The sequence below is a fragment of the Onychomys torridus genome, chromosome 21 (assembly GCF_903995425.1).
Source record: "Onychomys torridus chromosome 21, mOncTor1.1, whole genome shotgun sequence".
NCBI lineage: Eukaryota > Metazoa > Chordata > Mammalia > Rodentia > Cricetidae > Onychomys > Onychomys torridus.
This window is the reverse complement of record NC_050463.1, coordinates 3,556,995-3,629,083: the sequence shown is the minus strand read 5'-3', so window position 1 is coordinate 3,629,083 and position 72,089 is coordinate 3,556,995. Positions and strand designations below refer to the sequence as shown.

General features: G+C 39.0%; 1 protein-coding gene and 1 pseudogene across 1 annotated transcript; one reads left to right on the top strand and one right to left on the bottom strand.

Moving 5' to 3' along the window:
- Window positions 1–24,447: 24,447 nt before the first annotated feature.
- On the top strand, window positions 24,448–66,575 carry LOC118571399 (zinc finger protein 431-like). Its single transcript, XM_036170383.1, has 4 exons — window positions 24,448–24,546; window positions 63,584–63,710; window positions 63,939–63,999; window positions 64,541–66,575. Exons 1-4 carry the CDS (start codon window positions 24,544–24,546, stop codon window positions 66,399–66,401), a joined length of 2,052 nt encoding a protein of 683 aa, XP_036026276.1. The 5' UTR covers window positions 24,448–24,543; the 3' UTR covers window positions 66,402–66,575.
- On the bottom strand, window positions 59,404–60,272 carry LOC118571404 (annotated as a pseudogene).
- Window positions 66,576–72,089: the final 5,514 nt, after the last annotated feature.

Here is a 72,089-nt window from a genome sequence, read left to right as displayed (position 1 = left end):
TTAGCCCTTTATTTTTACCATGCTGTGCATTTTTTATATTTATGAATTAGCATATGCATGTGGGCACATGCATGCCACTGTGCTTGTATGGAGGCTAAGTGACAATTTGTAAATCAGTTTTCTCCTTTTATCGTGTGGATCCTGGAGATCAAAGTCAGGTCCACCAGCTGGGTGGCAAGTGCCTTTACCTGCTGAGCCACCCTACAAGTCCATTATACACATTTTCTTACTATTTTGAGACAAAGTATGTGTAGCCCTGGCTGGCCCGGAACATACAAGGTCCACTTGCCTCAGCCTAGAATTAAAGGTGTGCATTACCACAGCAAGTCTATTATGCACTTAAAAGTCTAAAGACTGGATGTTTTCAGTAACATTCAGTTTCCCCAGCATACGCACAATCAGTGCAATAAAGAAACTGCACAAACCTAACAGACTTATAAATAGCAACGTGGAATCATCTATTTTCAACTAAAGCTTTTGTTGTCTTCCTTCACATCAAGAGGAGTGTGTTAACAATGACAATATGATATAGAATATACAAATTCATAGAGACAGAAAGATTAGATGTTATCTCAAGCTGGAGAAGAAAAGAATATAGAGCAATCATTTCCTAAGTACAGAGTTTCTGTTTTGTGTGATGGAAAAGCCCCACAAATGGACAGTAATATCACGAATGTAATTAATCAGTACAATTAATGTAATTAATGAATACCATAAATATAGTTACTGAATGAATACTGTGAATGTAATCTACAGATATCACAAATGTAATTAATATCATGAGTGTAATTAATTAATGAATATCATGAGTGTAATTAATATCTTGAATGTAATTCATGCCACTGAAATGTGAACTTAAAAATAGTTACAACTGCAAATATTATGTTCATTTAAAAACTAAGATGAAATGAAATCACGATACATTATATGTGTGTATGAAATTAAAGACAGCAATGTTCTAAAATAGAAAGTGGTGATGGTGTCATGGGCCTATGAGGATGCTGGACTAAAGTCTATCAAATTGTGCATACAGGCAAATTGTATACTAAGTGAATTATTTGTCAATAAAGATTTTATAAAATGTAAAAAAATAAAAATAAAAAAATAATTAAAAACAATGACAATATGAAGCAATGTGAAGACTACATTTTCAGAGGTATAGAAATCCATTCATTCCTTTGATGACTATGTAGCATGGACTTTCCTCATTTCCCAGTGGTAGAAGACAGAAGGAATGATGGAGCATTTTCACTTCATCTTCTGCATTATAGTGGCACATTCATGGGATGGAGAGTCGGTTCAGTAGTACTATTGGTGCTATTGGTGACAAAAGTTTGGTTCCTAGCACACACATCAGATGGCTCAGAACTCCCTATAATTCCCAGTCAGGAAGACATGGTGCACTTTCTGGCTTCCTTGGGTACCAGGGATTCACATGGTGGAATGGCATGATTCGGTTTGTGTATGTGTGTGTGCGTGTGTGTCTGTGTATATGTTTGTGTGTGTGTGTATGTGTGTGTGTGTGCACGCGCATGTGTATGTGCCTCCATATTGTAAAAAGGGCTTTCTTCATTTATATGTTATATTTTAAATTAATTTAACTAAATTGTGTAGTTGAAAAAAGGTCAAGGAATGTAGTAGTATTAGAATTCTGAGAGCTTATGATAACACACCAAGAAAACAGCCCAAGTGTCTTGTGTAGTGAAATATTGTGCACCCTAATAAAGCTGACCTGAGGATCAGAGGACACAGCCAGCCACTAGATTAGACATTAGAGGCCAGACAGTGGTGGCACACAACCTTATCCTATCACTCAGGAGGAAGAGAACCATCTGGATCTCTGTGAGTTCAATGCCACAATGGGCTACATGAGAGAAACAGAGCCAAGCAGTGGTGGCACACACCTTTAATCCCAACACTTAAGATCTCCTGCCTTTTCTTGGGAAGCATACATGCCTTTAATCCCAGGAAGTGATGTCTGGGCAGAGAAAGGCATATAAGGCATAAGGAAACAGGAATTCTCTCTCTCTTGAGGCTGAGGATTTCGTAGAGGTAAGAACATGGCTGGCTTGTTCTGTTTCTCTGATCTTTCAGCTTTCACCCCAATATGTGGCTCTGGGTTTTTTTAATTATTAATAAGACAATTTAGCAATTTGTGTTACAGTCTTGTCACCTCATTTTCTTCAAACCATAGGATTGTTTTTGGAATGTGTTTTCATGCTTCTTTCAGGTATAGCAGATAGTAGTGAGTTTATATCAGTTTACTCATTATTGCTTGCTTGTTATTCAATTAAACCTTTAAACAATATATTATATGGCTCTATGGAAAAACATGGTTTCCACAGACAGTTTCTCCTTGTAAATATATGCATCCTTAACTCATGAAAACTTTACTCATATGACTTTTCTTAACCTTTAGAGAATAAATTGTCTGGTGCTCTGAATGAAATTGGCTATTAAATGAGACTTTAGTCTGTCTCATATTTAGGCTTCATTTTCCCATTTCCCTGCCCATCTAGAGCAGTAAAAAAGTGTCACCCAGAACAAGGACTTCAAGTTGGCTATGAGATAAGAGAGCAGGGACCCTCCCAGAAGGAGGTGTGTGAGTGCGATAGGACAGAAGCCAGGGAAGCCTTTGCCATATGACAGCTTTGCTGTGGAGTTTCTATTGCTGTAAAGAGACACCATGACCTCTGCAAAATCTTATAAAGGAAAACATTTAACTTGGGTGCCTTGCTTACAGTTTAAAAAGTCAGTACTTTATCATCATGGTGTGGAACATGGCAGTCTGTGCAGGCAGACATGATGCTGGAGAAGCAACTGAGAATCCTACATTTTGCAGGCAACAGAAAATCAAATGAGACACTGGGAAATATGAGCATAAAAACCTAAAATCCTCCCCAGCACAGTGACCCACTTCCTCCAGCAAGGCAATAACTACTCTAACAAGGCCAAACCTCCTAATCATGCTACTCCCTATGAGATTGTGGGAGCCAATTATATTCAAGCTACCACAAGCTTGTATATCATTTTTTTTAAAAAAATCAACACAGATATTAAAATAACAACTATTATATTTATTTCAGATTTATGATTATAATCCTTAGAACTTTGGATGAGGAGGTATGAGACATATTCTGAAAGAGTATTGATTTCAAAGGATGACTAGACTACTACTTACAACTCCAGGGAGGCTACCTAGTAAAGAGGACCCTAAGAAAGACACAGGGATCACCCAACGACAGAGAAATGGATGAGATCTACATGAGCAAACTGGACATGAGAGGGGGGTAATGAAGGGCAAAGGTCAAGGGAAAGAGAGCTTAAGGGAGCAGGAGATCCCAGCTGGATCAAGAACAGAGAGGGGGAACAAGGAAAGAGAGACCATGATAAATGAAGACCCCATGGGAATAGGAAGAAGCAAAGTGCTAGAGAGGTCCCCAGAAATCCACAAAGATGCCTCCACAATAGACTACTGACAATGGTCAAGAGAAAGCCCAAGCTGACCTACTCTGGTGATTGGATGGCCACACGCCCTAACTGTCGTGGTAGATCTCTCATCCAGTGACTGATGGAAGCAGATGCAGAGATCCACAGCCCGACCCCAGGTGGAGCTCCAGGACTTCAATCGGTGAGAAAGAGGAGGGATTGTATGAGCGAGAATTGTTGAGACTATGATTGGAAAAAGCACAGGGACAAATAGCCAAACTAGTGAAAACACATGAACTATGAACTAATAGCCGAGGAGCTCCTAACTGGATCAGGCCCTCTGGATAAGTGAGACAGTTGATTAGCTCCAACTGTTTGGGATGCCTCCAGGCAGTGGGACCGGGACCTGTCCTTAGTGCATGAGCTGGCTGTTTGAAGCCTGGGCCTATGCAGGGACACTTTGCTCAGCCTGGGTGAAGGGAGGAGGGGACTGGACCTGCCTGCAATGAATCTACCAGGCTGAGCTGAATTCCCAGGGGAATCCTTGCCCTGGAGGAGATGGGAATGGGGGGTGAGTTGGGAGGAGGGTGGGGGTGGGAGTAGGAGGAGGGAGGACAGGGGAATCCGTGGCTGATATGTAAAATTAAATTAAATTATAAAATAAAAAGGCATATAAAGAAGGGTAAATATCCCTGTTTAATTTTGAGTTTCCCTTTGTGATAACAAGGGCAATTATATTCCAACCACTACATTTTACTGCCTGGTCCCCATAAGCTTGTAACAATATCATAGTGCAAAATGAATTTAGTCCAAAAGTCCCCATGGTTTATCACAGTCTCAACAATGTAATAAAGTCCAAAGTTCAAAGTCTCTTCTGTGAGTCATGTAGTCTCTTAACTGTAATCTCTTATAAAATCAAAATCAAAAAGCAGATAACATACATCCAACATATAATGTCACAGGATATACATCACCAGGTATCAACAATTTCAATAAGGCACACCTAGAATTGCCCACACCTCCCTTAGCTGCACAATTTTAGCCAAGTCTTAAACACTTCTCCAGCATTCTGTGGTGGCACTGGCCCATCATGCCAGCAATTTGGGGGTGGAAGCAGGACACCAAAATTTAATCCAGTTTGGTCTTGTGAGGCCATGTCAGCCAGCCATAAAATGATAGCCATTTTTATCCTTGCCCAGAAATGAACTGACCTAAGTCATTGGAGTGCTCAGACCAGAGTAATAATTTACACAGGTCCCCTGTGATAGCAAAAGAAACTTACTGTGTAGCTAGGCATGACTTGAGGACCATTGACATTTTGCTCTGGCTCCTAGTAGCCTGCAGGTGGGATGATAATGGGATAATGGCTGTGAGGTATGGACAACTGCCTTTGCTTCTGTAAAACTTCCTTATTGCTATGAGAAATGATGACCTGATCTTTTCATTGCTGTCTAGCAGGAAAAGAAGAAATAACTGAGGGAAGTAAAACAATTTTTGTCCATCTGTGGATTCCATGGATAGTTGTAATACTCAACTTTCAGATGTTTGCTTAAAACCCCACCGTATCCCCTTCCACACACCTTGTTGTCTTGTTTCTAAGGCTGCCTTCCTCCTGCTAGCAATAAGAATAAATTCATTTAATCTAAATTGGAATAGAGTCTAAGTCTTTGGTTCTTCCCTCTGGATTGGAACTCTAAACCATTCTATGATCAAAACCAAAAGAAATCAGGGTCTCCAAAGTAGAGGTGCCCAGGGTGTGGACCTGGTTTAGGAAGTTAAAGATAGAAGATTGGGATTAGTAGGCCTTGCATAAACTGTTGGTTTATGCTTGACAGAACATAATGCAGGAACATAGTCATATGAGAATTTTGGAGCTAGTGAGAACACTCCAAGAGAACCAGACAAAAATATTGTGACCTCAGTTTCTTAGAAACACAGAATTGTTTGTGGATTTTTTTTCTTCTCCAAGGTGTAGTGGATAGGAGTAAAATTACTTCAAATTAATCATTCTTGCTTGTTGTAGTCATTCAACTAAATGTCTATGACTCTATGGAAAAACATGTTTTTGCCACATATTGCTTGTCCTAGTGACTGTATACTGCTTGAACTCAGGATAATTTACTCATGTGACCTTTCTTATGCCTCAGAGTATATTGTCTGTTGAGGTGAATAAATTTGACTATTGCATGTGACTTTAGTCTGCCTCAATTCTGGCTCCACTGTCCCAGGTACCATTGACACTACAGATGTGATATGGATCCACATTGGACCAGGCCTCCAGGCTCTCTCTGGTAGATTCTAGGGAAAGGCTCCCATCTGACCCTGACCACCACCCCTCAAAGGGAATTCTAGGCAGAGGCTCCACCCCTAATGAATGCCTCCAGCCATTTAGTGGGGTGTCATAGGCAGGGTTTCTATCCCTTAGCCACAATTCTATACCTAGGTTTCTATACATATTGCACTGAACTCGTGTTTATTACCATAACTGTGTTTTGGGGCCAGAAGATCAGACTTTCTTCTATACCCCCTGCCCTCACCTAACACTGGTTATTTCTCCTTTTGCAGTAGTCTTATATTCCTAGGTAGACAGTTCTGATGTAGGTGGCATATGAGGAGTCCTATCAGATAAGGAATGATGGGAATCTGATGGCCTGAGGAAAGAGAGCCAATAATGTAGGGTGATGGGGTCAGCTGGGCATCACTAGTAAAGCACCAGGCTTGCCTTCTAATGTCTTATGAGTCCTGTTCATCACCCTGTGGCCTAGAGAAGTTTGTCCCTGAGGCTTCAGCTTGCAGAAGTAAAGAATGTACATTGATTACCTGAGATGTGTCCTCATTAACTGTAAGCCTGCAACTGCTACATCTACAGGATCTGCCTGAGAATGAACTGCATGTTCTCATCCCTTTGTCTCTGCAGAGAGACAGTACAGCAGAAAGGCAGATGCACAGCCTGGTGCATGTATTGGGTACTCCACTGACCGCTACATTTTCCCCACTCAAATCACAGTTTGTTAATACTCCATGAGTTATGTCTGTGGACAAGTATGTTCTCTGAAGTCACAAGCCTGTCCTAGAACAGAAGGGGAAACTGAGGCCCATGGAGTGACAGAGGAATGCTGAAGGAGAGTGGGAATTCTTAGATAGAGTCAGGAGTTAGGTAACTCACCCAAATGACATACAGGAGATGGCTGTTGTGTAAAGCCACCATAGACCATGCTTCGGAGCTCCATTTGTAGGGTAAGGGGAGGCGGAGGCAGAGGGATCACAGTTTCAAGGTCATTCTTAGCTACATAGTAAATTTGAGGTCTGCCAGTGTCATACAAGACCCTGCCTCAAAACAAAAGGAAGAGGGAGTGGAAGGAAGGAGAGGAGGCGCTGTGGAAGGGAAGTTCCATCCATAGCCAGACTCCCATACCTCTGTACCTTAGGGAAAAAAACAGTGTTCAGTGGCTACTGACCCTAAGGTGTATTGCCTAGCCTGGATTCTGCCAGGCATCCCTGTCTTCATCCTGACTGCTCTGCCTGTGGCTCCTGTCACCTGACCCCATGATCCAGTACCTCAATCACCTGCTGCAATGCTGTCACCTGGCCACACAGAGCTTCCTCCTCCTTGAAGCTTTCTTGGAAGGCCTGCTGCAACTTCAGTGCCCCCTTCAGGATGAAGGTATCTTTGGACGGTTCTGTGATATCGTGTGGGAAAGCACCCTCTGTATGGCCATAGTCATCCAGGCAGCAACCTCTGAACCTCTACTGGGCAGCTTGGTATGGGGTCATTAACTCGGGCCAGTAGCCAAGCTTATTAGGAACTTTTATTGTTACAGCCCAGGGGCTAAAAGCATCCCTAATATGTTTGGGCGGCGGGAATCCAAGGAAATACTTTGTAACCCCGAGTTTGATCCCAAGGTTGAAAGAGAAAAATCATTCAGGCAAATTGTCCTCTTTCCACCATACATGCCCGCCCTGACCCCCACATTATTAAATACATGTAATTTAAAGAACATCAAAAAGGTAGATGGTAATGGGTTCAAATCCTGACAAATGATCGGTTATGTGACTGTGTGACCTTCAGCACTCTGTGCCTGTTATTTCAAGTAGGGATAGTTAGGGAAAGCAGTAAGGGCTAAACTCTGTTACCATGGTTACAATTACCAGTTGGACCATCCACATGCAGAATGGCTCTATCCATGAATCACTTTGTTCTGTATGCCTCAGATTTCCCTAGTAGAGATGGTCTGATTTTATAAGATCTTTCCAGCTTTGAGGATCTGTTTTGTGTAACCTCAGCTTCGTGGGCCATGATAGTGAGCAAGGAGGGTACTTACATTATTGTCCTTATATTTGGCCTTGTGCAGGAATTCTTGTCCACAGTTTGGGGCTAGAATGCTCTTTTGAACTCTGTAAAAAGCCCACAATGCTGCTTCTGGGCTATGGCCACCTGGACATGGGCCACATGTCTATGGCTCTTATTAGGCTCCTCTTAAACAATGCCTCATGCTGCACTGTGGCCCTAGACCATCCATGATTCTCTGAACATCTGAAATAAAATAGGTCTGGATCCTGGTGCTCTTCCTACTTCTATGCAGAGCAGTTGGCTTTCTACTTCAAGGAAGGTTCTGGATTCCTACTTGACCCAAGGAATATTCTAGTCCTGCCATGCACCTCTGGCTACTAGCTGTGTATCCTGTGACAGGTAGTTAAGCCTCTCTGTGCCCTACCTTCCTCACTTGGTGGTGAAGGCTTGTAATCCAGGAACTTAGAAGCTGATGCAGGAGGCTTAGGAGTTCAAGGGCTCCAGTGTGAGTTTAAATGTAGCACAGGAAACTGAGAGAGACCTTGTATCAACACACACATACACACACACACACACACACACACACACACACACACACTCAATTGTAATGAAGTTTTTGGTTTGTTTGCATTTTGTTTTGTTTTGTTTCTGAGAGGTTCTCCATGTGCAGCTATTCATCACCAAGTCTGATGTATCAATGTTTTCAGCTCTGATGAATCTCAATGCATAGGAAGATGGCTCAGCATGCACCAGGCCTCTGTGGAGAGAAAGGTTGTGCATGAAACTTGTCATCCCAGGAATTTGTAGGTGAACCCAGTTGCGTGATGAGTTCAAGTTCACCTGTATATGTAAGGGTGCATGTGTAGAGGTGAAAACAGAGTGTTCAGGAGTTGATACCCTATTCATTATAAAATTTGAACACTAGTCATTAGGCTTGGCTGCAAGTACCTTTCAGCTGTCATTGTGGCACAGAAATTGGCCTTTAACATTTCTTCTTTTCTTGGCATTTATAAGCAAAGGGTTTTGTTGAAATAAAGTAATAAAGTCAGAGTTCATTATAGTGATTTTACCTAATTGAAGTAAAGTTTCAACAAATTAAAGTCACCATTTTAGAGTATTAGGTTCACCATTGATATGACATTTTATAGCCATTACTGTTCCAATTCAGAAACATTTGAGTATGTGAGACCCTATCTTTAAAAAACAAAAAGTTTGTAGATTGTGATGGCACACCCTTGTCTCTCCTCTATAGGCCATGGGACCTGGGAAAATGGAGCCTGTAAATGTGGTGAACACAGTTTCATGAAATCGCTGAACTTATTAAGGGCCCCAGACAATTCCTACTCTATGGATTAAGGAAGATCAAATGAGTAAAGGAAAGCACAGAGAGGCTTAACTACATGTCATGGGATACACAGCTAGTTGCCAGAATTTAATTATATACCATCACAAGACATGCTGAACTTGGAAATCATTATTTTCTACAGAGGTAGGTACAGGATAGTTTAAACATTTAATTGAATAACAATAATAAACAGTAATGAGAAATTTGAGGTAAATTCATTTCTGTTTGCTACAGTTAAGAGTAACACAAAACACATTCCAATAATAATGCCATATTTTGAAGAATCTGAGGCCACAAGAATCCTGTCTTGTTTTCTTGAAGTGTTCTTACAAGCACCCAGAATTCTCCTTACATAACTGCAGTCCTTGTCCATGTTCCACCATTCACCCCCTTTTAAACTTTTTTAAAATGCAGGATATCCTGAGAGGTTTAGATTTCAGATATAGATAAAATTTGTTGTCATTTAATGTGTGAGCATGTTATAAGCAAGCAAATTAGAAACATTTCCTGCAACCAAGAACAAGAATAAAATTATGAACAGTGTTATTGGTTACATTATCATGATGGTCACAAAAATCTAGGGAATAGATTGAAAAGAGACCCATATGACAAGTATTTCTAGCATCTCTTGGAGCTTATTCCATTTTGACTTTAATAGGAATACAAATGTTATGAAGTCTTATGCAAATGTGAAATGATTCAAATCCCAAGGACAAAGCAAATGCATTCCCTTCTTAAGATGAATGAATGATTCTGTTACAGTTTCAAGATCCAGTAAAAAACACAGAGACTTTAGTATTAATAACAGAAGCTGTGTACCAATCCATAATTTAATACAAAGGCTGATTAATGTTAGCCAAATACACATACTCAGTGGCACTCACTGCAGACACATGGGTCAAAGCAGCTAGCACTTGGTGAAAAAAATTCTCAGGTGACCTAGGACTCTGTGTTTCATAGAATATTTTCTCCCTTGATGTATAGGTTTTACCTTGACCACCAGTGGGCCAATTGGAAACTGACAATATGCTTGTTGTCTCCTTTTGTCCTTTAGCTAGAAGGTTGTTCTCTTTCTTATCACTTACACTGTCTCTTTGTTGTGTACAATTGTCCTTAATTGTCCCGAGCTTGAAGAGTTGAAGAGAAATCCATAAATATTCACTGGATCTCCCTACAATACAGAAGTGTATTCCTTCCCAAACTTTATTCAACTGGAATTCAATATATTAACTTGTTTAAACCACACAGGCCTATTTAAAGGCAGTACAGAATGCTCTGTAGAGGAATGTTTCTATGCTCTTGAACATATATCACCTTGAGGCAAAATTTAATACTTAAGACTAAATGAGGAAAATATAAGAATAGCTCTTGGTGCTCCCCATTTTAAATTTTTTAATAATTGTTGTTTTACTGTTTTGTGTGTCCTTTCATTTGTGCCCCAGATGTGAGGACTATATAGAATGCCTATTATATGAGTAACAGTCCACTCTTTACAGGGAGGTGAGAGTGTGAACAAGTATGAATAATAAACAAAGGATAGTTGTGGTTTTCTACCACACATTGTAGTTCCTGTAGTATTGGGAGAATAACAGGATATGAATATAATTAGAGCAGTTTCTATTGCTGAAAAATATTCCTACTACACAAGCAGAATCTGAAACAATATTTAAAGGTTGACAAATTAACTGTAATATATAAATCAAAACAGCAAGTTTCAACCTGTTGAGCTCAGAAAAAAAAGTAATAATAGATGGATGAATCTCTGGACCATGATTCCCTCCTAATCCATTAGATGAGCTACCAATAAGAGAAGTATCAGTCTGTGGAATAGGAGAAGGTTGCACAATTTTTGTAATATTAAATTCAGTTTGCATAAGAAACTCCCATAGTTTGCCAGCAGGGTAATTATTTCCTATCCATCCATTGTAATTTATAATTTATTTGAAAGTCCATAGAGTTCTTTAATGTGCTTAAGCACAGTTAGTTAAGGGTAATGTAATACAGCAACAATTGAATCCATGTAATTGCTGATATAGGGTCCTGTCCTGATTTACTAATTGAACAAGAAGAGTAAGGAAAGCACTTAGTATTTTTTGAGTATTGTGGTATAAACAAATCCATCCCAACGATTTATCCTTTTGTGCTATGATACTTGTAGAAGACATGTTAGTAACTGAAATAAGTAAAGGCAGGATCAACATGCTACAGAAATGCCTCTTTTAGTGTGGATTAAAATAGTTGTAGTTGTTACTTTGTCTCTCCAGGCACCATTGAGGATGATCCAATGTTGACTCTCTACACTTTAAAATAAAATGGTTAGTGTATAGGTAGGTAGTCCTAAAGTATGATGTAGCCAATTAATATGCCCTTAGGGTTTTTGAATGTCATTACGTGATTTTAAATAGTCTTATCTATTGGACATTTTTTTGTTTGTGATTTATCAGTTATTCTAATAATTAACTGTCCCAAATATTGCACACTGTGTAATCTTTGTAACTTTTCAGTGCTATAATTTGCCCATTTTATGTAGCATATCCTGAATCATGTAATATATGGATTGTAGCTCTTTGGAAGTGGCTAACAGGATATCATCTATATAAAAAATAATATAACCCTGAGGGAAGGACTGCCTCATAGGCCTTAAAATCTGTGTGATTGGGCTGGCCTAAAACTAATCCACCTGCCTCTGTCTCCCAAGTGCTGGGATTACAAGCAAGCTCCACTACACCCAACTGAGATGTTTTTATTTTATATATATATTTTTATAATTAACCTTTTATTTATTTATTTTTTTCTTTATTATTATGTGTTTTAAATTTTATACATCAGCCATGGGTTCACCTGTCCTCCCCCCTCCTGCCCCGAGCCCCACCCTCCCCCCAGCCCCTCCCCTCCATTCCCATGTCCTCCAGGATCAAGGCACCCCTGGGGATTCATTTAAACCTGGTGGATTCAGTACAGGCAGGTCCTGTCACCTCCTTCCAGACTGAGCAAAGTGTCTCTGTGTAAGCCCAAGGTTTCAAACAGCCAGCTCATGCACTAAGGACAGATCCTGGTCCCACAGACTGGGTGCCTCCCAAGCAGATCAAGCTATTCAATTGTCTCACTTATCCAGAGGGCCTGATCCAGCTGGGTGCTCCACATCCTTTGGTTCATAATTCATGTGCTTCCATTCATTTGGCTATTTGTCCCTGTGCTTTTTGAAATCGTGGATTCAACAATTCACTCTCTTGACCACCCTCCTCTTTCTTGACAGTTGGACACCTGGAGCTCCACCTTGGGCCTGGCTGAGGATCTCTGCATCCATTTCCATCAGTTATTGGACGAGAGTTACAGCATGACAGTTAGGGTGTTTAGCCATCTGATCACTGGACTAGGTCAGATCAGCCTTTCTCTCGACCAGTGCCAGCAGTCTATAGAGGATATATCATTGTGGATTTCTGGGGACCTCTCCAGCACTCTGCCTATCCCTGTTCTCATGTGGTCTTCATTTATCATGGTCTGTTATTCCTTGTTCTCACTTTCTGTTCTTGATCCAGCTGGGATCTCCTGCTCCCCTAAGCTTTCATTCCCTCAAATCTTGCCCTTCATTACTCCCACTGTCGTCCAGGTTGTTCATGTAGATCTCATCCATTTCTCTGTCATTGAGTGATCCTTGGGTCTTTCCTAGGGTCCCGTTTTCTAGGTAGCCTCCCTGGAGTTGTGCAGCAGTCTAGTCATCTTTGTTTTACATCTAGTATCCTCCCATGAGTGAGTACATACCATGTTTGTCATTCTGAGTCTGGGTTACCTCACTCAGGATGATTTTTTCTAGATCCATCCATTTGCCTGCAAACCTTATGATGTCATTGTTTTTCTCTGCTGAGTAGTACTCCACTGTGTATATGTACCATATTATCTTTATCCATTCTTCAGTTGAAGGGAATCTAGGTTGTTTCCAGGTTCCGATATAACCATAGATGAGCAAATGCCCTTGTGGTATGATTGAGCATTCCTTGGGTATATGCCCAAGAGTGCTACAGCTGGGTCTTGGGGGAGATGGATTCCCAATTTTCTAAGGAAGCCCCATATTGATTTCCAAAGTGGCTGTACGAGCTTGCATTCCCACCAGCAGTGGAGGAGAGTTTCCCTTGCTCCACATTCTCTCCAGCATAAGCTATCTTCTGTGCTTTTGATCTTAGCCATTCTGACAGGTGTAAGGTGGTATCTCAGAGTCATTTTGATTTGCATTTCCTGGATAATTAGGGATGTTGAGTAATTCCTTAAATGTCTTTCAGCCATTTGAACTTCCTCTGTGGAGAATTGTCTGTTTAGTTCTATAGCCCATTTCTTAATTGGACTGTTGGGCATTTTGATGTCTCATTTCTTGAGTTCTTTATATATTCTGCATATCAGCCCTCTGTCAGATGTGGGGTTGGTGAAGACATTGTCCCATTCTGTAGGCTGTCACTTTGTCTTGTTGACCGTGTCCTTTGCTCTACAAAAGCTTCTCAGTTTTAGCAGGTCCCATTGATTGATTATTTCTCTCAGTGTCTGTGCTACTGGTATTATATTTAGAAAGTGATCTCCCGTGCCAATGCATTCAAGACTACTTCCTACTTTCTCTTCCATCAGGTTCAGAGTAACTGGATTTATGTTGAGGTCTTTGATCCACTTGGATTTAAGTTTTGTGCATGGTGACAGATATGGATCTATTTGCAGCCTTCTACACATTGAAATCCAGTTATGCCAGCACCATTTGTTGAAGATGTTTTCTTTTTTACATTGTACATTTTTGGCTTCTTTGTCAAAAATTATATGTTCATAGGTGTGCAGGTTAATGTCAGGGTCTTCAATTCGATTCCATTGGTCCATATGTCGGTTTTTATGCCAGTACCAAGCTGTTTTTTTTTATTACAGTAGCTCTATAGTAGAGCTTGAGGTTGGGGATTGTGATGCCTCCAGAGGCTGTTTTACTGTACAGGATTCATTTGGCTATCCTGGGTTTTTTGTTTTTCCATATGAAGTTGAGTATTATTCTTTCCAGGTCTGTGAAGAATTGTGTTGGTAATTTGATGGGGATTGCATTGAATCTGTAGATTGCTTTTGGTAAGATCGCCATTTTTACTATGTTAATCCAGCCTATCCATGAGCATGGAAGATCTTTCCATTTTCTGACATCTTCTTCATTTTCTTTTTTCAGAGACTTAAAGTTCTTATCATATAGGTCCTTCACATGCTTAGTTAGCGTAACCCCAAGGTATTTTATATCATTTGTGGCTATTGTAAAGGGTGATGTATCTCTGATTTCCTTCTCAGCCTGTTTGTCTACTGTATATAGGAGGGCTACTGATTTTTTTGAGTTGATTTTGTATCCTGCAATGTTGCTGAAGGTTTTTATTAGCTGTATCAGTTCCTTGGTTGAATTTTTGGGGTCACTCATGTATACTATCATGTCATCTGCAAATAGGGAGAGCTTGACTTCTTCCTTTCTAATTTGTATCCCCTTAATCTCCTTATGTTGCCTTATAGCTCTGGCTAGAACTTCAAGTACTATATTGAATAAGTAGGGGGAGAGGGGACAGCCTTGCCTTGTTCCTGATTTTAGTGGTATTGCTTTGAGTTTCTCTCCATTTAATTTGATGTTGGCTGTTGGCTTGCTGTAGATTGCCTTTATTAGGTTTAGGAATGTTCCCTGTATTCCTGATCACTCTAAGACTTTTATCATGAAGGGGTGTTGGATTTTGTCAAATGCCTTTTCTGCATCTAGTGAGATGATCATGTGTTTTTTTTTCTTTGAGTTTGTATATATGGTGTATTACACTGACGGACTTTCGTATGTTGAACCACCCTTGCATCCCTGGGATGAAGCCTACTTGATCATGTTGGATAATTGTTTTGATGTGTTCTTGGAGTCTGTTTGCCAGAATTTTATTGAGTATTTTTGCATTAGTCTTCACGAGGGAGATCAGTCTGTAGTTCTCTTTCTTTGTTGCATCTTTGTTTGCTTTAGGAATCAGGGTAATTGTAGCCTCATAGAAGGAATTTGGTAATATACCTTCTGCTTCTATTGTATGGAACAATTTAAAGAGTATTGGTATTAAGTCTTCTTTGAAGATCTGGTAGAATTCTACAGTGAAACCAACAGATCCAGGGCTTTTTTTGGTTGGGAGACTTTTAATGACTGATTCTGTTTCCTTAGGGGTTATAGGACTATTTAAATTGTTTATCTGGTCTTGATTTAACTTAGGTATGTGGTACCTATCCAGAAAATTATCCATTTCTTTTAGATTTTCCAGCTTTATGGAGTAGAGGTTTTTGAAGTATGACCTGATGATTCTCTGGATTTCCTCATTGTCTGTTGTTATGTCCCCCTTTTTCATTTCTGATTTTGTTAATTTGGATACTCTCTCTCTGTCTTTTGGTTAGTTTGCATAAGGGCTTGTCTATCTTGTTGATCTTCTCAAAGAACCAACTCTTTGTTTCATTAATCCTTTGTATTGTTCTCTTTATTTCTATTTTATTGATTTCAGCTCTCAATTTGATAATTTCCTGGCTTTTCTTCCTCTTGGGAGACTTTGCTTCTTCCTGTTCAACGGCTTTCAGGTGTGCTGTCAAGTCACTAGCGTGAGATTTCTCCATCTTCTTTATGTGGGCATTCAGTGCTATGAATTTCCCTATTAGCACTGCTTTCATAGTATCCCGTAAGTTCTGGTATGTGGTGTATTCATTTTCATTGATCTCTAGGAAGTCTTTAATTTCTTTCTTTATTTCTTTCTTAACCCATTGGTTATTCAGTTGTGCATTATTCAGTTTCCATGAGATTGTAGGATTTCTGTAGTTTTTTCTGTTATTGAAATCTAACTTTAAACCATGGTGGTCTGATAGAACACAGGAGGTTATTCCAATTGTTTTGTATCTGTTGAGATTTGCTTTGTGGCCAAGTATGTGGTCAATTTTAGAGAAGGTTCCATGGGGTGCTGAGAAGAAGGTATATTCTTTTTTGTTTGGGTGGAATGTTCTGTAGATATTAAGTCCATTTGAGCCATAGCATCAGTTAAGTCTGTTACATCTCTGTTAACTTGCAATTTGGCCGATCTGTCCAGAGGTGAAAGTGGGGTGTTGAAGTCTCCCACTATTAATGTGTGGGGTTGTATATGTGATTTAAGCTTTAGTAATGTTTCTTTTATATATGTGGGTGCCCTTGTGTTTGGGGCATAAATGTTCAGAATTGAGACTTCATCTTGGTGGATCTTTCCTGTGATGAGTATGTAATGTCCTTCATCATCTCTTTTGATTGATTTTAGCTTGAAGTCTCTTTTGCTGGATATTAGGATGGCTACACCAGCTTGCTTCTTAAGACCATTTGATTGGAAAGTCTTTTCCCAGCCTTTTATTCTTAGGAGGTGTCTGTCTTTGAATTTGAGTTGTGTTTCTTGTATGCAGCAGAAAGATGGGTCCTGTTTTCATATCCATTCTGTTAGTCTACGTCTTTTTATAGGTGAATTCAGTCCATTGATATTAAGGGATATTAATGACCAGTGATTGTTCATTCCTGTTGCTATTTTTGGTGGTAGTGTGTGTGTGTACTTCTCTTCTTTGGGGGTTTACTGCTGTGGTGTTATCTATTGCCTGTGTTTTCATGGGTATATCTGCCTTCCTTAGGTTGGAATTTACCTTCTAGTGCTTTCTGTAGGGCTGGGTTTGTGGATAAGTATTGTTTAAATCTGGTTTTGTCTTGGAAGGTCTTGTTCACTCCATCTATGATGATTGAAAGTTTTGCTGAGTATATTAGTCTAGGCTGGCATCCATGGTCTCTTAGTGTCTATATTATATCTGTCCAGGCCCTTCTGGCTTTCAAAGTCTCCATCAAGAAATTGGGTGTTATTCTGATGGGTTTGCCTTTATAAGTCACTTGGCCTTTTTCCTTTGCTGCCCTTAATCTTCTTTCTTTATTCTGTACGTACATTTAGTTGTTTAATTATTATGTGGCGAGGGGACTTTTTTGGGGGGTCTAGTCTGTTTGGTGTTCTATAGGCTTCTTGTATCTTCATAGGCATTTCCTTCTTTAAGTTGGGAAAGTTTTGTTCTATGATCTTGTTAAATATATTTTCTGTGCCTTTGAGTTGGTATTCTTCTCCTTCCTCTATCCCTATTATTCATAGGTTTGGTCTTTTCATGGTGTCCCAAATTTCTTGGACATTTTGGGTCTTGACTTTGTTGGTTTTAGTGTTTTCTTTGACTGATGAATCTATTTCTTCTACCATATCTTCAACACCAGACATCCTCTCTTCCATCTCTTGCATGCTGTTGGTTATACTTGCCTCTGAAGATCCTGTTTGTTTACTCAGATTTTCTATTTCCAACATTCCTTCTGCTAGTGTCTTCTTCATTTTTTCTATTTCCCTCTTCAGATCTTGGATTGTCTCCCTTGCTTTTTCATGATTTTCATTCAAGGATTTATTGTTTTCTTCTGCTTTAATTGTCCTTTCCTCTAGTTTTTTTTTATAGCATTCTTCCCATTTTTTGTTTTTCTTTTCCTCTACTTTATTTTTGATTTCTTCTATATAAGGCTCTAGCCTCTTCATTATGTTACTTATAAGGTTGTTTTCTTCTTCTTCCATTCCGTCATGTTCAAGTCTAGCTGTTGGAGAAGGGTTCTGGTGATTCTGTATTGTTCTTCATTTTGTTGTATGTACTTCTGCCTTGATGTTTGCCCATCTCCTCTTGGTTCGTTCTTGGTCTTATCAGTGTACTTGGTCCAGAGAGAGTTGACAGATTTAGGGAGCCTCTCTCTGGTCCAGATGGAAGTTCCGGGCCAGCTGGGAGCGCTGGTCCAGATGAGAGTGCTGGCTGGATAGGAGGTGGGGGGCTGGACTCTGAGTCTTGGGAAGTCCCTGGTGTCTCCTTATTTTGTCCAGATGGGAGCTTCTCTTGTCCAGATGGGAGTTCCTCTGGTCTCTGGTCCAGATGGGAGTTTCAGGGCAGGATGGAAGCTTGGGGCTGGTCTCTGATTCTCCGGAAGTGGCTGGGGTCTCCAGCAGATGGGTGTAGGGGCAGGGTGTGGAGACTGCAGTGTCTGCCTGCAGTCTTGGAAAAGGGGAGCCTTCCCGCAGGGCCCGCCGATTGGCAAGAAACTGGGGCCAAGTTGGTCAAGTCCTCCTGGGGTGTCCTGTGTCCAGTGGTGGGACCCAGGCGCAGTTGCCTCTCTCACTCTAATCCAGGCACTCACCTCTGGTCCAGATGGGAGTTCGGGCGGACGGACCTGAGATGTTTTTAAAATGACCTATCTTTGAATAGGAAATGAAAGGATAATGTAAGATTCATGGCAGAACCATCATTGATTAGATGAACTGTGATACTTCTTGTATCCTATTATATATTAATTTCATCTGGTAAAACAAATTGTATGTTCTAAATACTTTGCTTAATTTGTGTGGTTTGTTAATTTCATCTCTATAACATTTTTTAACTATGTGTACACACCTGTAACATGGTGTGCATGTGCCAGTCAGAGAACAGCTTACATATGTCTATTCTCTAGTTCCTCTATTTTAGTACCAGAGATCAAACTGAGGCAGAAAAGTTTGGCTGCCAGTGCCTTAATCTGGTAAGTAAACTCATTGGCCCTTATTTCAGTTTGAAAAGTACTCACATATGTGCAGGTGTGTGGGTGTTCATATGCATCAGCCTAAGTATAATAATCAAGAAAAATTTGTATGATTAGTGTGGGTCTCACAGAGACTAAATTCAAATCATCAAGGTTAAGAGCAATCACCTTTACCTACTGAGACCATTCTCTGCCATTCATTGGTATTTCTGAGAAAGCATTAAGAACAACTATTTACTCCTCAGAATGAACTGGCAATCGAAATAAAATGGATGGCAGTAGTAATATAATTTTCATTTACAAAGAGGTTTATTATTCAAATTGTCCAATGTTCTCATATTATTTCATGACAATGTGTTTACAGTTTGAAAAGGAGATAGTATTTTATGATAGAATGGTTTTACTAATCTTACTTGAGCCTAGTGAGAACGCTCAGTGGGAAAATGTGTATGGTGTCGAAAGCATTAACTCATTTATTACGTTCATGGGATTTTTCACCAGTATGAATTCTTCCATGCTTTTAAAGGCTACTTTTTTTGTGCATAGACTTTACCACATTGATTTCTCTCTAGTATGAATTCGTTCATGAATTTGAAGATTATTGTGAAATGGAAAAAATTTACCACTATGTTTACATTCATAGGGTTTCTGTACATTATTTCTTTCATTTCTTTTTAGATCACTATTAGATACAAAGGCTTTACCACATAGATTACGTTTATAGAGTTTCTCTCTGGCATGACTTCTTTCATGTCTTTGAAGATGATTGAGATGTGCAAAGGCTTTACAGCACTGATTACATTAATAAAGTTTCTTTCCAGTATGACTTCTTTCAAAGTATATCTATTTGTAGATAACTTTTATATGCAAAGGCTTTACCACATTGATGATATTCATAACTTGTCACTCTAATATGAGTTTTATGTACCTGATGATGACTATCATATTCAAGGACTTTATCACTTTTACCTTATTCATAGGGTTTTACTTCCAAATAAGTTCTTTTGTGTAACTGTGAAGAGGAATAAGATCTAAAGCCTTTATTACAATCATTATACTCATAGAGATCCACTTCATTATTGATTGTTTTTGTCTATGAAGATACCTGTCATGGTCAAAGATATTAATTCATGGCTCAACTTTATTGCTCCCATATGTTTTTTTTTTTTTTACATCATTGAAGAGAACTGGAAAGACTCAGAGCTTTACTACCCTCATAGGTCTCTACATGCTAAAATATCTCATATATGTATATAATAGAAACAATGAGACAGCATTGTAAATATATGTTTCAGTGAGAATATATTTACATAATTCTGTGTACTCAATATACTACTTCCAAGTCACACAATTTCAAATGCAGTCCCCAACTCATTTCAGAAGGAAACAGAGAAGGAGGATCATGTCTCTCATTTCTGTGCCCAATGAATAGGATATGGCATTTCAGAAGAAATGCCTACTAACATATACAGAGCAACACTACTGAGTATACATCTTTAAAATACTGGCTTCAAAGAAGGATGAACAAATGGGTATGGTAGCTCACAACTTGTATCCCAGATCTTAAGGAGCAGAGGCAGGTAAAACTCTCTCATATCCAGGCTAGCATGGATTTCATTTCTAGGACATCCAAAGGTACATATGAGACCCTATCTGATACAAACTGATGAGAAAAGATAGAAAGCACTCGGGCTCAATCAAAATTCCTCCAAAATGTTAAACTTTCATTCCAGGTTTGTAATAGTCTATCAGAAAACTGTGGTGACCATGTTTAAAGTGTAAAGCAAATACAATATTCCTAAGAAATGCATTTTTAATAAGTTACCGACTGACAGATCAAACAGTTCTCAAAACTTTAATAAATTAAATGCTGACCTTAAGAAAATAAAACAAAACCAGCAACAACCAAAAAGATAGCATATATAAAGCTGGTGCTACTAGGAAGATCACTTGTTGCGTCTCTGGAGGACCTGGATCAATAAAAGCCTTTAATCCCAGCACTTGATAGGCAAAGGGAGGTTGATCTCTATAGTTCAACACCAGCCTGGTCTACAGAGCAAGTTCATTGGCTAAGGCTACACAGAGAGAAGAGAATCTGTTTCTAAAATAAAAACTTTAAATGAATTAATGTTTATTTTTAATTAAAGTTTGGTTCAAGTCTCCTCATGTAACTACCTGATATAGATGCACTCTAGTGCAGCTTGAGCTCCCTGTAACAGCAATTTGTGTTCCTACCAGCTGAGCCTTATCTCCAGCTAAATATATAAGTATTAAATCTCATTAATTTAATTTTAAATCAACAGGTTTACTTTTTCAGACATTTAAAAGTTGATTCTTTTATCAACATAAAATAAAGTAATTATTAGGATCATTTGCATGCTCAGGAATTACATTCAAGAGAGTAGTCTTCCCAGAACAAAAAATTTCTATTTGGCACCTCTGTTCCTTACATACTTATTTTTATTTTTGAAACCAGGTTGCACTGTGTGGTTCTGCCTGGCCTTGAAGTCACAGGTCCATCTGCCTCTGCCCCACAAGAGTTAGTATTAAGGCATAAGTCATCATACTGGGCCATATTTATAATCTTTATGCAAAATATTACAAGCTGAGAGGTAAATAAGGTGAAAATGCCTCTGGATCTCAAGTAAATATACTGTGTACACAGCATAATTCTTGTCTGAACTTCCCTCATAGGTTTTGTTTCACTTTCTTACTGAGGTTTATTTGTTTACTTTATATGTGTTTTGTGCATGCATGAATGTATGTACCTGTATGCTTAGTTCTCTCAGAAGGCAGAAGAGTGGTCAGATCCCTTGAAGTTTTGGTTATAGGAATGTGAGTCAACCCACCTGGTGTTGAGGACAAAGCTCAGGTCCTTGGCATCAGCATCACATACTGTTGACAGCCAAGTCTTCTCTACAGGCATTGTGGGTTTCTGAACCTGGTGCGCCAGTACCCGTGGACAATGATTTTAGTTAACTTGTCTTTTCTAAAAATAAAAAGCCAAAGCATACCCAATCAATGCACCCTCAAAAAGATCAAATGTCACTGTAAAATTATTGATCATGGTCATCATGGCTGTCTTCAATAGCTTTATGCTTTGAAATTTCCAGATGTTTGGTGTGCTGGAATTTGAAGATATTTGACCTCAGTAGTGTCATCTGGAAGGAAAAGCCACCTTCAGCCTCTCATCACCTCCTTGCCAGTCTTTGTAGCAATTGTTTATAAATTGTGACAATAGTACCACATGCACCTCTGGCCTATCCAGGAGATACCAATAATTGTCCAACTCTTCGGTAATCATCATTAGTATAGGACTCCACCTGCTAGTTTCCAAGTTCAGGTAGAAATGGGTAGCTCTGGGAAACTAAGTTACCTGAGCCAGAAACCATATAGTGAGACACACTGAACCTGCCAGTCAAGTGTTCCTGTGGCTTTAAAGAATCCTCAGCGGAAGGCCTGCAGGCAGGACACAGGATGGAATTCCTCCACAGAGCAGTGGAGCACAGCAGTAAAGCAGCTGGACAGGGATTCTTCATGCCATCGCCACTGCTGCTGGCTGCTGCTTCAGCACCGTCACAGGTTCCAGACAGGGTGTCCAAAAGTGGATAGTGGACTTGGGGGCAAAGGCCAGGGTGCCATAGTCCCACATGGACTCCAGGACAAAGACTGACACTAATGGTCCCAAAACCTGGGGTGGCGGAGGCTGCATGCTTTGCCATTTGCTCTTTTGAGATAGGATCTCACGTATAACCTAGGATTGCCTAAATCTCACAGTGATCCTCCTGTCACAGTGTGCTCAGTACAGAGTACAATTGTGTGTCACACCTAGCTTCTGTTTATTTAATGAGTAAATGTGTAGAATTAATACAAGTCAGGCAGGGTGGTGCAGGCCTTTAATCTTAGCACTGACTGCGCAGCGGAGGAAAATTGATCAGGTGTGCATAATGAGTTCTCAGCCAGCCAGGGCTACAAAGTGAGACCTTGACACAGAAAATTAGACAATAAGATTATGATGTAAAAATACTTATTCTTAATGTGGCTTTCTTAATTTTTAACTAATGATGCCAAATTGAGAGAAAAATAATGTGTAGACTCATATGTTAAGTGGGCAGTAAAATATGTATAGTATCAGAATATTTAGAGGCTCTATAGTAAATGTGAAGTGATTAAGTAAAAATACTTTGACCCTGTAGGGTTTAGTTGAGTAAAATTCTGTATTTATATTGATGGGTTTTTTTCTACATAATAATTATTGGAGAGATTGCCTATTTTTGGTGCATATTTTTAATCAAACTTTTTTTTTTTTTTTTTTTACAAAAATGAAAACATTTTCCATAGCTGGCCTGAGGTATGGCTGTCTGTGGAAATGGCTAGTTCTCTTTGTCCTTTCTCAGTTTCATAGCAAACCTGACTAGTGTTCCAGAAATGATTCCTCAACTCACAGAGTTGAAGTCTGACCCAGTAGCTGGCTGGTCCCTGCAGAGGTTCAAACACTTTTCGTTCTCTCTGGGATGATGGGAGCCCATCACCTCTCTCTTCAGTCTGCCATAGTGCTACAAAGGGCTTAGTGGCAGGTGGCTTGCCAGTCCAGACACTTACTCTGGAGTTCTATTTTGGTCAATGGTTGAAGTACCATGTAGCTAGCTAGCTATTTTTCTGGACTTTTTAGTTTTGGTGCATTTTTGTCTTTCATGTTTTCAGTTTTCTTTTTAAAGATTCTGTATTTGGGCCATTTAGACATGTGTGGACACACATGCCACAGCACACATGTGAACGTCAGAGGACAGGTTGGAGATGTGGGTTCTCTCTCAGGCCGTCAGACTTGGTTGTATGTGCCTTTACTCACTGAGCCAACCAGCTGGTTCCTGTCAGAGCACTCCCTTCTAACCCACCTATTTCAGTATATTGGTGTACTGCTCTGTTGTCATTTTTCGGGTAGAGAATACTGGGTACTCATTCTAGAGCTCTCCCATGCTTGGAAAGCATCTGTCCACTGAAGTTTAAGCAAAACGTTATTTTGAAGCAGGGTATGGTTAACTTGCCCAAGTTTTTGTCAACTCAATCTGTAGCCATACCAGGCCTTAAACTTGTGATGCTCCTGCCTCATCCTTCCATGTGGTGGGATTCCAGGGCAGCGCCACCACTCTCAACTCTAAACTCATGTGGGAAATTAGCAATTTGAATCTATCTTCTTTTAAAAGTAATGCATCTTAAGGTATATCAATTGCGGTTTTTAAAATTAACTTTCAGTGGTGTCATTAATATTTTCTTATTAGCTATTATGCCCATTTAATCTCTAAGCCCTACTAGTTTTTCATTGTAAGCCCTATATTTCCATGCATTGATCCCTTTTTTTTCCATTTTCATATGTGTTTCTATTTAGGTTGGAGATGTGTCTCTTGGGAGCCAGGCCAACCCAAGGCTTTCTCAGATGCTCTGATGAATGCTCCAAGGGAACAGTAGTTCTGTGTCTCATGCCCACTGTGAGCTGAGTCTGAGGTATCCTGTGTCTCTTGACAATGTGGCTTAATTATCTTTCTGCTGACTGTTCCGTTCTGCCCCTACAAATAGTGTATCAGAGCTGTAGTTCTGCAGGTCTCGGACAGTTCTGTGCCCGGAGTGGAAGCCAGAGCGGGGAAACGCTGTGCTGTGTTCTTTCACAACATTCTGAACCAAAGGGAGTTGCTTCTGTCACTCAGGACGCACTAACCAATTAGGGCTCTCAAGCCGACTGTCAGTCAGAATAAGGGAGGGCACTTCCGGTCAGCCAAGCAGCCGACTCTGAGGCGCTAGACCCAGAAAGACGCTCGGGTTCAGCGTGCTGCGCCTGCGCCGTGAGCCGCTGCCGGGAGCTGTGAGGAGAGCTGGGCGAGCTCGGAATCCGCCATGGTGAGTGAGGGGCCGCCGTCCCCATGCGGGGAGGAGCCGTGGGAGCCGGTGTGGGGTCCCGGGGCTGTGGGAACCGGTGACGGATCCTCGCCCGTGAGATCCATGCTGTCTCTACAACTCTTGGCCTCTGAATAACTTCCGTCTGCGTATTGCGGCTATGGCTGCAAAGAACACCGGGATGTGGGTACTGTGTGTGGCTAGTTCCTTATTGTGACCTCACCATGCAGCGTGCGCGCATGCCCTGCTATCATCATCGCTTTGAAAGGCAGATTTGCTAAATGACAGCTCTACTTTCTCTACTGTCTTCTAGAAGTTCTGCACTTGGCACTGAACCATCAGGTGTAGGATCCGCCTGTAGTTAATTCTGTGCAGGGTGTAAATTCTGTGTCATTAACACATTTGCATGTAGATGACAGGGTGGCCCAGTCATGTGTGTTAGGAAGGCCAGAATTACCGGATTTCCTGGCCTCCTGTGTTCAAATCGACACCATCTGTTTATTCTTTTCCAGACAATACAATCTTTGTTGCAGTTGTATGGGAAGTTTTAAAGTCAGATGGTGTCAGAGTGTGTGTTGTTTACCTTATCTTGTGTTGATCATTCATGATGGCCTTTGTCATCATTTTTCTATTGTTGATAAGAAAAGTTGCTAGACTTTTTATTGGAGTGTTGCTGAATCTGTAACTCAAAGCCTGTTCTGAAATTATAGTTAGGCTTCCTGTCTACAATCATGGAATCTCTATCCTTTGATCCTTTGATGAAGTTTCTTGTTTCTTTAATTACAAAGTTATAGTTTTGGCTACAGATATTTGTCACATTTCTGTGTATTTCTGGCTTATTTATCTATGATGACCTATATGAGATATGAGGGTATGTGTTTTTAATTTTCTGTTATTTTATTTCATGTGTATGAGGGATTTGCTTGCATATGTGTGTGTATTTTGTGCTCACAGAAGACAAAAGGAGGCATCAGATCCCCTTCAACAGCCTCTAGGGATGATTGTGTGCTACCATGATAGTGCTGGGAACCAAACCAGGACTTATACAAGAACAGAATGTGGTGGTAAATGCTTAGCCATCTCTTTAGTCTTTCAAAACTGTGTGTGTGTGTGTGTGTGTGTGTGTGTGTGTGTGTGTGTGTGCGCGCGCGCGCATGCGCACAAGTATATACTGAAAGTGTTAAGAGAGTTGAGGTTTGTTTATAAATCTGTCTTTGGGGGTTGGGAGATGACTCAGTAGGTATGCTGATTAGATTTGGTCAGCTTGACACAAGGTAGAGTCACACTGGTCTGTAGGTAAACCTATAGGGTATTTTCTTGATTAGAGATTGATGTGATAGGGCCCATCCCACTGTGGCTGGTGCCACCCTGGGCAGGTGGTCCTGAGTTCTATAAGGAATCAAACTGAGCAAGCCATGCTAGCAGGAGGGCAGTAAACAGCATTTCTCCAGATTGACAGCATACGTGGAATGCATGTGTATATAATTAGCCAATCTGTTCTTTGTCCCCTCTTCTGTGTATTTGATAGAGCTGGAGACTTGTAATTACTGAAGAGATTTTTTCTGAATTAATCTCTTAAGTGTGTGACTTGATTTGTCATTCTGATGGCACATTAAGTCCAGAACAGTTGCACCTTGCAGCTTTCAGACAAATATTTTGAGACAAGGTTTGTTATGTTGACTCTCTTTGCCTTGATCCCAGTGTTTAGAGTCCAGAGGGCATTGACCCTGCTGTCCTCCGGACTCAACCTCCTCAATTCTTGTAGGAGGTTTAAAGGTTTGTAGGAACACACACTTCTAATACTAACCCACTTGAGGCACAGAGTGAGCTGTCATTGCCCTAATAGGAAAAAGTTTAGTGTGTGGGACATAGCTTCTCCATTAAGACCAGAATAGAAGAAAAATAGTTTATTGTGTGCACTGCAGGGAACTAGGCTAGGCAATAGCTACATTAGAGGTTGTTTAAGTCATTGACCCTGTAGGTGTGTCTCTGTCATAAAAAAAGACATGATTGGGCAGGGTGAGTGCCTTTCTGTGTATTTTCCCAGTATACATTAATTCATACCATGTGAATGAGGGAAAACCAAATTGGTGGGTGTACAGCTTAGGGAGGTTAGCCTGAGCCACTCAAATTTCCAGTTGGGCAACTCTCTCATGGTGGTAAGTGCAAATTCGGTTGTCTCACTTTAGTCAGGTGAGAGCATTGAGACACTGGGCATTTGGCTGTGGCTTGTGTGTGAGCATACAGCACTCAGCAGCTAACATTTCACACAGGGGAAGGTCATACAGTCTCCTATACATGTGGACTCGAGTTCTGTGCAGGATGAGTTTAGATCTATTTGCATTTTTCTAAATGCAGACATCAAGTTTTGTCTAACACCATTTGTTGAAGATGCTGACTGTTTTCCAGTGTGTATTTCTGGCATCTCTATAAAAAACCAGATGTCCATAGCAGTGTCGGTTCATGTCTTGGTCTTCAGTTTTATTCTATTGATTGATGTGTCGTCTGTTTTTATGCCAATACTATGTGGTTTTTATCACTATACCTCTGAAGTACAGCATGTAATCTGGAATGGTGTGAACCCCAGCAGTTCTTTTATTGTTCAGAATGATATTAGCTATCTTTTTTTTCTCCCCCCCCCCCCATTTGAAGTTAAGAATTGTCCTTTCAGGGTCTGTAAAGAATTGTATTGGGATATTAATGGGGACTTCATTGAATCTGTAGATTGCTTTTGGTAGTATTGCTAGTTTTACTGTTAGTCCTACCAATCCATGAGTGTGGGAGTTCTTTCTATTTTCTCATATTTCTTCTTCAGGTTCTGTCTTCAAAGACTTGAAGTTTTTTTATCACATAAGTCTTTTGCTGCTAGGTTAGAGTTACTGTGAGAAATTTTAAATGTAATTTTGGGCTATTGTGAAAGGTGTTATTTTCCTGCTTTCTTTCGTATTCCCTTCATCATTTATACACAGGAGAACTACTGATTTTTTTGAGTTAATTATGTATCCAGATTACTTTGCTCTAAGTGTTTTTCATCCATAGGAGTTCTGTGGAATTTTTAGGGCCACTTAGGTACTCTATCACATCATCTGCAAATAAAAATACTTTGATTTCTTCCTTTCCAATGTTACCCCCTTGATCTCCTTCAGTCGTCCTATTGCTCTAGCTAAGACTTCCAGTTCTATGTTGAATAGACATGGTGAGAGTAGAAAGGCTGTCTTGTTCCTGATTTTAGGTGAATAACTTTGAGTTTCTCTCCATTTAATTTGAAGTTGGCTATAGGGTTGTTGGAAATTGCTTTATTGTGATTAGATATGTTCCTTGTATCCCTTTATCTCTGAAGAACTTTTATCAAGGAATTTGGATTTTGTCAGAATCCTTTTCTCCATCTAATGTGGTGATAATGTAGTTTTTTTTTTTTCTTTCTGATTGTTTATATGCTGGATTACATTTCTTGATTTTTGCATCTTGACCCATCCCTGAATGTTTTGGATGAAGCCTACTTGATCGTGGGTGGATCATTTTTTTTTTGATGTGTTCTTGGATTTGGTTTTTGAGTGTTGACAAGTTTTTGGATCTGTGTTCATAAGGGAAAAAAGTCTTTGATTCTCATTGTTGCATCTTTATGTGGTTTGGTTTCAGGGTAACTGGCATGGAAACTGGGGTGCTGGGGATGCAGGTCAGGGGTAGAGTGCTTTTACTATGTATTATGATGTAAACAAATACAACTAGACAGTAGTCTTTAATAAGTTGTCAATCCCATACTACCATTGAAATAGTTACAATATTTCAGTGGGCTTGAGTTCTTATTTCAGAAATTGGGTCCCTGGAATGAGACAGAAGATCAACATGGTGAATTGTATGGTAGGGGTGGAGGAGTATGGGGCACACCTTTGAGGACAGCATTGGGGAAGGAAATTGAAGCTGGATCCTTGCCAAGTTTGAGGGGATGAATGGCTTTGCTTATGAAAATGTGATATATTTTAATTTTTAAAATAATTATTTGTTTACCAGCTTGTATGGGAAGGGACATGCCCATTTCATGGTCCCCATGTGGATCCCTGATAACTACTTGTGTTGAATTTCTTCTCTCTTTTCACTATATGGGTCCTTGGGTTCAAACAAAATAAGAATTCTCAGCCATCAGGAAGCTGCGTAGGAAGTTCAAGTCTGAGGACACCAAACCCATCATCCTTTAACTATGTTTTACACATTTTCAGTTCCTGAACTTACTCAGCCCTCATACCCTTTATACCCTAGTCAGTTACCTCTACAGTTCCAGGCTAAATTCAGTCCCAGTGGATTCTTTTTCCCATGTCAACTGTATAGTAAGATGCTTCTTAATATTTTACCCAGAGTCTGGATTTCCTTTAACACTTTCCAGCTCCCAATCTATTGTATAGCATTATAGTTTTACAAACATAGATCGAATCCTTGAATCTTCCAGATTTTACACTTGTAATAGCTTCTCACAAACACTAAGATAACAAGACAGTGGGTACCAGCATCTTGAAACCATCCTCTCAGATCAGGTTTTACTTGTGGCCACTTTTGGTTAAGGATTCCAAAGTGTCAAGTTCATCCTGTAAGTTCTTTTCTTTACAGCCCAGTGTTGTTAACAGCATCCCTTTAATCTCAGTACTCTGGAGGCAGAGACAGACAGAGTCCTCTGAGTTCCAGGCCACCCTGGTTTAACAGTAAGTTTCATGCTAGCAAGAATACACAGTGTGGTACTGTCTCAACAACACAACCAAAGAACAAAGAAAAAAGGTTGCATGTAATTTGATAGGCTGGGCCAAGGAGATAGCATAGTGGAGCAAAGGTATTTGTGTACATATGAAGCACATGACTACCTGAATTCAGTCCCCAGAGCTCATGTAAAAGTTGTAACAAGAGACATCACCAAGTTGTCTTTTGAGCCCCATAAGCACCACAATATGCACATACCCCCCACCCCAGAAACATAATAACAGAATATTTAAAAGTGGCACCGCCTAGCCTAACATTCTTTCTGTAGCTCAGATAGGCCTTGTGATGAGTTGGGATGTTTGTCTCTGCACCACATATCCAGAAGATCCTGTGTTTCTGTTCTTAAGATCTTAAATTTTATTTATTAATGGATGGTCAGTATTCCTACATGTATGTGTGTGCACCACATGCATTCAGTGCCCTGAAGAACCTAGGAGAGGATGTGAGGTGCTCTGGGACTGCAGGTACAAATGGTTTTGAGCTGGCCTGTGGATAGAATGAATTGAAATTTGATCCTCTTCAAGAGCAGCCAGTGGTCTGAAAGTGATGTACCATCTCTCCAGCCCTTTATTCAGATATGCACTACTGTATTTCTATTTCCAGAAGCAACTTAGGAATCAAAATTAGGTTAAAACCTTTCACTGTAGGCTGTTTTGAAAACTTAATTTTACCTGGGCTGGAGAGATTGGCTCCATATTTAAAAGCATTGGTTGTTCTTCCAGAGGATTTGGTTTCAATTCCCAGCACCCACATGGTGAACAACAACTGTCTGTAATTCCTGTCCCAGGGGATCCACCACATTTCTTCTAATCTCTGAGGACACTTCACAGATGTGGAGGACAGACATACATGTAAGCAAAGCACCCATACATGTATAATAAAGTTTAAAAACACAGTTCCTTCTACCACTCACTACTTTCTGTTCCCAGATGTCAAAGAAACCAACTAGCAGCACAGCAGGGCTGGGGAAAGGTATCACTTCACCTGCCAGGTAAGAGATGTCCCAGAGTGAATTAGCTACATAGCTCTTAGGAAAGGGTGTTCTATCCTGGGTGTTAACAGTACAGGACATGGAGGCTATTAGACAGCACAGCATGATGATGATGCTTGGTGGTGACTCTCAGGACTGCAGAGTGGGGTCTCTCAAATGGAAGGCATGCAGGCAGCCTCTTGCACCTGTCCCACACCTGTACAACACTACAGTAGGAAGGTGACCATGTGTGGTTGTCACCTCTGCATCTGTGTGGAAATCCCAGTAACATCTGTAAGTGTCATAGGCCCAGGACATCAGTGAGGAGGATTCATACGTGATCCAGCACTTTAGCCCCAGGGGGAGTCACTGCCCAGTTGTGTGTTGAACTGCCTACTCTTAAGATCACATATTCTCAGAGGTGAGAAGTGCCCACAATACACTGTTCCCAGCAGAAAGGAGCTCAGTAATGAGCTGATGGCCATAGAGCAGACTCAGTGTTCAGTCTGGATGCTGTGTAAGCACTGCTTGAGCAGGGGTGAGGCAAAGTCTATAGCACAGAGACAGACCTGGGTGCATCCCCCTAAGCGTGTGATTTGACAGCCCCTCCATTCATCATTCTTATTATGACTTTCTTTGCTTTCCGTCTGTCTTTTGTTGTTTTTCTTTTCTTTGCCAACTTGGAGTAGAGTTAATTGTTTAATCCAAAGGAAAGTACTTTGGAGATAAGTAATGCTGTGAAGAACTATTTGTTCCTATTCACCCTAAGGGAGCTCTGCAGTCATAACTTGATAGGAAGTAAACTGTGAATGCTTTGCTCCCTATTGCCGTCCTGGCCCTATTCTGAAGGAGTTCTATTTTTGGTCAGTGGTTGAGCTACATACAGCATAGCTAGCTATTTTGCTGGATGTTTTAGTTTTGGTGCATTTTTTGTTCTTCTTGTTTTCAATTTTCTTTTTAAAAATTCTGAATTCAGGCCATTGAGAAACATATGAACACACATGCCACAGCACATGTGTGAAGGTCAGAGGACAAGTTCGAGGTATGGGTAATCTCTTGGGTATGAACCTTAGGCCCTCAGACTTGGTTACAGTGTCTTTACTCACTCAGCCAACCAGCTGGTTTCTGTCAGAACACTGCCTTCTAACCCACCTATTTCAGTATATTGGTTGTAGTTGTTCTATTTTCACTTTTGGTAGAGAATACTGGGTAGTCATTCTAGAGCTCTCCCATGCTTGGCCAGCATCTCTCCACAGAGTTATAAACAAAAAGTTATTTTGAGGCAAGATCTGATAAAGTTGCCCAAGTTTTTTTGTCAACTTAGTCAGTAGCCACAACAGGCCTTAAACTTGTGTGATGCTCCTGCCTCAACCTTCCATGTGGTGGCATTCCAGGATAGCACAAACATTCCCAGCTCTAAATTCATGTGGGGAATTAACAATTTGAATCTGTCCTCTTTTAAAAGTATTTCAGTTAAAGGTATATCAATTTTTATTTAAAATCACCTTTTGGTGTCATTAGTATTTTTTTTATTCCCTGTTATGTGGATTCCTCCTCCAATCTCTACTAGTGTTTTTTCCTAAGCCCTTCTTTTCCCTGTGTTAATCCCTGTGTTTCTATTTTCATATGTGTTTTTGTTTGTGTAGGTTGAAGTTGGGCCTTTTGGGAGCCTGGCCTGTTCAAGGTTTTCTCAGATGCCATGATAAAAGCACCAAGGAACACTACTTTTGTGTCCTGCCCGAGGGCAGACTTTGGACAGACTAGTCCAATGATTGAGTGAGCATCATGAAGGAGTCAAGGGAACCAGGCTCTTCATGGCCACTGTGAACTCACTGTGAGGTATCCTGTGTTGCTTTTTCCAACATTGCTAAATTTTCTACCCACTGACTGTCTTCATTCTCTACCTACACTAGTGTATCAGAGTTGTACATGTTAAGGACCTTAAGCATGAGCCATCAGCTTATGCAAGACATGCAGATCCCAAACTTTCTAAGTTTTATATTTCATCCCACTTCCTGATCCTAGTCATCTTCTATTTTGTGACCCTAATTGCTTGTTCTTTGGTGTCATGGATCAAGATGGTTTAATCTTTTGCTGCGTGGCTCAACCTCCCAAATGCTGTCATCATAGGAGAGTACCACCACAGAAGGTTGGTAAAGTGTTAATGTTTTGGTTAACAATGTGTACCTGAGAGAGATGTGAGAAAATATAGATGAGCCTTCTTAGAGTTGCTGAGGTGCTTCCTGAGTGCAGGAGTAAGTAAGTGTAGGGTTAAGTTTTAGAGGCCAGGTACAACTTCTACTGCAATGCAATCTCTGCAAATTCAGGACAGTTTTGTGCCTGGAGTGGAAGCCAAGGCTTGGATCTACCTGCTGTTCCTAAGAGAGGTGCTCCTGTCACTCAGACCTGCCTAGCCAATTGGCTTCCTGTCAGGCCCACTAGGTCAACCCACATTCAGAATGGGGATGGTATTTCTAGTCTTCCATGCTTCAGACTAAGAGGTCCAGGGGCTGTGGGAGGCTCTGGTATTCTTGTATGTTTACCTGTGATCTGCTGCTGAGAACTGTGAGGATAGTGGGGCAGACTTGGAATCCACACCATAGTGAGTTAAGGGCTACAGTCCATACAAGGGGAGGAGCCACCAGAGCCCATGTAGAATTTGTCCAGGATGGGGTTGCTGATGGGAAACTGTGGCCAGACTTCATGTCTGGTGCCATACTGTTTGGTTCCTTGAGGTCTTCAGCTCCTAGTAGGAGATTGGGCTTCTAGTGACTTAGTTTCACTTTTTGCAGTTTGCAGAGCATGGAAAGCAGAAACTCTTGAGTGAAAACATCCTTGTTGCTGACATTAATATGCAGTGAGCCTCAGCTGCTTTTACAGTCACAAGGGAAAGGAGATTTGCTAACTAGCTGAACTCTAGTTTGTCTAGTGTCTTCTTGAAGTTCTGCACTTGGCACTGAACATTCAGGTGTAGGGACCATCTGCAGTTAATTTTGTGCAGGGCATAAGTATGAACACAATTGCATGTAGAGGCCACAGTGGTTCTATCTTTCTGTGTTAGTAAGATCAGACTTACTGGGTTTCCTCGCCTTATTTGTAAAACTTGACTCTATTTTAATTGTAGTTTTTTTTTTCTGTTTCCTCTCATGTTCTGATGATCTCTTTGTTCTTTCCCAGATAATACAGTCTTTATTGCAGTTGTATGCTAAGTTTTAAAGTCAGATGGTATACTGTGTGCTATTTATTCAGTCTTGTGTTCATCATTTTTCTATTAAGGATGACTTCAGTCATCAGTTTTCTGGTTTTGGTAGAATAAATTCTTAGACATTTTATTGGACTGTGCTGAAAGGAGAGCCAAATTCTGTATTGTGGTGATGTACTGTTGACATAATAGCCAGGATGGCAGCAAATCACAAGGTTGCTTTCTACTCAAGGGTAGCTGAGACGATCCCATCCTCCATCAGTTATAGGTCCAAGTGGGATCCACACTTGTCAAAGGTTAAATGTGAACTGTCACACCCGTTTCTTTAAAAAGACACCATTGTGAGGTTAGCATGAATGTAGGAGGGGATGTTACCTATGACCTTGGGAGGTAGGCCCCACACAACTAAGGAACAGAGGGAAGTATTCCAGAGCCTCAAGCAGAGACAGTTGGGTCCATCCCTGTGTCTTACCACACAGATTTTACTGTGGAAGCCAAGCATTGTCATCCAGGATTTTCACATTCTTCTTAGTACCCAGACACAAGATGTTACTTGGCCCCATTTTATCCCAGTTGATTTATGATCTCTGCTGTGATCACACAGATTTCTGACTCTTAATGTTGGCTGGAATTGAAGACTTTCAGATTTCATTTGTTAAAATAGTTAAATCAAATTTAAATCCATAGTAGCCTTGTGAAACATTTCTACCCAGTTAGAAATGCAGCTTCCAGATGGTATCATCTACAACAGGCACATTTAACCATACCAAGAGTTCCTTTATTGTTTCCACCAGACCTGATCCTAGGTTTCCTGGGTTCTATGAAAGAACTGGGTAGGGAGAGAAACAAAGGATAATGCCATGCACTAAGAGAAATAATAGATATGTAAACTTGAGTTTGGAGGTCTCGAATTGTTCAATCTCTTCTTAGATGGGGTGGGAAATGTTTTATTAAGAAATCCTATAACCAGCCAGAGGAGTTGGCTCTCTCCCCATTTGGAAGAACTATTTCTTCTTTCTCTCTCTCTCTTTCTATCTCTCTCTCTCCTTCATTCCCTTCATCCCTTTCTCTCTTCCTCTGTGGGGCATTTACCCACAAACCCCACAGCTCCCCAGGGTTTTCTTGAGTGTGAACAGCAGGAAATATTAGATAGAAGGATTTATCTAATAAATAGAAGATAAACAGATAGAAAATAAAGGATAGCCTTAAGAGGGCCTGGAATCTCCAACTGGCCCTGACTGTCTCTGCCCCAAGGTATTTATAGAGACGCCAAGGGGTGGAGCAAAATACCTCCTCCCGCAGCACAGCCAAGTGCAGACCATTTCAGACACCTGCACTCAGGCCTGTGGCCCTAATCATCCTCTATGTGGACTTGCTGGGAAAAGCCACGAGGAACCTGAAAACGAGCTCCCACATTCCTCTCTCTGTCCCCTTTTCTCTGTTTCCCTCAGTAACTTTCACACTTTTACTTTAGAGGTCTTTCTTCTTAGGTTGTGTTCCTGACAGGCTTTATATTTGCTCAACACCCTTAGGCTCCTATCTCTGAATTCTTGGTCCCCAATGAGTGGAACTAATTGTGTAAAATTAGGAGGTGTGCCCTTTTCGAGTACTTATGTCTTATTTGTATAGGTGTGTCAGTGTAGGTGGGCTTTGAGATTTCACAATACCAGTTCAAGGCAAGTGTTTCTTTCATCCTGCCTGCCTGTGTATCAGGATGTAACACTCAGCCCCATGCATGCCTCTGAAGCTCCCTTTCAAGGTGATAATGGGCTAACCCTCTGTCACTGTAATCAATCTCCAAATTAAAAGCCTTTCATTATAAGAGTTGCCTTGGTCATAGTGCTTCTTCGCAGCAATGGAACAGTCAGTAAGACACGTTATTCATGTAATATTTTGGTTTATTATCTCTTCGTATCCTGTCCATTTCCTGTGAGGTTGAAAAAGGCTCAATGGAAGTGTAATGGACTGATTTCCTGACTAAACATTTCATCTGCAGTATGGTAATTTCTAGAAAGTCTTTAAATTTTGAACTTTATTTCTGTATTGACCCATTATTCATTCAGTAGAGAGGTGTTGAGGTTCCATGAGTTTGTAAGCTTTTTGATGCTTCTGCTGATGTTGATATCCAGCTGTAGTTTGTGGTAGTCTGATAGGATGCAGGAACTTATTTCAATTTTTTTTTTTTTGTATCTGTTGAGACTAGCTTTGTATCTGAATTTATAGCCAATCTTGGAGAAAGTTCCATGAGGTGCTAAGAAGGTATATTCTTTTGTGTTTGAGTGAAATGTTCTGTAAATAACTGTTAGGCCCATTTGGTGTATATAGTCTGTTAGGTCTGATATTTCTGCTTAGTTTTTGTCTAGATGACCTGTCTGTGGGTGAGAATGGGGTATTGACATCTCCCACTATTACTTTGTGAGGGTCAATGTGTGATTTAAACTGTAGTAGTGTTTCTTTTACAAACGAGGGTGTCCTTTTGTTTGAGGAATAGATATTAAGTATTGAAATGTCGTCTTGGTAGATTTTTCCATTGATGAATATGTAGTTCCCTTCCCCATGTCTTTTAATTAATTTTGGTTTGAAGAGCCACTTCCCATATATTTCATATGCTTATGGCATAGTGTATGAGCAATGAGGCCACACTAGTTATTTTGTTTTTTTTTCCAGGACTAGGGATCAAACCCAAGCACCTCACACATGATAGGCAAATAATCTGACACTAGGTCAGCTTTTATCCAGAATTTCCTTTAGCCAGTCATGGTGACTCACACCTGGAATCCCAACCCTGGAAAAGCTGAAGGGGCAGCATTACCACTAGCTTGAGGCCATCCCAGAATGAGCAGAGAATGAGACCTTGCTATAAAAACACAAAACCGAGACCTCGCCAAGGTATAAGCTGTGCACATTCTACAGTGTGTCATTGAGAAATAAAATGCAAAGGTTTCCTAGGCCCATAGGAGACCAAGTGGTGATGCCTGTTGTGTTGTCAGATTTTTCACTCCCATTCTTCAGGAAGTTGCCATATATCTCCCTATTGTACTTTGATTTGATAAGCACATTTAATTAGTTGAGCATGAGGCTTGAGGCAGATGCAGAAGTTCAAGACTAACCTGGTCCCAAGTGATTAATATTTTGTTGTATTATCTCTCTGTATCTGTGCATGTCCTGTGAAATCGAGTGAGACTGAATGAAAGAGTAATGGACTGATTTCTTGACCAAACCTTCCGTCTGTGATGCACACATGCCACTGTGCATAGGGGACAGTCAAAGGCCAACTTGAGAATTGGTTTTCATCATGTGGGAAGCAAATTCAGGTCAGTAGTGTTGGCATCAATCCACATTATCAGCTGATCCATCTCCCTGACTCTATTTTTACATTTTGATAAATTTATGAGTGTATGTTTGTGGGAGTAGCCTGTGTGTGTACATTTATATGTGTGAGGCATGCATGATGCCTGTATCAGCCTGGCTGCCATCATTGTGTGTGTGTGTGTGTGTGTGTGTGTGTGTGTGTGTTTATTTGGAGAAGTCATGATTGTGGGTATTTATAGGAGGCTGGGATGGCAGGGAGGTTGTGGTTGTACCATGGTGCCTGTGTGAAGCTCTTGCATGTCTATGTAGGTCTGGCATTGAAGAAGACTTCACCCCAAGTATCAAGTATCAAGCCACGCCCAATGGTCTTGGCTCCACCTACCTTGCCCTGGTCCTTCCCATTGCTTTCTCTTGCTCACCTCCTAAGCTGCCCCGTTTATGCTATGTCTCTTTCTACCCTGACCTTCCCCCATCCCTTCCAGCACTGGCTCCATTCACCTTGATGATGGCCCCTCCCCTTCACTGTGCTTGTCCTCCATGGACTTTCCTCCCATTTCTCTCCACTTCCAAAACTTCAGCCACACCCAGCCTCTATTCCAGCTTCCAGCTCCTTGCCCCATGCCCCACACCCTGCCTATCTCCATGAGGTTATTGCTGTATACTTTGCAGCAGACGGGCATTTTATTATTCTTATCATAGCACTCACTAGCATATTATCTTCCAGTCAATGGCCAATGTTAATTAATTCATAGGTTTCTTAATCAATGCATATCAAATATATCATTGTACCTTTTTACCTAAAGCTATTAAATTTCATATAGAATCACATACTAAATGGAGTGCCTTAAAAAAATTCCATTAACTCAAAAAATGGCAAAATTTCATATTATGAAAATTGTCAAACTTTTCATAGGTCTTGATTGTCTTCTGATAAGTACCCCAGAGGTAATATATTGAATGAGATATAGTAAATGGATGTAATGCACATGAAAATTTTTTTTTGTAGCTAGGTTGTGGTGGCCAACACCTTTAGTCCTAGCACTGGGGAGGCAGGGGCAGTGGATTTCTGTGTTCAAGGGCAGCCTGGTCTACAACTGAGCTCCAATATAGCCAGAGCTACATAGAGAAACCCTGTCTTGAAAAAGGAAGATTTTGATAGGTTGTAATACCTACATCATTGTATTGATAGATTTTCAACATTTCATTTGGCCACTGCTTTAAGTAATAAAAATGCTTCATCAGTTATATTACATTTTTAAAAAGCTTTTAATATCACAGGTATTCATCAACAAATTAGATGGATAATGTTCCAATTTATATGTCACTAAAATTTCAAGAATTTTTTACAACCTTGATATATTAAACATATTACTGACATCTCTTATTCTTTAAGGACAGGACATCATTGAAAGATCTAAAGAACATTAAAGCATTTTAATTAAACTAAAAGGGGGAAAGCCCTTAATTCTACCAACATCCTATTCTACTCATTATTTACTTTACTTTTTTGAATTGTAATGATAATTATCTTCTGCCTGATAAAATTCATTATTAATATGTTATTGGGGAAAATATTCAGGGTATTGTATTACAACCTATTTGGTATAAAGAGGAAGAATCTTTACAATGGAAAAAAGAAATGTTATGAATGGAGGAAAGGGTATCCTTATGTTTACACAGATACAGGTGATGGTTAGATTTTAGACTGCCGAAATTGAGAGATGAGTAAGTGGCCACAGCTTTAGCTTTACTTGCCTATCAAACAAATGGCTGATATAACTTTGAGTCAAACTCCCAAAACAATGACCAAACTATTCCCTTCCACAGAGGAATTGTACCTTTCCTACCTAAGGCCAGCTGAAAAACATTATCCAATGCAGGAGAGGAGATGGTTCTTATATGGGGTAAAAGAAACACTTGAATCCTTGTTCTTAGCCCTATTAGCAATCACCACTGCTCAAGTAAGGAAAACAGAGTTTTTCTTCCTGGGCTTCTATTCCTACCTATCTCTTAAACCCAGTAGTGCATTGGGGGGATCCCAGTATTCCAATTTATACTGACTAATTAGATTCCAGGACACTGTGACAGTAGAGGTCCTGTTTCCCAATGAAGAGGGCTTAGATTTGATTTCATCTTATGATATAGGGATGCACTTCCTATCTGTATTGGGCATGAAGTTCTTTGTGTGAAAGTCATATCTAGGGATAGTTCTAAGGAACAAAAAATGAAATGAAAAACATGTTCATTTTAGTAGCTAAAGGGTTTAAAGGAAATATTAATATCAATCATTTCATTCCACCTCATTTTCTTCCTTGCAACACTGCTGTTGTCTCAGAGTTAAGTAAATAGATACACTGGGAATAATGCAGAGGACCAGAGGTTCACAGTCTTATTAATACATCCTATGGTAGTACCATAGATTGGAGCCATGTAGGTTCTGCTCACACCAAATGGGAAAGCAAAGAATTAAGATGGGGTTCAGTAATAATACCATTACCACTCATAGTAATGTTTCTGTGGGGTTAGTATGGCCTGCGGCCAGGAATTCTTCTGTCTCTCCTCACATAGAGGGATGAGCTACTCAAGAACATCTATATCAGCTTTGGATATGATTTAGTCTTGGAAGGGAAATATATGGAAAATACTTCTAACAATGAGCCTATGTCATCTTGTACAAAAAGTGGACCCCATACTATTATGGCATGTGTTCATCTCTCTTATTTGTTTATGATTGGAAAAAGAACTTTGAATCAATACAAAGGATATATGTCTTGTTCCAATTTTTCTTTGTACACAGGTTTAAATGCTAGTACCCCTATTATTTTGAGCTGCCAGAGCATTTATGTACTTTGAACCCAGATTGGTATTTGGGTACCTGTACGGACAGATTCAGCCTGGGAAGAATCTTTCTCAATGTCTGTCTTTAATCATATATTGGATCAAATGAAGGAAAGGACTAAAAAATGGTTTGAGTACTTTTTGCCATTGTTCTAGGAATTACTGCTGTTACTGCTAAGTTGCTGTTGCTGCCGTATTCCTGTATCAAAGCATGCAGGTGTCAGATAGGGAAGCAAACCACATGAAGAAATGAGAATTAAACCCAATGCACATTGATTTTGTCAATCTGGGTCCGACTCTGGTGAGTCTAATATCAGGCAGTTTATTGTAGGCATGTGTATACACAATAGAATTTGGAAAAGGGTCTCTAGGAAACAATAATTCCAATAATCATTTCAATTCCAGTGAACAATAAAGGTTAAGATATGACTATATAGATAGAGACTCTTACAAAGTACATGTCACTATTGGATTCTATTGCAAAAAAGCCTCGAATCTCATATGGTTTCTCATCAATGTAGCATAGAGGTCAGCAGGACATGGAGTACATGTGATATTGCCCCTCAAATGAAAGGGTGTAGAAAAGGGAGAGTCTGGAATAATCACTGGGGAATTAGGGTGATTTGTGTTCCTACAAATAATTAAGTGGTTACTAGGACATTACAAAAACCCACTCTCAGTTTCTCTGCATGGAATGCAGGTATTTGATTTCCTCTCCTCCATTGAGGAGACACCCCTATATGATTAACATTCTTGGTTCTCTTAGTGCTTTTTGGTGAGTATAAGGTGCTAGTGAATTCTACATCTTCCCATTTCTAATATTTAAAAAAAAATAATGGCATTAATAGAGGCTATACCAGAATGGATTGCCTTCATAGTTAGTAAAATTAATATAGGCAAGCATAAGAGAATTATAAGACTAGCCAACAGAGGACCATTAATAGTGGAAAGTCATCTTAACCAGGAAGGCCACTCAAAGTTCACTTGAGAGGTTCTGTCTATCTTTTTGTGTAGGTCATTAATTTGACCATTAATAGTATTTGGGAATAACTGACTTTCAAGCAATGCATGCCAGGTAATTGTTGGCAACCAAGATTATGCTTGAGTAATATAATCTATAGTAGCTCTATTTTATAAAACTGTGGTCTCCAAATTACCCATTTCTAGATTAATTTTTGCTGATATGTTTGCTGTAACATTTACAGGTACACTAATCATGTAGGCCATTTTTGAGGCTTCTCTTTGTATTCCCAACTAGTCCTGGGATATGCAGTAACAGACCCCATGTGCTGCAAATAGGATCCTGTAAATTCTCACACAATTCTCAGGAAGACCTCAAATTCTACTGATCCCTGCAGAGATTTGCTGAGCAAAATAAGTGTAAATCATTGACAACTAGCTCTGTTCTAGGTACTATAATAACAACTTTAGTAAGCAGTAATCAGATATTCCATTTTTCATCTTTATACAATAGTTTCCACTATCAGCTTTCTAAAGAGTACTTAATTATGAAGTCTGAACTGATCTCATTGGTTTCTTGCCCATCTTTAGATGTTTCATTTATCTGGTGGTCTCTGGGATGCTGTCCAAGTTATATGTATTATAGCAGGAACTGTCTGGGACTTTGTTGTTCATTTTCTGGAAAGAGACATAAGCTTCTGCCCCCCCCCCCCATGTTTCTGTTGGTTAGTCTTTAGATCTTTTCATTTAACATAGTCTTTAGGCTTTGTCTCCTTTAGGACAAAATACTTTGGGCAGCAGAAGCATTATCTTTATAGTGAAAAAATTGAAGTTAACATAGCTGGATATAGCAGGGATTTGGGTGGGTGTATAATCCCCCATTTATGTTACATATTTGTTGTTTCAGTAGTTGATGATATTGTTCCACAATAGCTTAACCTTGAGGATTGTAAGGGATTCCAGTACCATGATTAATATTCCTTACACTAAAATTTTCTTTAAAGCATTTGGTGGTATAAAAGGGGTATTATCACTTTGTATTTGTTGTGGTAATCTGTAGATAAATTTGTAAATGGTCTTATTAAATAAAAAACACAGAGCCAAATATAGGGGTGACAACCTTAGAGAGATCAGGGAAATAGGGAAAGCCAACCTTACCTCTGCAGCTTCCAAATGTGAGTTACTTCCTGTCTACCCAGGTCTATATGCCTTGCTCTTCTGCCATCTGATTTTGTCTCTCCATTCAGCTACATCACTTCATCTTCTTACACAGCTCTGTCACTCCCTGTCTATACAGACCTCCAGACCTCCATGGTTAACTAGTTTTGGAATTTAAGGTGTGTGCCGCCACACCTGGCTGATTCCAGTGTTGCTTTGAACACACAGAGATCCTGCCTGCCAAGTGATTGGATTAAAGGTGTGTGCTAACACTGCATGACTTCTGTGTTGTGAATGGCTTTTTCCTCTGATCTCCAGTCAAGCTTTATTTATTAAAGCACAAATAAAATATCACCACATTTCAACATAATAAAGTATCACTACATTTCCCATTTTGTTTAATAAAAATAAAAAAAATATAAAAAATAAGTACATAACTATATATAATATATACAAGCAATAAATGTATCAACAATGTCTAGTCCATTTGTGTTTGACAAGTTCAGTGAAAATATTTCATTATCTGTCCTATTTTGGTGAGTCCAAAATGTGCCTAATTCACTTTCTATCCTGTCTTGTATTACCAACAGAAAACTATCTTATGAAATCTTTCAAACTTAATCACTTAACACATCTTAGTGAGTTTCTTTTCTGAATTTCTTAACAAGGAAAACTACAACTATAACTATCTAATCTTCAATTTCCTCAGATACCTGAGAAGGAAATAATATTACCTAGTAAAATAGGAGGCACAAACAAGCAACTTCCAAAAAAATGTTAGTTATGATAGAAACAGCTAGCTTCCTGGACAGTCAAGGTTTCTCTGCACATTGGGGCATCATCTTTGACCTACAGGCTTAGCATATCTCACAGACTCATTTGTGAAGTAGGATGTACGCATAGCCTCCAGCTTGACTTCACATTTGGTGTGAGAATTCCAGTGTCCTGTCATGATTCAGGATTTTAAATTCTGGAAATTGCTGGTGTTTTTTTGAATTCAGCTTTCCATTCTTCTTGGCTTGTGGGTGGCTGCATCTCCTTTATTAATGCCAGTCTACCATTGAGAAGCCAGATTCGGAGGATGTCTCTTGCCAAAGCTGTAGCCACACTTGTCTTGGCAAGGATCGGTAGTCTTTATTTTGTGTCCTGCTTGTCCATTTTGGACAGCATACTGTCAGCAGTTGATGCGAGGGCACTTTCTTGCCCAGTGGCTCACTTTTACCACAGTGAAAGTTAACTCCATATGTAGTTTATTCAATGCCCATATTTTTTCTGAAGTAGATTGGTGTTGCCAGGAGCAGGCATGTCTCATAGTCATTAAAAAAAAAAAGAAGAAAAATAATCTATGCTATTAAAATATCTTAAATGCCATCTTCTGTAGATCTTTGAAGGGTTTGAAGATGACCTGTCTATCTAAAATATCTCTACTTGACCTTGAAAACATAACTAATATGACTACAAGTTCAATTGTAATGTCTAACTACTTTCATTTCTTTATATCCTAATAGTTGGTAATAATAACATTCAAGGATTAGCAAATTGCATTACATTGTTAAATGAACTGTATATAGGTGCAATATCTGGAGCAAGATTAAAAATATATGTACAGTATTTTCTAACAAAATCAATCTCAAATTTGTATCAATATATATAATTTGTGTAGAGTATACAAAAATCCAATCTAATGTAAAGTACTTAAAATTAGTAGTTGTCTTTTAAAAGTAGATCAGTAGTCTACCTTTTTTAAAATCTATATCACATCTATGTCCTATCTTTTTTCTTTTCCTAGTAGATTCAATAATCTACCTTTTATTCTATCATTTCTATATCTTTTTTTCAGAGTAGATTCAATAATCTACCTATTATTTATATCCTCTTTTTTCTTTTTCTTTTTTCAAGCAAGAACCTTATGTCTAACCTCCTTTGTTTAGCCTCTTTACTGACCATTAATAATAAAAACTTGTAACCAGCCATCCTAAACAATGACAATTATCCTGAACCCAAAACCCATTGAAAGACCAAAAACCACCTGCCCCACCTCTTGGAAATGTGGGTGTTGTGTTCTCAAAATTGCTTCCTGCTATTTGTGGGTGAAGGCATCTTTAGGGGATCCTGAAAAGAAAAGTTTTGGGTTCATTGTCAAGTCCTGGGAGAGGCAGCTCTGTCATTTGTTGTCCAGTCTCTGTGTATTGCGAAAGTGCAGAGCTCATCTCAAGTCCTTGCTTGAATAGTCTGTGAGACTGGATCATCTCAGCCAACCATCTCAAAATTGTCCTGAGAAGTTTGTAGTCCAAAGCTGATCTTTGGATGATGTATGTCAGCTTTGTGGTATTATTATTTTTGTCCACGTGGAATCATCATTGTGGGGCGCATCATAGTTCTGGAGACTTCAAATTTGTTGTTAGGCCTGGTCATGATTCCCTGCAGAAAACTGATAGAGACACCACCACAAAAACATGTATAGGCAGCTAAATGAAGCCTTTTTTTTCCTCTAGAATTAGTACTTTATATGACCATTATTAATATCATGACAAAAGTTTAAATATATATATATAGTAAATTTTGATATAAAATTTATACCTTAAGACAAGTTTAAAGAATCAAAATAGTATCAAAGAATTAAGATTAATGGCAGTAGAATAGTCCCTTAATTTTGGTTTTCTTCTGTCTCATATCAGATGGCTCTCCTGACACAATACAAATATTTTGCATTTTCCTTTTAACAAACATGCTTTGGTTTAGAGAAGGAGAGAACCATTCTCCAATTCCAAAGCCAGCTTTAGTTTTTAATTGAACTGGGACTACAAAAAGACCGTTGTGTTAAGTGTCTGTAGAGAAAAGCAGAAACAAACATTTAGGAAGACTTAGGAAATTTTATATGTGATATACTAATAGGCCAATTTATTCTTTTTCTTGGGACATTTTTTTCTGGATAATTTGTCCCTTTTTTTCAGATGTCTCATTTGTTCAGTGTTCTTTAGATTCCTTAGCCTTCATTTTCCTGAAAGACAAAAACAAAAACCCTTCCCCAAGCCTAAGTTTGGGGAGGTTCCCTTTTGGTAAGTTATATTTGATTAAATGAAAAGCATTTGTTAGTTGTATAAGTTAATTTAAATTGGATGGTCATGCTGGTTGGTGAACTATTACCTCTTCTAATTAAGAGGTCTGTCTTGTTTTAATTGAACCTTTATCAATTTTTATGGTATTCATAGCTTTTATTCTCCTGTAGAAACAAAAGCAAAACATCGTCCATTCTGAGGTCAGCACATCCTTGAAATATATAGGCTGATTTAATTCTGTAGTTTTTTTCTATTATCCAAAGTCTCTCCACAGCTGTTGTTCCTTTCTCATTAGCATTAAGAAAATTCAAAGTTAATAGAGCATTATGTAATCTGGTTTTTTTTTTTTTTGGTTATCCCTTTCTGTTTATCTAGCATATCCTTTAGAGTTTGATTTGATCTCTATGACTGCTCAGCCTGTAGTATTATGTGGTATACTTGTAATATGCTTTATATTTTAATAAGCAAAAAACTTTCATTTTAACAGAGACATATGCTGGAGCACTGTCAGTTTTAATTTGGGCTGGTATACCCATGATGGCCATAACTTCTAGCAAATGAATGATTATCGAATTAGCTTTTTCAAAACTCAGAGCAGTTGCCCCTTGAAATTCTGAATAAGTATCAATAGTATGGTGTACATATTTCAGTTTTCCAAATTATGGAAAGTGAAACACATCCATCTGGCAGATTTCATTCCTCTGAGTACCCTTCGGGTTACATCCTGCAGATAATGGCATCTGATTGTAAAAAGAGCAAGTAGGACATTTTCTTATAATTTTCTTGGCTTGTTGCCAGGTTATGGAAAAATCCTTTTTTAAACCTTTACTATTGACATGATTTTTTGTAAATGAAATTCTGAGACCTCCAGCACATTTCCTATCAATAGTTTATCAATCTTGACATTACTTCGATCTAGAGGGCCTGGCAGACCAGTATGGGATTGAATGTGTGTTATATATAAGGGATGCTTCCTATTCCTGATTATATCTTGTAACTAAATAAATAACAAAATTAAATTCTAACTCATCAGGGATAAATTCTGCAGTCTCAATATGTAAGACCAGTCTTTCACCAAACTGAGAGTCAGTAACTATGTTGAGAGGTTCAGAAAAATCCATTAATACCAACAGAATAGCATACAGTTCCAATTTTTGAACCAAATTATAAGGACTTTGAACCACTTTACTTAAATTTTCTGACTTGTAACCTGCCTTTCCTTGTGTTTGTTTGTATCTGCATAAAATATATGGGCTCCAGATATGGGTGTTTCCTGAACAATGCAAGACAAAATCCAATCAGCTCCCTTTATATGTTGAATTCTATCACTTTGGGGATATTTGCTGTTAATCTCTCCCAACAAATTAGTGCAAGCTCTTTGCCAAAGTTCACTTTCTGCCCATAATTTATCAATTTCATCCTTAGTTAAAGGTACTACAATTTTTATTGGGTCTATTCCTGCTAATTGACGAAGTCTCAGTTTTCCTTTTAAGATCAAGTTAGAGATCTTTTCCACATAGTTTTTTTAATTTTTTACTCTTTATTTGGTAGAAATATCCATTCCAATATAAAATCCCTCTGCATTAAAATTCCTGTAGGAGAATGCGTAGAGGGTAAAATAATCAAAATGCCATCAAGTTTTGGATTCACACAATCCACATGTCCTTCCTACACTCTCTTTTCTACCAAGGCCAATTCTCTCTTAGCTTCAGCTGATAATTCTCTTGGACAATTTAAGCCCTTGTCACCTTCTAAGGTTTTGAACAGTTCATAGATGGGAAATGGCTCTGAATTGCCTTTGAAAGTTATTAAGAGTCTATAATTGATCTATCCTAATTTGTGCCTTTTGGGGTCTAATTTTTTGTGGATCTATTTTATACCCTAAATAATTAATAGAATCTCCTCTTTGTATATTTTCAGGAGCAATTTGTAATCCCCAACAAGGCAAAATTTTCTTTACTTCTTCAAACATTCTAAAGTATCTGCATTTGAATCATCTGTTGTAATGATAAATTATAGATTTAGGAAATTGTTCACATATTACTTCCAATAGCTGTTGTATAAAATATTGGCACAGGGTTAGGCTATTTAATACTCCCTGTGGGAAAACCCTCCATTGATATCTCTTAACTAGCTGAGAATTATGAAATGTAGGCACTGTGAAGGCAAATCTTTCTGTCTTTTTCTTGTAAGGCATATTGAGAAGAAACAGTCTTTTAAATTGGTAACGATAATAGGCCATCTTTAGGTAATAAAGTAAGCAAAGGAATTTCAGATTATAGAGAGCCCATTGGTTGGATTACTTTGTTAATTGCTCTTAGGTCTGTTATCATTCTCCATTTACCAGATTTTTGTTTGTTTGTTTTTGTTTTTTGAGACAGGGTTTCTTTATGAAACAGTCTTGGATGTCCTGGAACTTGCTTTGTAGACCAAGCTGGCCTTGAACTAACAGAGATCCACCTGCCTCTGCCTCCCAAGTGCTAGGATTAAAGGTGTGCACCACCACTGCCTGGCTACCAGATTTCTTTTTAATAACAAATACAGGAGAATTCTAAGGGCTGGTTGATTTTTCAGTATGCTGAGCATTTAACTGCCCTTGTACCAGGTCTTCTAAAGCCTGCAATTTCTCTAAAGGCCATTGTTGAATGCATACAGGCTTGTCTGTTAACCATTTTAAAAGTAGAGCTGTTGGTGTCTTTGAAAGATCAGTAGTTCTTGTGCCCTGTTCTTGTAGAATCTGGATGTCCAGTGACTGTTCTTTATAATAATACCTCCTAATATTTCTCTCAGAAACATGTGTTAGTTCATAGTTTGTTTCTGAGGTTGGAGGAATATTAATCTGGGTATTCCATTGTTGTAAAAGATTATGGCCCCATAAATTCATAGCTATATTAGCCACAAATGGCTTTAATTTTCCTCTCTGTCCTTCTGACCCTATACATTTGAGCCATTTTGCACTCTGTTTCACTTGAGATAATGTTCCAATCCCTAACAGTTGAGCATTTACCTCCTAAAGACACCAATTTGGATGCCAAAATTCTAGTGTAATTATTGTAACGTCCACACTCATGTCTACCAAACCTTCTGAGAGAATATCATTTATTCATATTTTTAATTTTGGTCTTTGTTCACTTATAAAAGTTTTCCAAAAAATTCTCCTTATGTTTTCTCCTGAATTTCCTGTTCTCTCTGGTACAGCTGTTCTATCACCCCAAGCAGCCTGTTTTATTCCATTTTTGTTATTTAATTGCTCTGAGAAGGGATTTCTACAATGGCAGGAAAGGTCTGAATGAAATTTGCTGTGGGGGCCTGCTTGAGGCCCTTGAAGGAGTTTCTCCGATGGCAGAGGTAAAGGATTACCTTGTCTATCCCTAGTTGATCTACATTTGTTAGTCCAGTATTTACCCTTACCACACCTGCATAATCCAGAAGGAAGGGGCATTCTATTGCCGTTGTTCCTTGAAGAAACATTGTTTCTAGAAATGCCCTGTTTACACTCTCTTTCCAAATGACCTTGTTTACCACAATTACAACATCTGACATTATTATTTTTCCTCAAAGCTTTTGATATCACTTCTATCCACGTATCATCGTGGTCATGAGACTCAATATTGTGTTCCTTATCCAATCATCCAAGGGTGTTGATCTGGCCTATTCTTTTGCAAGCTGAGTTCATGTTCTCAAAAGCCAAAGATTCAATTAGTACCTGTCTAGCTTCTGAATTTGGTATCATTCTATTTACTGCTGAAGACAGCCTTTGTAAGAAATCCGAGAAGATTTTCTGGGGTATTGTGTAACTTTTGTAAATGACTCAACTTTTTTCCCTGCTTCCTCAATTCTGTCCCACGCATTCATGGCTGCCATGTGGCATAGATTTAGGGTTTAGTTATCACAAAGATTGTCTTTGTATATCAGCAAGAAGCTGATTCTGAGAAATTTCCACACCTCTAGTTCTACATTGTTGTGTTATCGTTTTAGCCTCTTCTTTAAACCAGGTTCTCCCTGGTAACTGTGGACTGGCCTCTAGGACAGCTGTAATTAATTCCTTCCAATCCTGAGGGATAATTCTATTATAAGTTGACCATGAGTTTAACATCTGCTTTTCAAATGGAGAATGCATGACATATGATATTATAGCTTCTTTAAATCTCCTTAAATCTAACATTTCCACTGGAGTCCAATTAGCTTGTACTCAAGCCTTTGGCAGTTCCTGTAAGATTACCGAATAGATTAAGTTTGGTTGTTTGAAAACAGGCTACCTCTTTATAACTTTATAATTCAATCCTGAGATAATTTCACCTTTAAATTCTTCTGTCTGGCTCTGAATTTCTCTATGATTCATTTTAACAGGTTTTTCTAAAGCTTTTATCTTGGCACTTAAATTGACCAACCTTTTTAATACTAAAATAAAAATGATCAGGCAAATAATATTCAAATTGATGTTATGTACATCCCATCAACATTATCTTCTCATTTAATTGTTCCATTTTCAGACTGCCTAATGTGTTATTAAATAGACACTAAATTCCTTCCATTGTAAAAATATTTTCCACTCTTTAATGTGGGAAAAAATTCTCTTTTAATTAATTTCATCATTTAAGATATCTTACTTGACTTAGCAAATCTGTCAACTGTGGAGAACAGTAGAAGTCTGAGGGAATTTCAAAGCAGCTACTTAGTATGGTAGCAGTCTGAGATGGGAACCCAAAGGGAGCCCACCACCTACCAGGAAAAAGAAAGGCAAAGAAAGTCCAGCCACATAGTCCAGCCTGAGCTTGTAATCAGGCCTGAGCCAGGGGCCCTGTCAGCCCATAAACAGCTTTTTAATGAATTCTTGCCACATTCATTGGGCACCAATTGTAGATGACTTTATAAATGGTTTTATTAAATAAAAAACATGGAGCCAAATATAGGGGTGACAACCTTAGAGAGATCAGGGAAATAGGGAAAGCCACCAGCAGCTTCCAAATGTGAGTTACTTCCTGTCTACCTAGGTCTATATGCCTTGCTGTTCTGCCATCCGACTTTCTCTCTCCATTCAGCTATAACACCTCCTCTTCCCACACAGCTCTGTCACTTCCTGTCTGTCTGTACAGACCTCCAGACCTCCATGGTTAACTAGTTTTGGAATTTAAGGCATGTACCACCACACCTGGCTCTGTGTCCAGTGTGGCCTTGAACATACAGAGATTGTGCCTGCCAAGTGATAGGGTCAAAGGCATGTGCTAACGTTGCATGACTTCTGTGTTGTGGATGGCTTTTCCCTCTGATCTCCAGCCAAGCTTTATTTATTAAAACACAAATCAAATATCACCACAGTAATCCTAAAAAGGAAAAGGTGTATAATAAATTACTAATGGTATTTAGAGGTCATTTTGCCTCTGTGAGCAGAAGCAATATCATATTTGAATAGGTATTTACTGTTAGCTGAACGTATTTTAAATGGTCAAATTCTGAGTATTATCTGTTTGTCAAACAGTGTTGGATTTTAACTCCTGCCAGCAGATGACAACAGAGTAAAGGGAGAACAAGGACAGGTCCCAATAATTTGCTGAGCTTGCTCACAAGGCAAAGAGAATTGTACTTGTAATGATTTTACATTTTGCTGAAAAAATTTGTGAGATTTTTGAGTGACCTGAAAAGAAAGAACTTGGGGCGATGAAGAGACCAGTCCCTTGGCTTGGGCATTGGCAGATATTAATGAATCTGTCAGATTAGAATGAACAAAAATATGAGCTATGCAAAAAATGCTGAATTTGTTTTTGTATAGATGTCTGAAGAGAGACAAATGATCATAAAATAACACTAGTATCGTGGTTGGTTTCAAGTCTTACAGTTTCTAATAGAGGAATTGTTTGAGCACAGTATAGAATCCATTAAAATATTCAATGATTGGGAGATGTCTGCTATCAAATCTGTACTAGTCTCAGTTCTTTAGAGTAACAAAACTTACAGAAGAATTATACAAACATATGTGTACATACACACACACACACACACACACACACACACACACACACACACAAAGGAGATTTATTGGAATGACTTTTACGCAGCAGCACAGTGAATCCAACAATGGCTGGCTGTGATTGGAAATTCTAAGAATGCAGATATTGTTCAGTCCATGAATGTCTGTGAATCCGCTGGTCTTTAGTAAACCCTTCAATATGGAAGAAGTGTGCTGCAATGCCAGTGAAGGAACAGACTTAATACAAAGTTGAGGGAAAGAGGGCAAAGAGCAAAAGCTTCTGAAGGTGTGACCTAGAATAATGATGTGTCTTCTGGCTTCAGGATGCAGGTTAAAGGCCTATGTGTTTCTCCCTTACAGATTCATATTATGAGTATACCTACCTACTTCAAATCAAGAAAAAAAACCCTCACAGATGTGCCCTCCATTTCTGTGTTTTAGTTCATTCCAAATGTGATCAAGTGGACAACCAAGAATAGTCATCATGGGGAGATAGGACACAGGGACTGACTGGGCCAGGATCCACTCAGTGGATACAGTGCTGAACTCAGTCAGAGTCATGCTTTGCACAGTAAGTGTGCTTTTCCCTGTGAGCCATTTTCCCAGCTCCTTATCTTTTTAGTTATTTACATAATACCCAGCATTTCCAGTTTATATTAGGCTTTTCTTATGCATATCATTTATTACATGGAGTGCATGCAGGTAGAAAAAAGTTCCCAGTCTTTCTCTGACAACTGACTTTCCTGTCCTTCCTGTCCTTCCTTCCTTCCTTCCTTCCTTCCTTCCTTCCTTCCTTCCTTCCTTCCTTCCTTTCTTCCTCCCTCCCTCCCTCCCTCTCCCTCCTTCCCTCTCTCCCTTCTTCCCCTGCCTCCTCCCTCGCTCCTCCCCTCCCTTCCTCCTTTCATCCTTCCTTCCTTTTTTTTTTTTTTCTGAGACAAGGTCTGATATAACCCAGGGCAAAAAGTCTGACTGCTAGGAAATAACTCAGCTGGAGAGAAATGTTCAGCTGTTGCTACCAAGGTTTTCAAAAGAAAAGTCTATTTGGGCCCAGCAGGCTAGGCTCTACTAAAGGGCCACCATATGCAAATGAAAGAGACTAGAAAAGGCAAAGAATAGGGATGGAAATTGAACCCAGGTGTGGTTCCCAGGGCTTAAGTTCCAACCTGTAAATGGAAGAACAAGCCAGAATTCAAAGTCATCCCTCTGCTACTGTGATGTGAAAATTAAATTCTTCTATGTAGCTGAGGATAACTCCAAATTGCAATCTCCCACTGCTGCCTCCTGAGTGCTGGGATGACGGTCATGAGTTGTCATGCCTGCTTTGGCCATACTGATGATAGAACCTAGGGCTCTGGGAAGGGAACCATGTAATGCAGGGTGCTATCCTCTGGACCCTGGACTAGGCACAGACCACACTCAAACACCAATTTCCAAACACAAAACAAATGCAGAGAGTCTTTATTAAGCAAGGCAAAGTGACAGGTGGCTGAATCTGAATAGAGCAGAAACAGTGCAGGTATCTTTGCAAGTGTTTATTTTAAGAGAAAAGAGGTGTGTGTTAGAATAAACTAGGATACGATGGTAAGTTCTATTGGGGTATTTTAGTTATGTTAGTAAAAATAATGAATTTTTATTAAGGGACATTGATGTTTTAATAGTTGGACCTTGGTGATCAGTCGCAGGAAGCAGTCAGTGGCCCAAAAAAGGAATAGACCTTGGTGGTTAGCTTTAGGAATGTGTGATAATAATTTTGTAGAGTGTAGAAAGGTAAATTCTGTAGGCACCATATTTGCTATGCTCTTACCTGTGTTTGGCATAGTCTGACCTGTTAGAGTCCCTCACTGGGAGCATCCTAGCCAAACAGTCTACCCACAGCCTTTTAGCCCCATCCCCTGGCTTCTTTCATATGTTAGTCTTAATGCCTTTCTCTGCACATCCCCATATTCTTCACACAATGTTAATGTACCACACTTGGCCAATTGTCATGACAAATTTGTTATGGACATTCTGAGTTCTCTCCAGGAAATACATAATTAAAAATATGTGGAAGTAGTCCTACCTCAGCTATTAGTTCATTGTTTTTAAGATGTGGAAACTGGGCATCTTGGCTCATGCCTGTGATTTCACTTAGAATGCTGAGGCAGACAGTTCCCTGATGTACAGTCCAGTCAGTAGTACATTGCGCATCCAGGCCAGTTTAGACTGTGGTATAATATCCTGTGCACTAATAATAAATGAACAAGTGGATAAAATGGAAAGAGTCTAGCCTTTCTGAACAGTGAGCTCAGAATTTGTTTTATCTTGGTGAATTGGGGTTGGTTTCAAGACCATTGATACTGTCTGAGTAAGAAAGAGCATTGCCATAAATGAACACACGGCTAAGAACTTGATATTTTCCATGTATGTATGCATGTATGTATATGTTTGTATATATGTATGTATATATGAATTTTTCTTTGTTTTGGGAGGGCACATGTGTGTGCACACATGCAGCAAGTTTGGAAGTGCCTGTATATGCAACAGTTTACATGTGGAGTTCAAATGACAGTGTCCATGAATTAGTACTGTATGGATTCCTAGATATGAACTCAGATCTTTAGGCTTGGTTCAAGTAACTTTAAACAATCTTCCTGCCACAGGAGTTAAGACTCAAATTTCTTCTTTTCTTGGCATTCATAAGCAGTGAGTTTTAGTGAAAAAGTAGTAAAGTCAGACACTTATTATAGTGTTTCTACCTTCTTGATATATAATTCACACAAGTGAAATTTGGTGTTTTAATCAGTTTGGTTCACCATTGACACTACTTTATATAGCCTGGTTCTGGGACTGTGAGGCTCTCTTGGTTCTTTGGTTTTTTTTTTTGTGAGGAGATCAGATCGAGGTCAGAAATCCATACCATGGTATGGGAGGGACTTGTAACTACATGGGGAGGAGCCATGGGAGTCAGTGTGTGGCCCTCCCAGGGCTGTGGGAATTGGCAGTGGGATTTCACACCCGACAAAGTTCCTTGAGGTGCTCTGTGGTCCTATGAGATCACAACATGTCCTAGTGGTTCCCTCTTGTCCCTTGAGGCACCCATGAGGTCTCTTGACATCCAGTGTTGTTCCTGCCACTCCTGTATTTGTGCTGGAACCAGCAGTCTCTGAATGATATAACTCTATGGGCTGCTCCAGGATAAGAACTTGATATTTTTACACTCATGTATGTATGTATGTATGTATGTATGTATGTATGTATGTATGTATATATGTATGAATTTATCTTCATTTATTCTGGGTAGGCATATGTGTGTTTAATTTTATTTTCTTAATTAATTAAAAAATAATGTTTTTATTCCAGTACCACATGATTTTTATTTCTATTCCTCTGGAGTACAACACGCAATCTGGAATGATGAGACCTTCAGCTGTTCTTTTATTTTTTATTGTTCAGGATTGCATTGCTGTCCTGGATTTTTTTGTTTTTATATTTGAAGTCGAGAATTGTCCTTTCAACACCTGTAAAGAACTGTATTCAGACTTTGATGGGAGCTATGCATTGAATATGTAGTTGCTTTTGGTAGGATGGCCATTTTTATTATGTTAATCCTACTAATTAATGAGCATGGAGATCTTTTTATCTTCTCTCTTCTTCAGTTTCTGTCTTTAAAGACTTAATGTTTTTATCAGTCAAGTCTTTTGCTTCCTTGGTTAGCGTTACCCCAAGATATTTTGTATAATTTGATACTATTTTGAGAGTTGTCATTCCCCCGTTTTCTCAGTCCTTTTGTCATTTGTTCATAGAAGAGCTACTGATTTTTGTGAGTTAATTGTGTATCCCAGCCACTTTGTTGAAAGTGATTTTTCAGCCATGGGCATTCCTCTGTGTAATTTGTATGGTCACTTTCATGTAGTATCACATCATCTGCAAATAAAAATACTTTGACTTCATCCTTTCTGATTTGTATTCCCTTGATCTCTCTTGGTTGTTTTATCATCCTAGCTAAGACTTCCAGCTCTATATTGAATAGATGTGGTAAGAGAATATTGTGTACACTTTGGGGGCAAACACTCTAGGTAATAGCTAGATTAGAGGTTGTTTATGTCATTGAGCTGCAGGTGTCTCTGACATAAAGAAGGATCTGATAGGGCAGGGGGAGTATCTTTCTGTGTACTTTCCCACTATTTGTTATTTAATTCAGTATGAATAAAGGAAACCCAAATTGGTGGCCATAGAGCAGCCTGACTTTAGGTGAATAATTTTGAATTTGTTTCTATTTACCAAGATGCAGGCTTGCTGGAAATTGTCTTTATTTTGATTAGATGTGTTCCTTCTATCCCTTTTCTCTGCAGAACTTTTATGATAAAGGGATGCTGGATTTTGTCAAAAGCCTTTTCTGCATTCAATGAGCTGAGCATATATTTTTTTCTATTTGTTTATATGGTGAATTACATTTCTTGATTTTTGTATATTAACCCATCCCAGCATCTCTTGAAGGAAGCCTACTTGAACATGGTGGATGATATTTTTGATGTGATCTTATATTTAGTTTGGTAGTATTTTGTTGACAAGTTTTACATCTTGGTTCATAAGGAGAAAAGATTTGTAATTTTCTTTTTTGCATTTTTATATGGTTTGGGTTTCAGGGTAATTGTAGCCTTATAAAATGAATTAGACAATGTTCCTTCTGTTTCTTTTTGTGGAATAATTTGAGTAGTATTAGCAGTAACTCTTTTATGAAAGTCTGGTAAAATTCTGCCATAAAAGCATCTTGCCTTAGGCTTTTTTGGTTTGCAAACTCTTAATCACTCCTTTCATTTTCTTAGGTGTTATAGGCCTGGTTTTTTGTTTTTCTTTTCTTTTTTTTTTAAATATACTCTTCATTTAATTTTAGCAAGTGGTTCCTATTGAGAACATTACCCATTTCTTTTAGATTTTCCAATGTGGATGAATATAGTTTTTAAAGTATGTCCTTATGATTTTCTAGATTTCCTCCATGTCTGTTGTTATATCCTTCAGTGCTGATATTCAAAGTGCATATGATTATGCCTATCCTCAGTGTTTGCTACTAAAATCTCACTATGTGGCAGATGTAGCTTGGTAGGGAGAACAGGCAAAGCTAACCTCAGTAATTTACTGAACTTGAGGTCAACCTGGACTACTTGACACCTTGTCACTCCGAAACAACAACATCTGTGGGTGGTGATGGGCAAATGTAATACCAAGATTCAGAGACAGAAGCAGAATGATGGGAGCAGGTTCCACCTAGTGTTCACATAGAGTTTCATGAGGTACTTGTAGGTACTCAACAGAGTAGACTTCTGGGACATGGGTTTAAGCCAATAGAAAGTTTTTATTAGCTGGCCTGCTACTATACTTCATGTTTTGGATTCCAGCTTAGCCCCCTTTCTCAGGATAAGCTTTTAAGTACAAAAATCATATTCTGGGGTGACATAGCTCAGTTAACGAGAACAGTTAACCAGAAGCAGAACTACAGACTAAAAAGCAAGGTTCGTACATTTAGAGAATTCCCATAAATATGGACTTGGATGGAATAGGTCTTTGTTTATATTTTTGGCAGATGGTGCTGTTTAACTGATGAGTTTTGCAGCAAGAATGTCACCTCCATTATTGAGTCAATTGTTCTAAGATCTTGGGTCTACTGAGTTCTAGGGACTGTTACATACACTCCTGGACTAAATGAATAAATTAAATCATGGACTAATCTTTTTGTTTAACATGCAGGGACCCCACCATTTATCCAATCAGAATGAGAATTATAGGCCCAGTCAGTACTGATAGCAGAGTAGTTAGCCAAGGGGACCAAGAGAACAGAGACTGGTATCAATTATTTCCTTAAATATGGCATTTTTAAAAAATTACTACTGATCAATTATTATTGGAACAATGGGTTTCTTCCAAAGCTATACATATTTTCCTTTATCTCATGAGAAGTAAGTCTAAGTCTTTTTGATTTTTGTAGTGTATTTGTAAGGGAATCTAACTGTTGTTTTAATTCAGAAATGGAAACTTTCAATACCATCTTGTCCTGATCAACCTGTCTACTTGGTTTGGAAGAGGCATATATAGTGAAATCATTGCTACATGCACACCAAACCATCTCAGGGATTCAATAATATTGTTATCCTGATGAACTAACTCATAAAGCAGGACATTAATTTTGGGTTGCCCCCAGTCACAGTGAGTTTCATCAGTCAATGGGCTGACAGTCTGGTTAGTTCCTATTCCTATGTAGTATGACAGGGGCCAGGTGTTTAAGCATAACCAGCAATTCTGACTGATTTCTGGTTTGGACTGATTAATTCCATCCCCAGGGCTCCTTCCTGTGGCATAGAGTGTGATTCTGCAGGTTGTTCCTGCTTCACAAAATCCAGAATCTTTTTTTTCCTGAACTTTTCTGGAGGACTCAGTTTCACAATTTTTTTGGTTGTTTTTTGTTTGTTTGTTTGTTTGTAATGGAACTCCCTTGTTTCTGGAAATCAAGCACCCAGCCACGGAGCATGCATAGAATTATAGACTATGTATATCTATATCAAAAGATAAACCTCCATATTTTTTCTTTCTCTACTACAACTAGACATTTAAAGTGGGCTTCAGTGAGCAAAGATCAAAATGAATAAGAGTTGCTGGTCTGTAGTTAAATTAAATAAGACCTTCCTCTGTCTATCTTTTTTAGTTCCCAGGTTCAGGCCTAAGGGCTGTGGGAGTTGGAGCATGACCCTGTATTCATACCAAATGTAAGATTCAGGAGGAGTTAGAGGGATATGGAGTGGAAGGGTTTGGGGAACCAATGAAACATTAATTTTAATGGCTCCATTGTCCAGAGATAGTCCATTTAACAGCATTTGTAATTTCTGCTTTCTTGACTTGGGTATGTCCATGATATAATGCCAGCTATCTTCACTGCCATAGAGTAGAAAGAATTACCTTTTAGGGTCATTTCCAGGTTAGAGCTGATGTCCTTGCCCACTCTCTTGACCAGACAGTATCATTGGACTGGAATGAGGGGAAACTGTTAGTGGACTTGGAGGTCAGCTGGGTCTCTTGGATAGTCCAATGAACAGCCACTATGGAGAACTGGATTGCCTCTAGTGCCTTGAGAAAATAAGGGTTAGACACTTCTGCTAGTTGTTTGTCTCTGAGCCTTGGAAGCAGTGGGGGAGGTTTCTCAAGCATAATCTCACTGGAGCTAAATCTCTGTATATGGCCCAAATTATTTCAGTTGATGGAACTGCTGATGCTCCAAGATACCTTGTTTCATTTATATCTCCTGAAAGTCATGGATGAGTATTTATGTCATCAAGCATGAGGATAGCTGAATTGATGGTGGTGGGTTTCTCAAATTAGACTTGGGTTAGCTAGTAAGTACGGCCGGGTACTTGGTCATACAAGCATTAGATAGTCAGTGTTTTGGTGCTCCTCAGAGGAGGGCCTGAACCATGCTGTTGTGTACTGTGAGTATAAGATCTTGACCAAGAGTTAACTTGTTTGTATTCTTTCATTAAACTAACAGTACCTGCCATTGTGCTTAGGCAGGGGAACCAACCTGTGGCAACAGGGTCCAGTCATTTGGACAGATATGTCACAGGTCATTTCCATGTCCCCAAATCTCGAGTTAAACCCCTCTTTTTTTTCTTTTGTTTCATGGACAAACAGAAAGGTTTTGATATATCTGGAAATTCTGTGGCTGGTGCAGAAGTCAGAACTATTTTTAAAGCCTTAAATGCCTTTTGTTTAGACTCAGTCCAGATTAAGGGTTCAGTTCCCACTTTTGTGCTGGTGTGTAGACCCTCTGCCATTCCTACAGTCTCTGATATCCAAAGGCAGCAGTATCCAGGGCACCTATGGACTCTGGAACCTGTTATTTAGTCTTTGATGTTGGATTCTGAAGGATGGCCTCAATCCTCTGAGGCAATAATTTCAGTATTTCCTTGTTTACCTTTTATATGGATGGCCTGTCCATGGTTGAGAGTGGGGTATCAGTATCTCCCACTATCAGTGTGTGAGGGTCAATATTTGATTTAAGCTGCATAGTGTTTCTTTTATAAATGAGCATGTCCCTGTGTTTGGGGAGTAGATGTTAGAAATTGAAACATCATCATGGCAGATTTTTGCTTTGATGAATATGTAGTGTTCTTCCCCATCTCTTTTGATTAATTTTGGTTTGAAGAGCCTCACATGCATTTTATATGCTTATAGGCATATTGGATGAGCAATGAGGCCACACTTTCCCCCTGTGGGCTAGGTGTCAAACCCAAGTGCTTCACACATGATGTGCAAATAGTCTACCACTGAGTCATCTTTTTTTGTTGTTGTTGTTTGCAAAATACATTTATTTCTTTATAAAAACAAACCTTAATAGTTAGTGCATATTTACATTTTAAAACATTACTCAATTTAGTGAGAAAGAATTCAGTGTAAACTAGAAATAGCTTATAAAGTTGACTTTATACAGAATATCAAAAAATAATAAATAGACTTACTAAAGTAAGTAGGAAACACAATTATAAATAGTCATTGTATTTTAAGCAGGAATCCATAGCAGTCTTATGACTTAAGAGACTTACACAAAGTAGAAAATTTTACAAATAACCCCAAACTTACAGGACTCTATTGTGGAAGCCTGGCTACTTGGAACATGTCAGGATTAGTCTAAGTTAGTATGGTTCAGCTGTTTGTCCTCTGCTTTGAGCTGTTCCTCTTCATCTGTATTGGCAGAAGGAACATCACGTGGACCATCTGTAGCGTCTGTTTAATCCACCTGACTCTTCTTGCTCCTCACCAGTACTGCTCTCTTCAACTGGCTGTGCCCAAGATGTACTCATTAACTCGTCATTTTCTAGGGACTGGCTGTTACTCAGTAGCTTTGCCTGCCTTCTTTCCAAGGCCAGCTGTTTATTTCTCTCAATTCTCTGTTGCTGTTCTTCTGTTAGGCTTCTACTTGATTCAGAAGCCAACTTCTTGCTGTCAGATGAGCTTGTCAAGAAGGGATCAGATCCAGCAGCAGTTACATCAAGGGGATTAGTTTCTTCAACTTCATCATTATTGTTAACAAAATCTTCATGTACAATAGGAAGATCAAGTCGAATTAGTTTTAAACAGGTCTGAACCTCCTTTTTATTTCCTAGGTTTTCAACTCTGTCAATAAAATCTTCAAATTGCAGCTTGGCAAATAGCCTATGCGCCCAGTGGCTCCATGTGTCTGATTAGCGTTTTCAAGTCTTCAGCTTCATGACCCTTCCCCTTGAATTTTGTGTTGTCAAACAATGCCTTAAGGCTGGAAGCCTTCTCTCTGAAGTTAATCTAGTAGCATCTAGCTTGGGTATTTTCCTTTTAACTGTTCTCGTTGGCGGTACAGGAACAGGTAGGTGCTCCACTCCCTGATTCTTCATCAGGTTCAGCTTCTGCAGGATCTCTCTCAGGAGAGGCTGGAGGTGGGAAGGGAGGAAAAATTTCATCTTCTACATGTTCATAGTCTAGCATTTCAAAAAAGCCATTCTCTTCTTGCTCTGACATCTTTTCCTTCAAGGACTCCAGCATCCGGACTCACCCTGGGGCCATCCCTAAAATATCACATCTCCCTTCTTCCCGCTTCTCCAGCCTTCCTGTCCTCCTTCCCGTCCAGTCATCTTCATTCATCCACATTCTCTATTCCGACACTCAGCGCAAAGGGTCCCTGCGCGGGAAAGGCAGCACCTCAGGTGTAGGCCTGCTATCTTCCAGCCTGGGACGCCTCCCGCCTGCTCTGCCTAGGCCCCCTCAGCCTCCCTGCTACCCAGCTCTTGCGACCCCAGTTCCTGGGGCCGTGCTGAACTTCCAGCACAGCCTGTCCTTCCAGAGATGCCCGCACCCACTGAGTCATCTTTTATAGAGAATTTCCTTGAGCCAGTCATAGTGACTCACAGCTGTAATCCCAGCCCCTGAAAAGCTGAAGCACACGGATCTCCACTAGCTTGAGACCAAACAAGAGCATGGAATAAGACCATGTTCCAAAAGCACAAAACAGTTCTGTCATTACAGGATGAAGATCCCTCCAGGGAATATGGTGTGCAAATTCTACAGTGTGTTGTTGAGACATAATATGCAAAGTTTTCCTAGGCCAATAGGAGACCAAGTGGTGATGCCTGTTACATGTTTAGACTTTCTATTGGCAAGAGTTAAAAGATTTTTAAATGAATCTGTCACTTGCACTTTATTTTTGCCCTTCAGGAAGTTGCCATGTATCTCTATGCTTTGACTTAATTAGTACATTGAATTAATAGTGTGAAGGCTCACACCTGTTATGCTAGTATTTTGGAGGCAGATGCAGGAAGGTCAAGAGTACCTTGGCCCAAAGAGTAAGTTCTAGGCCAGCCATAGCTATGAATAGACCCTGTCTCAAAAACCCCACAGGAAGTAGAGATGTATTTAGATATAGGAATGAAACCATCTGTGGGTTAGAATTGCATGAAGTAGTGCTAGTGAGTTGACTCAGTGGGAAAAGTGGTTGGTATCCAAGGCTGATGACCTGAGTTTGATCCTAGGAACCCTTGGTGGAAGGAGAAATGGACTCCTGGACTTCATCCTCTGATCTTCAACCTCTCACTGTGGCACTCTTGTGCCTGCCCTGACACACATATCATACAAATGCATCACCCAAGTACACACAATACTAAATTTTTAATTGTCTATAGAGGAAAGAAGAATACATTTTAGTCTTGGATCATACTTAAAAATTCTGATGGGATTAAAATGTCAAGCCAACTTATCTTTTTCCTAGAGTTCTTTTTAATCAGTTGGGACCTTTATGTGTCCCTTTAGACTTTGTTTCTTGTTCTTGTTCTTCTTGTTCTTCTTCTTCTTCTTGTTCTTCTTCTTCTTCTTCTTCTTCTTCTTCTTCTTCTTCTTCTTCTCCTTCTTCTTCTCCTTCTCCTTCTCCTTCTCCTTCTCTTCCTCCTCCTCCTCCTCTTCCTCCTCCTCCTTCTTCTTTTTTTTTTCTTTAACTTAGGACCTCATGGGACTGAGACTGGCCTTGATATTCTTGCTTCTACCTCCCAGTTGGTGAGATCAGGGGTACCAGCCCTCCATGCCTATCTGAAAAATACATTTTACTCAAGACTTAATTTTATGGAGACCTCTTCTGTATGCTGCAGTCATTAGCCTAAATTTCAATATTTTATTTTCAGAGCCATACATAATTATATAAGGATGTGATGGTTGTTATTTGACAAACAATGACGGTTCATTTCATCCTATCGGTTCTTGCTTGTGGACAGTAAATTCCTGTTTCCTTTAGGGCATTCTAAAAGTCTTCTTCCAAGATAAATATATCTTCTGCTGGTAATAAAAGTCAGAAAATGAAGCTATATTGTGCATAAACAGTTTCTAGGTGCTGGAAAGATGGCTCAGTGGAAAGTGTGCCTATGAAGTTTTCAGAAGACAGAGTTCAGTTCCCATACCCAGGTTGCCATTTCTGTGGCTATGAATGAAGTCGATGCCTATTCCAGCTTTGTGGCCTTTTACAACTCCCTAGTAACTTATGTCCCATATGCTTTTTTTCCATCTTTCTCCTGGGATATTCTTTTGTGATTCTTTTTGTGTTTTTGTTTCTTAAGGCGGGGTGTGATATAGCCCAAGCTGCCTTCCAACTTCCTGTGTCCTCAAAGAATGACCTTCAATTTCTGATCTTGCTACCTCTACCTCTCAAGTGCTTTGGTTACAGGCATCTCAGGATTGTCCCCTTTTTGGAACATGAATTGAACTGTGAGATTCATCCATGCTAGGCAAGAAGGCTACCAGCTGAGGTACATCTTCAGCCCCTTTATTCTTTTTGATTTGTTAGGATATAAATTATAATTTTGCTATGTATGACTGTTTTGCCTACTTATATGCCTGTGTATACTGTGTTTGCTTGGTGCCCATGGAGACCAGAAAGAGCCAGATCCCCTAGGGCTGTAGTTACAGTTGGTTGTGAGTGACTATCACTTGTCTGCCTGGTATTTACTGGAGTTAGAAGATAGCATTGAATTCTCTTGAACTAATGGTAGTAATAGTTGGCAATCACAAGTGAGTGTTGAGAACTGATCTAGGACCTCTTCAAAAGCAACAGGCAATCTTATCTGTTGACACGTCTATAATTTTTTATTATTGTGTTTTAAGATCAGCATTTACTTTACTAATATTTTTGAGACCTCTTTGATCTGTCAGTAACTTACTAAAAATGCATTGCTTCCTAGGAATTATTAGCCTTGCAGTTTATCAGGGGTCAGGGAATGTTTGAGAAGTACAGAATTGGAGTTAATGTTTTAACTCTATGGAGGAATTTCAAGTGAGCCTCTGAATGCATTCTATTTGTTTGTTTGTTTGAGACAGGGTCTTACTATGTCTCTCTGGCTATCCTGGAAATCTCTACACACTGATTTGCTTGGGATCTATATGATTGGCTTGAAAATCAAAGATCATTACCTGTCTTTGCCTCCTGAATTTTGAGATTAAAGGTTAACACCACCCACACCCACATTGTCTATCCTTTTTCGAAGTTAATAATTTTTATAATACTTTGTTATGTATACTAAATAGCGTTAATCTATTTGCATGTCTCTCTGTATATATTACTAAGCATTTCTTCTGCAATGCCCTATTCTGTTTGGAGGGCACAAATGGAAGACATGATTCGCCTTTTCTATTTCTTTTTAAAATGTGATGATGACTGCATTTGATATTTTATGACCTATGAGATAGAATATATCAGGCAGAATTAATTACGTAAATATATTTTCAATGAAATGTACATTTGCAATACAGTCAGTCTCAACATTTCTATTATGTGCATATATGGGATACTTTAGGATACATTGACCTATGAGGATGTGCATGTGAACTTCACTCATGAAGAGTGGGCTTTGCTGGATCCTTCCCAGAAGAGTCTCTACAAAGATGTGATGCTGGAAACCTACTGGAACCTCTCTGCTATAGGTAAGAAACCTCCCTGCTATAGGTAAGAATGTGATCATTCTGTCACTTTTTAACTTAAGGGAATAAGCATTTCTTGGAGATTATTGCTCTGCGCTGATTTTAAATGTGAAAGAGGAAGAATCTAGTGAATAAATCAAGCATTATACAAAGATTCATGAAAGATAGTAATTTCAGTTGTTTCTAATTTCCAGTAATATATCACATACATTTTCTGGTACTGTATTTTAGGTTACAAATGGGAAGACTACAATATTGAAGAATATTATCAAAGTTCTAGAAGACATGGAAGGTAATTTTCATGTGCAATCTGGTACATAGGTACCTTGTAAGAAATGTTAATGTACCCTAAACTTTTAAAGAAAAGGAACAGTGTAAATTAGCACAACTGTGTGATGTTTATTAAATTCTCACAACACCATGTACTCCAATGTCAGGTAGCTAATCACTGTTTGGAAAGCATTCCATTAAGGATAAGACAAGGAAACAAACAATGCTATAACAAATGTCACAATTTTAATCATAGCCATATGAGAGGCGTGATGTAGAATTGTCATACCATTCAATCATCACATAAGGTATATACATTGATAAGGGGATTAGTATATGTCTAAGACATTTTATAAGCAAATCTTCCATATTAAAGCTAGTGTTCCTCATACATTTGTATTGAGTAACTTACTGTAGTTTAGTGAGAGGAGAACTTTGTGAGAGACAAGGAATTTATTGTGATGTAGAAACATGAATCCTTATACCACATCTCCAAAGCACAAAATGTTAGACTATGTGAATGTAATGTGAAAACCTTTTATTTGTTGTTCTTCCTTTAATAGGTATATCAACTGTCAGTGTGCATACAACCCATGTGAGCATAAGGGATATGGAAAGAACCAATATACCTCTGTTTCTAAGGGAACAATTATAAGATATGTAGTAGTCCCCACTGTGAGAAGACATGATGACTGTGATACAAGTTTATACTCTTACATTGGAGAAAACCCTTATGAGTACAAGGAATATGGAAATTCTTCTGTCTGTACTGATTCACTTTGCACATGTAGTGTGACTCACAGTATAAAAAAATATTATGAATGCAATCAGTGTTGTAAAACTCTGAGTTCTTCCAGTGCTTTTCAAAGATTTGAAAAAACTCATATGGGAAGAGGAAGTGATAAACTTGAGTTTTGTACTGAGGACTTTAACCATCACAGATATCTTCAAACATACAAAACAACCAATAATGAAGAGGATCTCTATGAATGTAATCAACATGATAAAGCCTTTAGATATGATTCCTCTATAAAAGTACATCAAGGAACTCATTTGGAAGGAAAACCCTATGACTATAATCAAAGTGATAAAGTCTCTACATGTCACAGTCTTCATCAAATACATAGAACTCATGCTAGAGTGAAAAACTATGAATATCAGCAATGTGATAAAGCTTTTGCAAGTCCCAGTTATCTTCAAATATATAAAAGAATTTATACTGGAGAGAAACCCTATGGATGCACTCAATGTGATAAAGCCTATGCATGTTCTAGTTATCTTCAAATACATAAAAGAATTCATACTGGAGAGAAACCATATGAATGTAATCAATGTGGTAAAGCCTTTATACAGAAGAGTCATCTTCACAGGCATGAAAGAAGTCATACTGGAGAGAAACCCTATGAATGTAATTACTGTGGTAAAGCCTTTGCACACAAGTATAAGCTTCTCATTCATGAAAGAATTCATACTGGAGAGAAACCCTATGAATGTAATCACTGTGGTAAAGCCTTTGCAGAGAAGTGTAATCTTCTCAGTCATGAAAGAAGTCATACTGGAGAGAAACCCTATGGTTGTAATCAATGTGGTAAAGCCTTTGCACAGAAGAGTGATCTTCGAAGTCATGAAAGAATCCATACTGGAGAGAAACCCTATGAATGTAATCAGTGTAGTAAAGCCTTTGCACAGAAGAGTAATCTTCGTAGTCATCAAAGAATTCATACTGGAGAGAAACCGTATCAATGTAAGCAGTGTGGTAAAGCCTTTGCACAGAAGAGTAATCTTTTTAGTCATGAAAGAAAACATATTGGGGAGAAACTCTATCTATGTAATCAAAGCGCTAAAGCCTTTGCACTGGAAAATTTTCTCAGTCATGAAAGAATTCATACAGGAGAGAAAGCCTATGAATGTAATCAATGTGGTAAAGCCTTTGCAAGGAAGAGTCATCTTCTCAGTCATGAAAGAATTCATACTGGGGAGAAACCTTATGAATGTAATCAGTGTGGGAAAGCTTTTGCACGTAGCAGTAATCTTCACAGGCATGAAAAGTGTCATACTGGAGAGAAACCCTATGAATGTAATCAATGTGATAAAGCATTTGCACGTAAAACCCATCTTCAGAGTCATGAAAGATGTCATACTGGAGAGAAACCCTATGGATATAATCAATGTGATAGAGACTTTGCATGTAACAGTCCCCTTCAAATAAAGGAAAGTACCTTTATTGGAGACAGACCATATGAAGGTAATCAATGTGGTAAAGACTTTTCACAGAACAATTATCCTCATAATCCTGAAAGAAATTATTCTCGACAAAAACCCAATGAATGTAGTCAGTGTCGTGAAGTCTTGCCATGTTGCATTGTCCTTCAAAATCATGAAAAATTTCACACTGGTGAAAATCCCCATGAACCTAATGAATGAGTCAAGCCTTGCAGTCCACATGTTTTTCCCACCGAGCTGTCTCACTGGTGCTTGAGTTAGTAGAGCCTCTCCTTAATTAAAATATTGTCTCTTTCAAGTTGTTAACATATTGTATTCCAAGAATACAGAAACATGATAATTTCAACAATAAAATATATTTTCAAATGAAACTGATATTTATATTGTCAATCATTATTTTTGGATCATGTAACTGTATTCTGAGGACTAAATACTTGTTCTTATATTCTCAGAAACACAAACTAATGGCAGAGAATTTTATCACCAAATTTGATTGCTGCTAAGCCTGATTTACCTGATATTGAGTTCCAGGATGGCCTTTTTATAAATAGAGATCTTTTCTCAAAAAAATCCAAAACAGGGATCTGGAAATATGGTTGCATTTCCACAGGACTCAGGATCAATTCTCAGCACTCACACAGAAGCTCACAACTATCTTTAAGTATAGTTCTAGGGGATACAATAGGTTATACAGGCATATATTCAGTCAAAACATTTTTTGATATAAAAGAAAAATAAATAATCATTTTTTGAAAGTATTTGTCACATAGTATAACTTTCTCTATCATAATGTAGAATCATTTCTACTCAGCTAAGTCATTTGTTGGGGTCATTCACACCAAGAGAATTGTGTTAACAAAATAAGCAATGTGCAGCGTCCATTCACAAAGGGATTGAAATCTTCACTGAAGAAGTAGCAGAGACTTTCATCACCTGCAAATGATGGAAGGCAGAAGGGGTAAAGGATCAGGAGCATCTTCATTTATTTGTACTATAATGACATTTTTGGAACCTGGAGAGTTGACTCAGTACCACTGCTGTAGCTGAAAGTTTTCTCCTATGTCCCACCTGGCCTGCAGTCAGGACAAATCTCTCTTACCTGCTGGTCCCTCAGCCACTTGGATTCAAGGAACCACACAGAGGCTTATATTATTTATAAACTGTATGGCTATTAGCTCAAGCTTATTACTGACTAGCTCTTATACTTAAATTAACCCATAATTCTTACTTATATTTAGCCACCTTTTCTCAGTTCTGCCTTCACATCTTGCTTCCTCTGTGTTTGGCTGGCAGCTCCTTACTCAGCCTTCTTCCCAGAATTCTCTTTGTCTGCTTATCCTGCCTATACTTTCTACCAGGCTACTGGCCAATCAGCATTTTATTTATCAACCAATCAGAGCAACACATTCACGGCATGCAGAGTGACATTACCCATCATACTGCTGCTGTTGGTTATCCGAGTTTGGTTCCTAGCACCTACGTCTGGTGGCTCAGAAATACCTGTAAATCCTGGTTCAGAGGTCTGACTCGCTTTTATGCCTTCCTTGGGCACCAGGTATGTTAATGGTATAAAGGCAGATATATACATATACATACACATATGTCATTATGTATGTATGTATGTATGTATGTGTGTGTGTATGTATGTGAGAGAGAGAGAAAGGAGAGAGACTCCATATTTTAAAAGATCTTTATGTATATGCTATGTTTCTTTTCTTAAAATTATTTTGTTCATGTGTATTGTCAGAATATTGACCTGGAATGAAGTCATGTGAAGAGAATTTTGAGTGCTTCTGTGTATACTTCAAGAAAACAGGGCAAGGCAATTGTGACTTCAGTTTCTTCAAAACTCAGAATTTTTCTTGGAATGTTTTAGTGTTCTTCACAATATAACAGGAGTGAGCTTACTTCATATTACTCATCATTGTTTGTTTTTATTCAGTTGAACTATGCTTTATATACCTTCATGGGAAAACATATTTTTGTACCATGTGGATTGCTTTTGTCATTGTACACTTTGAACACACTAGAACTTTACTCACATAATCTTTCTTAACCCCCAGAGTATAAATTATGTGGGGGCTCTTAATAAAGTAGGTTTTTGGATGAGTCTTTAGTATCCCTCATTTATCAGCACAATTCTCCCTGGGCTCTCCAGCTCTACAGTGGTGACAAGTGTTTCTTGAACAGGGGCCAGAAATTGGCTGATGAAATGAAAGAGCAAGGACTCTCAGAGAAGGAAGTGAGAATAATGGTGCAGATACCAGAGAAGGCTTTGCCTTATTTTGAACGTGCATCATTTTAAAAGTGAGTAGGAGCGCAAGTATGAAAAGCATATTATACTGTTTGCAAATTGTTTTCAACTCCTGGTTTCCAGAAGAAGGCAATTTAGGTGAAGAAGTACTGGACAAAGTTCTAAAGGAAAATGAAAGGACATATAAAGAAGGGAGAAAAGATCCCTTTTGATTTCAGGTCACTTGGTCCTTAAACTTGGACTGTTGTCACAATATTAAAGAGGATATTAATCATGAAGAAGTGAAATCAAGTTCTTGGAATGAATATAAAGTTCATGACCAAAGTTTAAAATTGGTAAAAGAGGCAGAAAAGATGAATTTCTTTGTTCAGACAAAATCAAGAGCAAAGCACCACTGACATGGATGCAGGTGCCAGCTCCCTCAGCTCCCTCACTGGAGCCTCCTTTAGATACATATCATCCATTTTCTGAAAAAGATGCTGAAGCATGGGGTGAGTAATTTACTAATCAGTCGGCTCTTGAATTCTCTATATTTTGATGACAACTTAGGAGAGTCTGTTGGAAAGATAACTTTGTTTACCAATTGTCCTTCCTGACTTCATGAACCAGTTATTCCCGGTGCAATTTCAACAAAATCAAAGTGTTTAACCTCTAATTATGCACTAACCAATCTATTTAAAACTATAGAAGGATAGATGACACTGTTTTCCTTCACAATTTTACATCAATAAATAATTTATTACCTTTGTGTCCTTAAATGTCCTAACTTAGAAGGGATCTCAATCACCTGTCTCTTCCACAAAATATCACATTGATGAACTGTTTTGATGGTATTATGTTGATTGGACCATGTGAGAAGCAGGTAGCAACCACTTTGAACTCATTGTTAACACATATGCCCATCAAGGATGGATCATAAATCCAACCAAAATTCAAAGGTCTAATCTCATTGATATTCTTAGGAGTCTAGCAATGATTTCCTTTCAGAGATAACTACTTCTAATGTAAAGGGTAAGTCATTGCACCTGCCCCTCACATGACCAAGAAAGAAGTACAATGCTTAGTGTGCCTGTTTGGTTTCTGGAGACAGCAAATTGCTCTCTTGGGTGTGTTATTTTGGCTTGTGTGGACCTGGAACAGAAGAAGGCTCTTCAACAGGTACCAGCTGCTGTGCAGGCTTCTATACTACTTGGACTGGCATACCAATGGTACGTGGAGTGTTAATGTCAGATATGGATGTTCTTAGGAGCCTTTGCGGGTCCTTATAAACAACTGTTGGCATACTATTGGGCCTTAGGGGAAACTGAACATTTTGGTGGGTAGGGTCAGAAGACAGTTTGAGCTTCTGGACCTAAAACTCACTTATGGCAGTAAACAATGCTATACAATCTTTAAAGAAACCTGAGAACATTGTTGTGGCTCATGCATAAGTAACCTGCCTAGAAAACCCAATGATGATCTTTGGGTATTTCTTAGTGCTGAAGCCTCTGCCTGAATCCCCAATGAGGTGCTTGGGCCTAGCATAGTCCTACAGATATTTGTAACATTTCTATGTAATTTCTGGCTGTTTTGTTCATCATGACAAAAGAAACATTGGGGTGTTTTTTATTGACTATATTTATTTAATTTTGCCTTTATGTGTATTTTTCTTCCTTGTATGTCTGATGCCCATAGAAAACAGAAGGGGCATCAGATCCCCTACAACAGGATGTAGGCATGATTGTGTACCGCAATGTTAATGCTGGAAATGAAATTCATGTCTTCTGTGAGAAGAGTAAGTAGACTTAAATACTGAGCCATCTCTCCAGTCCTAAATTTGACAGATTATCAAAATTTTGTGTGTGTGTGTTCAGATCCCCACACTGAAAAGTGAGTATTAAGACAGTTGATGTTTGTTTAAAAACAATCTGTGTTTGGAAGTCGAGATGACTCTAGGTATGCTTATTAGATTTGGTAGCTTGATAGAAGCTAGAGTTAGAATTATTTTGGGTGTTCTGGGTTGGATGAATTGGTAAAAGAAAGAGGTCACTCTAAGATGAAACTTTTAGGCCTGTGTGGCAACAGGAATATCAGTCGTCTATGGACTCAACCTGAAACCACCATTGACAGGCGTATTTATGGATTCTTACACAAGAGTTTCTTATACAAAGGTTCCTAATCTAGGAAAGGATCATGCTCCTGCATCTTTAGTCATGTGTACTGGATTCGGTACCCAGTAATCCAAGAGCTTCAAGTATGCCAGAAGTGTCTATTGACCAAAATCATGCACAGGCTGTAATGAACCCTCAGAAACACAATTCTACAGATCACAGAAAACAATCATTATTTCTACAATGATTTTTTTCATGGTCAAAGTACTTCTCAAAAACAACTATTCAGTCTAATGTTTATCCTAGATACAGGGACTCTGCTTAATTCCTACAACAAATTGACATGTAGGAAAATCCATAGAGTATTTTCTTGAGTAATGATTAATGGGATAGGGCCTATCCCACTGGGCAGGTAATCCTGAGTTGTATAAGAAAGCAAACTGAGTAAGCCATGATAACAGGGCAGAAAGCAGCATTTCTCCTGGGTTATAGCATATATGCAGAGCCTAAGCCTATGGAGGATATGCATCAGCAAATCTGTTCCTGGACAGATCCTCTTGAACATTATACAGATCTGGAGAATTGTTATCATGAAAGCTGTTTGTTTATTAAGCTGTTTGTGTAAGGAATACTTTACCATTGGGAAGGCTCATTAAATCTAGAACAGCTTCATATCCAGCCTTTCAGAAAAATACTTGTGAAACAAAGTCTCTTATGATGACTCATGTTGACTCATGTTTCCTTATCCCCATATGTAGTCAGTCACACAGGGTATTGACCTTGTTGTCCTCCTGACTCAACCTCCTAAATTCTTGTATTAAATGTTTGTAACATCAGACAATTTTAATAGAACCCCCCCTTTTTTGAGTCACACAATGGGCTTTTCATTACAGTAGCAGGAAAATGATTTGTGTGTGCAACATAAGTTTTCATTTGAGACAGAATAGAAGGAATAGTTTATTGTGTACACTGCAGGAGGAAACAATCTAGGTAATATCTAGATTAGAAATTGTTTGAGATTAAGTCATTGAGCTCTACCATTCTCTTATAAAGAGACTGTTCTGATGGAGCATTGTGAGTTACTTTCTGTGTACTTTCCCAGCATGCATTAATTCATACCATATGAATGAAAGAAAACAAAATTGGTGGGTGTACAGTTTGGAGAGATTACTTGTGCCAGTGAAATTTCCAATTGGGCAACTCTCTCTTATTGGTAAGTTAAAACCTGATTGGCTCACTTAAGTCTGGTGAGAGGGCTAAGATACAGGGCATTTTGCTGTTGCTTGTGTGTCAGCCTATAGCACTCACCAGCTAATAGTTTACACAAGGGTGGGGTCATACACTATATTACTAATTGTATTCTTGCTACCAGAAAAGATTCTATACTCTTTTCAAATTCATTATTGCTAAGTGTTTTAAGTCTTTCTCGGTCCTGCTAGCCAGTTCCCAAATACTGACACAGAGATTTCTTTTTAATTATGAATGCTCAGCTTTATGTTAGGCTTGTCCCTAACTAGCTCTTATAACTTAAATTTACCCATATCT

Excerpts from the sequence above, each read along its gene's own strand:
- LOC118571399 (XM_036170383.1), top strand. Across the intron at positions 63,711-63,938 it reads CTGGAACCTCTCTGCTATAG|GTTACAAATGGGAAGACTAC; the intron begins GTAAGAAACCTC and ends ACTGTATTTTAG. Across the intron at positions 64,000-64,540 it reads AGTTCTAGAAGACATGGAAG|GTATATCAACTGTCAGTGTG; the intron begins GTAATTTTCATG and ends TTCCTTTAATAG.